The sequence below is a fragment of the Lactuca virosa genome, chromosome 5 (assembly GCF_052849685.1).
Source record: "Lactuca virosa cultivar CGN04683 chromosome 5, Lactuca_virosa_CGN04683_v6, whole genome shotgun sequence".
NCBI classification, from domain to species: Eukaryota; Viridiplantae; Streptophyta; class Magnoliopsida; order Asterales; family Asteraceae; genus Lactuca; species Lactuca virosa.
Window position 1 is genome coordinate 140,835,013 of NC_136430.1, and position 72,089 is coordinate 140,907,101.

At 34.7% G+C, this 72,089-nt stretch overlaps 1 long non-coding RNA gene across 8 annotated transcripts; it reads left to right on the forward strand.

Moving 5' to 3' along the window:
• Window positions 1–13,874: 13,874 nt before the first annotated feature.
• On the forward strand, window positions 13,875–49,118 carry LOC145116414 (uncharacterized). 8 transcript variants are annotated; one of them, XR_013712066.1, is made up of 9 exons: window positions 13,875–14,215; window positions 14,557–14,991; window positions 15,074–15,101; window positions 15,189–15,251; window positions 15,377–15,435; window positions 15,902–15,970; window positions 16,229–16,322; window positions 16,683–16,755; window positions 17,104–17,337. It is a non-coding gene; the product is annotated as an uncharacterized LOC145116414 (long non-coding RNA). The 8 variants fall into 8 exon arrangements; XR_013712062.1 differs by adding an exon at window positions 48,948–49,118 and having other exon boundaries at window positions 14,557–15,251; window positions 17,104–17,201; XR_013712065.1 differs by having other exon boundaries at window positions 14,557–15,101.
• Window positions 49,119–72,089: the final 22,971 nt, after the last annotated feature.

Here is a 72,089-nt window from a genome sequence, read left to right on the forward strand (position 1 = left end):
TTATTGACATGTATTGCAGGGAGATTCCTGTGAATAATACTGTCGATAAATAAGAGCTATGGACTTAGCACATGTTGTATAAACCCTGGCAGCTATGGACTTAGTGCCTGTTGTATAAACCCTGGCGACGATGTGACTTCGTGCCTATTCCTTAGAATGAATCCTTAGGAATGAGTGATAGTTGATTCTTAGGGTAAAATCCCTAAGAAATAAATAAGATAATGGGGTTGGGTAATTTGGTTGATTGTTTGATGTTTAAGCATAATAATTTTATTTATTGTGGGTTGAAAACCCTATATGCTCAGCAGGCTCCCAAGCCTGACCCACTCAGTTTTTTTGTATCACAGGTATCGATACGAAGTTACTTTACACTGAGAGATTAAAAGAGATGTAGATCATTAGTGTAAGTGAATGTAAGTTCTGTTTATGCTTATGTTTTTGTATTGACGATGACATCCCAATAGTTTAAGTGAATAAAATACATTTCTTCGGAAATGGTTTGATAATATAATTATCATGTTTTTATGGGAACAAATTCCGCAACATCTTTTCAAAACGATTACTCTGATTTTATTTTAAAAGCATAAATTAAATCGGTCTTTTCTGGCCGAGAAATTTGGAGATGTCACATCACCAAACTAGTCAAATTTCCATAAACAATCACTTAATGACTTAACCCCTTAGTCATTAACCAATTGATAAATCTCGGTTAATTAGGGTATATAATCCTTATAGAACAGATTAACATTTAACAAATCACCGGGTTCATATTAGCTCCATACTATGCAATCTCGTAACACTCATGGTTTAACAACCCAATACAAATTACTTACGTGTATAATAATTATGTAATAATGAGATAAAAATACCTCAACTCGTCTCATAACTAAACCCATGTACCCTCGTACGCTAGTACAACTCTACGATAATAAGCCTCCAGAAACACCTCCAGAGCCTCTCTCTCGATCATGTGTGCGGAAAATATCCAAATTACACGAACATGGCATATATATACTTCCTCAAAACCGCGCCGCAACACCTTTCTGGCTGCGCTGCAGTTGGTTGTTTTATCGAGAACCTTCCACGTGTACTTCCCTTTTGACACGTAACTCTACTAACTTGCCACTTGCCGCAATACGTCACCTTCACGGCCGCACCGTGTCCATGATTTGACTTTTGTTGACTCTCTCAAAATAGTAACGTACTTTTATTTCAAATTGAAACAGCCATAACTTTCCCATTTTGACGATCTTTATAGCCACAAAATCATCTAAGAGTAATCTATGACTTTATGTCACTAATCCCTACCTATTCCTACATAATAATACATGTCATGAAAAAAAAGTGTTACAATCCCTGCATATAACAACAATTTTTAGTATCTTATCCCGAAGAATTTTGAAAACTAAAAAAAATATATCATACAATTATACTTGGCTTCCTGGTTTCACCAGTCTTGCCTTATGTCACCTCCGTAAGGTAGTTTACACATTTCTTCTTCTAATTCCATTCCATATCATATTAGAAGCAATCAACATCTTTTGCATATTGTCCCTTATTTTTTTATTGAGTAAAGTCCCTTTGGGAATCTTTTTGCCTTTGCCTCCCTTCTTGTCATTTGACTTCCAAGATGGATTTCTCTTATACATTTGTATTACAGTTTAGAATGAATTGGTCATTTTATCTGAGCAAACTATTCAAAATTAGCATGATTGTCAATCAGCTTACAATAGACCCTAGCTTATCAAGTTGGTCAATGTGTAGCTCCTCTTTACGAAAACATAAGTGTATGCAGTTGACCTTCCTTTGTCTTCCATGTTTCGAACGATTTGGTTGTCATACAATTTTAACTTTTCTTGTTATTGAAACATGTTATTTAGCTTGGTAAGTATGTCAAAAATATATTGTTCTCTAGATCCTTCTAAAGGTATGGAGCTAAGTCGTAAAGTATGAGGTATAAAACCTTGTTATGGTTTTTGAACTTCCTTGTCCATACCTTTAAAAAACTAGCAAGGCCTTTTAAGGAGGTGCATCAGGAAATGTACTTTCAATGATTTTGTAACATCTTTTATTTTCGAGGACAATCCTCAAGTTACAATCTGAATAAGTAAAGTTAGACCCCTTGAACGTATTCTTCAAAAGGAGTGATTGGTAAGACAATTTGTTTACAAATTTAATGGCCAAAGGGATTAAAGTTCAATTTTAGTATTTTTGGTACTAAAATCCTTTTGAAAATGATCACTTATCTGTTTGGTATCAAAAAAATTCAAGAAGGCTAAGACCTATACTAGAACAAGTGGATTTTTGGGGTAGTAATGAATAGGATCCAGAAATACGAGTGACATATACTTAGGTTTGAACATACCCAAAATGTACCTACAAGTTGTTTCAACTCTAGGATGACAATATTTAAATTTAAGTGCTTTGTTAATATCTGTAAAATCTTGATTTTACAAAGCCTATACTTAGGTTTGAACATACCCCAAATGTACCTAGAAGGTGTTTCAACTCTAATGATAATATTTAAATTTATGTCCTTTGTTAATATATGTAAAATCTTGATTTTACAAAAATAATTTATTGAGCAAATATATTGTATAGATAAAAATATATGTCAACGGATTTTACTATAATTCTAAAATTTTCACTAAAACTATTTACGATGAAAAATTCTAAAACCAGTTTTAAAGGTTTTTTAAGTTTTTATAAACTAAATCTTTTGATTTTAAACTTAAAATTGATGATAGTAAATGCTCCATAAACAATCATAGAGCCTTAAAAATCGCATAAATATTTTCACCGACATCATGAAATACTTTGCGCTAACCTAAGCGACAAAAATTAGAATTTTCAAAAACAGTAATTACATTTTACACAAAAAGGAAAAATTGTTTATACTTTTTCGTTTTTTTTTTGGCTAGAAAAACTTCTAGCCACTACCCATGTGTCGCTGCCATCACGCCATAACAAGCCGGCAATTCCATCACTAAAGCTGGAGGGTGTGATAACACTCATAGCACTTTACCATATTATTTTTTTGACTGTCATGTCGTTTTTTGCCTGCCATCTCGCTAGCACATTTTTCTTAGCATTTCATTGGAATTGGTAACACCCCTAACACTTCTTTATTTTTTTTCTTTTCTCTTTTTCAAATTTACATAAATTATTATTTTTTTTAATATAAGAACATTTTATATTACATCAATTATGTTTTTTTTAAACACACACACTTAAATACAATACCGATAAATTTAAAAAATATTTCAAATGTATTCGAAACATTAATACTTCCCATTATTTTTCATTTAATTCAAAATAAATAAAAATGCATCCATATATACCCAGGTAACATTTTTTCTTTAACAGTGAAATGAAGAAATCCATTTGAGAAGAGAAATCAACATAATCTGGGGGTGGGACTTCGGGAGTGAAGACTCAAAAGCAACCTACAGGTAAATCATCTTTTTTATTATTTTGATTTAAGATTCTTCGATTTTTGAACAAAAGCCTAACCACCTACAATCAATCACAGCCTTCTCTTGCTTTCTCTCTCGTCTCGCTAGCTAAGGGTGTAGCGACCCATCTTTGGCGACTCCTCTACTGAAGGTGAGAGGGTGGTGTAGCGAGTCCATGACGAGCTGGAGACGAGCATTTATAGCGAGCTAATCCCTCCACCCTAAGTGTGAGAGACGCTGGCAAGAATTATGCCTAGGAGAGAAAGGCGATTTCGCTTTGGATTGAGCCAGCTAGGCAGTCCTTTTGATTGGCAAGAATTGTGCCTAAGAGAGAAAGGCTATTTCGCCTTGGGTTGAGCGTGAGCCTCCTTTTATGGTGGGTTGACCAAATTTGTCATCCTAATTAGGATAGAATTATACCTGAATGATGCGTCGGGATGGATTGATGATGGATTGTATGAATGATTATATGGATATGTTTGGATAGGGCTCTGCTATTCAGAAATAGACAAACTATTTCAACAGAAGAAGATTGAGATCAACTCAAGTCTTAAAACACTCAAAACTTAGCTTGTTTATTCCATATGGGCAAAGGCCCTATTTATAGGCTCAAAGGAGCCGAGTACATAATTGAATTGCAATGGTTTGATTGCAATATGACAAACATATTTACATTATAGCCCCCTAGACTATTGAGGGACTTACATACTTTATGTTACATCAAATAATACACCTAATAATTATTCTATTATTCTACCGACACTTTTATTTAATTATATAAACATAGATAATAATAACAATCCCTTCCACATTGAAAAGGACACATGTCTTCAAAAATAATGGTTTTTTATGTCATTGCTTGCGTCATTCCTCCCGCCACCGAAAGGACAGAAAAATCTTGAATGATGTGTGCTTTGATTATTGCTGACGTTAGTTTTTCATGAACGGTGTTTCTTCCATAATTGAGTAGGAATGTTTTTAGTTGTTTCTCTATGATGGCTTCCATTCTCTTGTTAATGTGTCTGCTATATGATTGTTGGCACTTTTGATATACTTGAGGTATGGGTGAAATTGATGTAATTGTAATTGCCAACGAATCAATCGTCCTCGACAATAATCTTCTTGTAACTTATACCTCCAAAAGCCAAGTAGATACTTGGAATCTGTGCGTAATTCGAATATGGTTTGAAGTAGTTCGACTTTTCATTTTTTCAATGTTCTGAGACATGCTAGTGTTTCTCGTTCATGTGTGCTGTAATTTTGCTCCGTTTGGGAAAATGTTCCTGATATATACTTGCATAGTTTTTGCTCATATTTATCTGTTTTAATACTTCAGATGATACATCTGTATCAGTGTATGCTTTTGGTGATATTTTCATATCACTGTATACTTTACCATTGTTTACTTCGGATGGTATTTTCATACCAGTGTATGCTTTATCATTGTATACTTTTGATGAGTTAGATATGAGGTTTCCCTCACTATCTAATCCCAATAATACCTTTCCATGTATAATTGCTTTTAGGCATCCTCCCCAAGTGTCTTGTGATGCATCTGTCTCTACAATTAGAAAATCGTCGATTTTGCATTATATAAAGTAGGAAGAACTTGAATTTTTTGTTTTATATTTTGTACCAAAATAGTATCTGTATTGGTCCAAGACCAAGGTATTTTTTCTGATATTTTCTTTTGTAAAACTTTTCTTTCTTTTGCTAAATTTTTCAAAAATCCTTGTTCTGCAATATAATTTAAACAACCAAGAAATTGTTGTATTTGTTTTCTATTTTCAAGTTTATCAGGAAACATATTTAATTTTTCTCGTATATTGTCTGTTAATGATAATTGACAATTTTCTCCAATTTTTAAACCGAGATATTCAACTGTAGATTGAAAAAGTTTTGATTTCTTTTTTGATAAAACTAAACCCTTTTCTTTAATTCTTTGTAAAACCTTGATGATTGCATCAATGTGTGTTTGTTCATTTCCTTTTGTAAAAACAATTATATCATCAATATATGCAAGACAAATATGATCTAAACCATTTAGAGTTTCATCCATGAATCGCTGATATATTGCTGGTGCCTGTTTTAAGCCGAATGGAAGGACATTCCATTCATAATGCTTCTGAGGAGGACATGAAAAAGCGGTTAGTGGTTGTGTATTTTCATGTAAGCGTAATTGCCAATATCCGAATTTTGCATCAAATGTACTAAAATGTGTATTTCCTTTTATTTTTTCTAAAATATATTCTTTTCGTGGTAATTTATATGAATCTCCTATAGTAGCATCATTCATCTTTTTATAATTAATTACCATTCTTCGTTTGCCTCGTTTTATTTCATTATTATTTTCTACATAGAATGCAGGTGCAGAATGAGGACTCGTGCTAGGTCGAATGATTCCTTTTTCTAATAGTTCAGTGCATTTCTGTTTGAATTCAGAAACATCTTTTATACTATATGGAATTTTATTTGGAACATTAACTTCATCATTAGGGTTTTTTAATAATATTATTATTTCTTGATTATTTCTATTTTTTAAATGATCTAGCGGGTTTTCGCTACATACTTCTTCGAGTTGTTTTTCAGCAATTTCTTTAGCAAATGTTAGTAATATGCGTAGTTGAAAACCAACTTCTTGTTTGATTATTTTAATAAGATCAGAATGTTTGGTAATTTCAGTTTTTATAATACCTTTTGTCGGATGATTGAGACTTATATGATCATTTGTTTGTATAAATGGTTGATATAATTTAAGGAAATTATTTCCTATTACTAAATCTATTCCTGAATCATGTTGATATATAGTTGGAGTTTTAAATGGTGCCTTTTCAATTACTATATCTATATCTCTTCCTACGAACCAAATTTTGTGAATCGATTTATCAGCAATTGTAATTTTTAATGGTTTTTCTAATTTTTCCCAATTTTTAATATCTTTCTTCTTCCAAAACATAAAGTAGCTCCTGTATCTATATACGAAACTAGTTCTTTATCTTGTATTTTGGTTGTAATAAAGGTACTGTTTGGGTTAATATTTGTTTTTCTTTTACTCATTAGGGTTAGTTTATAAATTTCTATTAATTAATGTTTTTTCTTGCAAAGTTTTCATATTAACAAGTTGTGTTTGTTAGTATAGTTGAAACATTGTGTATTGTTTCTAAATTACGATTTTGTGATTTTTTATATTTCTTAATTCCTTCTTTTAATCGAGATATCTTTTTTAGTTGTTTATTATATTCTTCCTTCTCTGGTTGTAATTTTAACAAATAGTTTTCTTCATATAATAAAACATTTTCTAAATGTTGAATGGTATTAGAGATATTAGAATTTATTTTCCAATGGTTTTTTAATATATTAGTCCAAAGTGTGTTATCTTTTGAAGAATTAATTTGTACCTTTGAATTCATTTTAACAAATTATTAAAGCGTCTGAAAGAAAATTAATTGAATTGTTAATATTTTTTATTACTATTTTCAAATGATTAATTTCAATTTTTAATCTTCCAATTTTAACTAATTGATATGCAGTATAATTTTTGCTTTTAGAAATTAGTCCGTGTACTTCAGATTCTTTTTCTTTTAAATGTTTTGTGGAATTTTCTAAATCTTTCCATAATTTTTTAAGTAGATCAACTTTATATTTATTATCGTAAATACAATATACTTGGGTTTTATTACTCATAATTTTTATTTTACCATGTGAAGGGTCGTTTGATAGTAAGTGGTTTTTCTTTAAGTAGTGGTTTTTCATTAAGTGGTTCTTCTTTAATAGTTTTTATTTTTAAATATTTTTCAAGTAATATCTTCTGTTGAGTTAAACTTTGTAATAGTTCCGGAATTTGTTTTAATACAAGTAAACTTTCTACTTTTATAATATTATTTAATTTTTGACTAATTATATTTAATTTATCTCCTATTGATTTATCTTCTTCAGAATTAAGACCAATATTATATACTGTTCCTTGTGGTAAATTTTGCGGTATTTCTATAATCATTTCTTTATCTGCTATACATGGTTTTGTATTTTGATATGATCCTTCTAGTGTTTTAAAATATTTTAGGGAATTACTAGATGATTCTGTCATATTCTTAAACTTAATGATCTAATCATTTCTTTAATATCTTCTAATTTTTCATCGTTGTTTTCATTAGATGTTGTAGGTTGACATTCCGAGATAGAAGATCTACCCATTATAGTTGAAAATGGAGGTTCTATAATTGGACTTCTTTTTATTAACGGAGTAGTTATTATTGGTTGAAAATTAGTTTCATTGAATATTCTATTATTAGTCATATTTGGTGATTCAAGTGATAATAAAGGAGTAAATAATTTATCTATATAAATTCTATCTTCTGTTTTAAACGTAATACTATGATGAGAATTTGTTAATGCATAATTTATTTGATATGTAATAGTAAACGGATGATTACCTTTTGTCATAAAATTTTGTCTTAATAATTTATATCGTACAGTAATACTATTACTTAGATTTTTATTTTTAAGACTTAATCCTAGTTTGAATATTAATATCAAATTTTATTTTTCCTTCGATTAAATTACCTTTTCCTTTTGCAATAATACTTTCTTGGTTATTAATTATACGATCATCTCTGATTTCTAATTCTATTGGTGTATCTAAATCGCTAAAAGTACTTTTTTTAAAATTACTTGAATAGTTGATATATGAATATAAACAATTTTTATTCTATCTGCTTCTTTAATATTAGATAATCTATTTCTAATTTGTTGTTTATTTATTATGGGTATAATAATATTTCCTTGAGTTGATTCTATAGGTATTGCTTCTTCTCCTATAATTTTTCCATAATATATAATATTTTTTCTAGAAAAGAAATTTTTTTAATGAGTTATTTTTAAAATTATGTTTTTCTGATAGTGTAAAATTTGATTTTTTTATAGCATCTTTATTAATGTTATTTTTGTTAATTAAAGCATCAAAAATATATCCAGATTCATTTTCTTCGTTATTAATAATGATTGGCGAATTTTCTATTTCTTGAGACATATTTATAATGATATTAAAACCTTCTTACGATAATTATTTCAATTGTTGGTGAGTTGATTTTTAATAGCGATGATTTTTGAATATGAGTAATTATGTAAAATGATGAATATTCATTATCATGTTTATGATACTGCATATACATATATTCTTATTAACGAAAGATTGAATATTTAAAATAATAATAAGAAGAACGTTACTTAGCTCTGATACCAAAATTAACGACATGGCGGAATTAGTTAAAAGATTAGGATAGAATTATACCTGAATGATGCGTCGGGATGAATTGATGATGGATTGTATGAATGATTATATGGATATGTTTGGATAGGGCTCTGCTATTCAGAAATAGACAAACTATTTCAACGGAAGAAGATTGAGATCAACTCAAGTCTTAAAACACTCAAAACTTAGCTTGTTTATTCCATATGGGCAATCAAACGATTGCAATTCAATTATGTACTCGGCTCCTTTGAGCCTATAAATATGGCCTTTGCCCATATGGAATAAACAAGCTAAGTTTTGAGTGTTTTAAGACTTGAGTTGATCTCAATCTTCTTGTGTTGAAATAGTTTGTCTATTTCTGAATAGCAAAGCCCTATCCAAACATATCCATATAATCATGCATACAATCCATCATCAATCCATCCCGACGCATCATTCAGGTATAATTCTATCATAATCTTTTTACTAATTCCGTCATGTCGTTAATTTTGGTATCAGAGCTAAGTAACGTTCTTATTATTTTGAATATTGAATCTTTCGTTAATAAGAATATATGTATATGCAGTATCATAAACATGATAATGAATATTCATCATTTTACATAATTACTCATATTCAAAAATCATCGCTATTAAAAATCAACTCACCAACAATTGAAATAATTGTCGTAAGAAGGTTTTAATATCATTATAAATATGTCTCAAGAAATATAAAATTCGCCAATCATTATTAATAACGAAGAAAATGAATCTGGATATATTTTTGATGCTTTAATTAACAAAAATAACATTAATAAAGATGCTATAAAAAATCAAATTTTACACTATCAGAAAAACATAATTTTAAAAATAACTCATTAAAAAATTTCTTTTCTAGAAAAAATATTATATATTATGGAAAAATTATAGGAGAATAAGCAATACCTATAGAATCAACTCAAGGTAATATTATTATACCCATAATAAATAAACAACAAATTAGAAATAGATTATCTAATATTAAAGAAGCAGATAGAATAAAAATTGCTTATATTCATATATCAACTATTCAAGTAATTTTAAAAAAAGTACTTTTAGCGATTTAGATACACCAATAGAATTAGAAATCAGAGATGATCGTATAATTAATAACCAAGAAAGTATTATTGCAAAAGGAAAATGTAATTTAATCGAAGGAAAAATAAAATTTGATATTAATATTCAACTAGGATTAAGTCTTAAAGATAAAAATATAAGTAATAGTATTACTGTACGATATAAATTATTAAGACAAAATTTTATGATAAAAGGTAATCATCCGTTTACTATTACATATCAAATAAATTATGCATTAACAAATTCTCATCATAGTATTACGTTTAAAACAGAAGATAGAATTTATATAGATAAATTATCTACTCCTTTATTATCACTTGAATCACCAAATATGACTAATAATAGAATATTCAATGAAACTAATTTTCAACCAATAATAACTACTCCGTTAATAAAAAGAAGTCCAATTATAAAACCTCCATTTTCAACTATAATGGGTAGATCTTCTATCTCGGAATGTCAACCTACAACATCTAATGAAAACAACGATGAAAACTAGAAGATATTAAAGAAATGATTAGATCATTAAGTTTAAGAATATGACAGAATCATCTAGTAATTCCCTAAAATATTTTAAAACACTTGAAGGATCATATCAAAATACAAAACCATGTATACCAGATAAAGAAATGATTATAGAAATACCGCAAAATTTACCACAAGGAACAGTATATAATATTGGTCTTAATTCTGAAGAAGATAAATCAATAGGAGATAAATTAAATATAATTAGTCAAAAATTAAATAATATTATAGAAGTAGAAAGTTTACTTGTATTAAAACAAATTCCTGAACTATTACAAAGTTTAACTCAACAGAAGATATTACTTGAAAAATATTTAAAAATAAAAACTATTAAAGAAGAACCACTTAATGAAAAACCACTACTTAAAGAAAAACCACTTACTATCAAACGACCCTTCACATGGTAAAATAAAAATTATGAGTAATAAAACCCAAGTATATTGTATTTACGATAATAAATATAAAGTTGATCTACTTAAAAAATTATGGAAAGATTTAGAAAATTCCACAAAACATTTAAAAGAAAAAGAATCTGAAGTACACGGACTAATTTCTAAAAGCAAAAATTATACTGCATATCAATTAGTTAAAATTGGAAGATTAAAAATTGAAATTAATCATTTGAAAATAGTAATAAAAAATATTAACAATTCAATTAATTTTCTTTCGGACGCTTTAATAATTTGTTAAAATGAGTTCAAAGGTACAAATTAATTCTTCAAAAGATAACACATTTTGGACTAATATATTAAAAAACCATTGGAAAATAAATTCTAATATCTCTAATACCATTCAACATTTAGAAAATGTTTTATTATATGAAGAAAACTATTTGTTAAAATTACAACCAGAGAAGGAAGAATATAATAAACAACTAAAAAAGATATCTCGATTAAAAGAAGGAATTAAGAAATATAAAAAATCACAAAATCGTAATTTAGAAACAATACACAATGTTTCAACTATACTAACAAACACAACTTGTTAATATGAAAACTTTGCAAGAAAAAACATTAATTAATAGAAATTTATAAACTAACCATAATGAGTGAAAGAAAAACAAATATTAACCCAAACAGTACCTTTATTACAACCAAAATACAAGATAAAGAACTAGTTTCGTATATAGATACAGGAGCTACTTTATGTTTTGGAAGAAGAAAGATATTAAAAATTGGGAAAAATTAGAAAAACCATTAAAAATTACAATTGCTGATAAATCAATTCACAAAATTTGGTTCGTAGGAAGAGATATAGATATAGTAATTGAAAAGACACCATTTAAAACTCCAACTATATATCAACATGATTCAGGAATAGATTTAGTAATAGGAAATAATTTCCTTAAATTATATCAACCATTTATACAAACAAATGATCATATAAGTCTCAATCATCCGACAAAAGGTATTATAAAAACCGAAATTATCAAACATTATGATCTTATTAAAATAATCAAACAAGAAGTTGGTTTTCAACTACGCATATTACTAACATTTGCTAAAGAAATTGCTGAAAAACAACTCGAAGAAGTATGTAGCGAAAACCCGCTAGATCATTTAAAAAATAGAAATAATCAAGAAATAATAATATTATTAAAAAACCCTAAGGATGAAGTTAATGTTCCAAATAAAATTCCATATAGTATAAAAGATGTTTCTGAATTCAAACAGAAATGCACTGAACTATTAGAAAAAGGAATCATTTGACCTAGCACGAGTCCTCATTCGGCACCTGCATTCTATGTAGAAAATAATAATGAAATAAAACGAGGCCAACGAAGAATGGTAATTAATTATAAAAAGATGAATGATGCTACTATAGGAGATTCATATAAATTACCACGAAAAGAATATATTTTAGAAAAAATAAAAGGAAATACACATTTTAGTACATTTGATGCAAAATCCGGATATTGGCAATTACGCTTACATGAAAATACAAAACCACTAACCGCTTTTTCATGTCCTCCTCAGAAGCATTAAGAATGGAATGTCCTTCCATTCGGCTTAAAACAGGCACCAGCAATATATGAGCGATTCATGGATGAAACTCTAAATGGTTTAGATCATATTTGTCTAGCATATATTGATGATATAATTGTTTTTATAAAAGGAAATGAACAAACACACATTGATGCAGTCATCAAGGTTTTACTAAGAATTAAAGAAAAGGGTTTAGTTTTATCAAAAAAAAATCAAAACTTTTTCAATCTACAGTTGAATATCTCGGTTTAAAAATTGGAGAAAATGATCAATTATGATTAACAGACAATATACGAGAAAAATTAAATATGTTTCCTGATAAACTTGAAAATAGAAAACAAATACAACGATTTCTTGGTTGTTTAAATTATATTGCAGAACAAGGATTTTTGAAAAATTTAGCAAAAGAAAGAAAAGTTTTACAAAAGAAAATATCAGAAAAAATACCTTGGTCTTGGACCAATACAGATACTATTTTGGTACAAAATATAAAACAAAAAATTCAAGTTCTTCCTACTTTATATAATGCAAAATCGACGATTTTCTAATTGTGGAGACAGATGCATCACAAGACACTTGGGCAGGATGTCTAAAAGCAATTATACATGGAAAGGTATTATTGGGATTAGATAGTGAGGGAAACCTCATATCTAACTCATCAAAAGTATACAATGATAAAGCGTACACTGGTATGAAAATACCATCCGAAGTAAACAATGATAAAGTATACAATGATATGAAAATATCACCAAAAGCATACACTGATACAGATGTATCATCTGAAGTATTAAAAACAGATAAATATGAGCAAAAACTATGTAAGTATATATCGGGAACATTTTCCCAAACGGAGCAAAATTACAGCACACATGAACGAGAAACACTAGCATGTCTCAGAACATTGAAAAAATGAAAAGTCGAACTACTTCAAACCAGATTCGAATTAAGCACAGATTCCAAGTATCTACTTGGCTTTTGGAGGTATAAGTTACAAGAAGATTATTGTCGAGGACGATTGATTCGTTGGCAATTACAATTACATCAATTTCACCCATACCTCAAGTATATCAAAAGTGCCAACAATCATATACCAGACACATTAACAAGAGAATGGAAGCCATCATAGAGAAACAACTTAAAACATTCCTACTCAATTATGGAAGAAACACCGTTCATGAAAAACTAACGTCAGCAATAATCAAAGCACACATCATTCAAGATTTTTCCGTCCTTTCGGTGGCGGGAGGAATGACGCAAGCAATGACATAAAAAGCCATTATTTTTGAAGACATGTGTCCTTTTCAATGTGGAAGGGATTGTTATTATTATCTATGTTTATATAATTAAATAAAAGTGTCGGTAGAATAATAGAATAATTATTAGGTGTATTATTTGATGTAACATAAAGTATGTAAGTCCCTCAATAGTCTAGGGGGCTATAATGTAAATATGTTTTTCATATTGCAATCAAACCATTGCAATTCAATTATGTACTCGGCTCTTTTGAGCATATAAATAGGGCCTTTGCCCATACCTCGCTTCTACACCACTGATTTGGACGAGATGGAGCAAATCCATATTCGTTCCACATAATTCGCTTATGAACAAAGGATTGGAGGATTCCATAGGGAAGATCAACTGCGACACGGGTGAAAGACTATTTTGTTGGTCAAATATGTCTCTATGTTCCAAGCTAAAAATGATTGGTGCTTTTCAATTTTTGTTATATTCTGATTTTCATAAGGACGATACCACAAACTCATGGATTGGAGTTGTTTGCGAGGACAGACGAAGGAGTTGTGGTGGCCTAGAGGTTGCTTTTGGTGATTAAGTTTTCATTCCACCCTCGAATTCCAATTTAAGAAAGATCATGTGTAGGGAGAAGATAACAATACTTTGAATCATGTAAGAACATCTTCAAATTATGTAATTTTTTCGATTTCAGGGCTTAATTTCGTATGGAATTCGATTTTTATTCATGGCTTAATTTTTTGATTTCAGGGCTCAATTTTTGATTTCCATTTTAATGATCTATGCTTAATTATATATTAAACAGTAATTTTTTTTCCAATTTAGGGCCCAATTTTGTATGAAATTGGATTTAGATTTGAGTTATCTAACATGTAATGGTGATTATGATATTATTTTCGTGTCATGGTTACAATCATAACTGGATTTTTGAGTGTGTTAGCTTTAAATTATATTAGTAATGTTGATTTTTGCTTCATTTATTGGTGTTGATGTAGGTATGGGTTCATGTTTTTATCATGTTACTCAGTTGGTTCCCACTCCAAAAAGAGGGGATTGGATGATTACTTCACAAATTTGTAGTCATAGGCTACCGGAGAAAAGTGTAAGTGAAACTAATTTTTTTATTTCTGATTTCCAACTTTAGATGGGTCAGGTTCAAGGTGGTTTTTGGGTGCTGACATGACTTTAGAAAAGAGGCTAGGGCTGATGTCGTTACATGATCGGCTCCTGGTGACTTCTGATACCACTTTCGCTACATGAAAAGTGAAAAATGATTCTCCATTTGTTCCAAGTTCTTTTCTGCGTTTGGTCACTGTTCCGTATATAGATACATAAAAATTTGTTGGTATTCATATCTACATACATCACGGCATGTCTAGATGCTGATACTGTTAAGGTGTCTGCCATTAGGGCTTCATAACGTTATTTCGGTAAAGACTCAATTTATACTACAGAAATGAGGGTTTCTTGAAAAGTTAGGAGGGTTTGAACCTTTTGATTTTTTTTAAACAGGGGAAGATTGGAGGGATTGAAGAAGCAGGTATATTTCATTCTTTTCTTTGACTGAAATATTTTTTTTCAGATTTGTAGTATTTTAGGGTAAATTTTGCATATTACTTCTCAAAAGTGTTGGTATAGCTCAAAGGGTTCTTATAAATCCTAGCCAAAGTACCCAAAAGATATATTGGAGGTGGGTATCATCATCCAAAACTATATAAACAAATTTCAGATTAATATTTATAATTGTATCTTTTTTATATCTCATGTGTTTTCTAATATATTTTACCTTTGTTAATTTATATTTGTTACTGCTAGATGTTGCTCTTATTGCAAATAGAAGAGCTCCATTCACAAAAGCGCTTGGTCTTGGGAGTGTAAGTGAACTTATGAATACATCTTCAAGGATGATTATTACGGTTTAAAGGAAATTTTTTTTTTGGACTTTTATAGGTGAATGTAAACGGGATAACCGATATTAACTTAAAATTAACATCAAAATTTGAATTAGATTTTTTAAGTTTCTTTACTTAACATAAAATGATAAAAAAAAAATTCAGTTTTAAGGTCCCTCAGTTGTGTTGCATTAGTGATGCTAATGGAAAGATGTTGCTTGCTCATGCAACAAGTGTTGACGGTATTTTACGTATCCTTTACTTCCAACTCATAAAATACAAGGACATTGTTATTTTCCTTTAATACAATAACTATTTTTGGTTAATACAATTGTTGACCATGTTTCTGGAACATATCATGTTCTAAATCATCTGAGCATCCCGACTGCATGTTTTACATATGTTGAAATCAATATGGTTAGACTAATAGAGGTGTGATTATATGCAGTTCTAGGCTTCTAGCTTCAAAGACAACACGAAAGCCCTTGCAGAAAATGAGGATGAAGGAATTGCCAAGGTTTTTTTTTCTCGCATCACTTTCTACTGTGTTTTCCATGCATTGGTCATGAATTAAACCGAGACTAAGATTGAACCTGATGTCAATTGGAAAAAAATAGCATTGTATGTTCCACCCAAAAAGACGCAAATGCCATTTTTTATGTTCCACATGGTTAAATAATTTTTCTTTTTTATAGCATTGTATGTTCCACCCAAAAAGACGCAAATGCCCTTTTTTATGTTCCACATGGTTAAATAATTTTTCTTTTTTGTACAGATGAAAGACCCTTGGGGTCTGGACATTTGAAATGCATGCTGCTGACCTCATCCATGAACCTTCAAATAAAATCGCTTTGGGAACACGTTTACAGGTAAATTTCTATTTTTTGTCACATTTTCAGGTGTTTCCTTTTATTAAAAAAGTAAAAGTAAATTCTCTTCAATCTTCGATCATGTAGGACATAAACTATGTTGTTCATGCATATCCAACTTTATCTAAACTAATTGATGAACTATTCAAATCAGCCAAAGCAAAACAATCTTTTCATCCTTTTGTTATATACAAAAACTAATATAAAATGTAACTAATTAAGCCCCTTAATCTCATTTAATTAGTAATATATCTTTGTTTATTTTAGGGCTGATAAGTATGATCTCATCAGCCGTTTGCTGATTTGTTGATAGTTTACCAATAATAATTTATACTTTATTCATTTCATGTTCTTTTTCAGGTATCATCAAGATTGAAGTTACTGAAATAATTAGGATTTTTTTTACATTTTGTGGGTAAACCAAAACTTTATTGTAAGTTTATCCTTTAACTATTGTTTTTTTTTTGTTCTCTTTCTATTACCGATCTTTTAATATTTTTTTTCTGGAGTAACTAAACACTTTCAAATGTCTCCCGATATGATTATAAGACGTACATATGTTTCTCTGATGTATTTGTATTATTCTATTTGATTAGAGTGAATTTGATTAATCTCTGACGTGCATAGTATCTATTTATCATTCCTTATAGAATCTTTTTTTAGTAAAAGAGATGAAATTTAGTGACTAAATACACTTACAGGCACAAGATTGGTTTTTCTTATTATGTTTATATATACATATTACATGTAAGTAATTTTTTATATTTAATCATTATTCCAGGTAAGGAAAAGCTGAAAGCAGAGCCGATTACAAAACCGTATAACATCTACCGGGAGACTTTGGAAAAGAAATATACACAGGTGTCATCAGGTCAATAGGTGTGATTACTTTATCAAACCATTTTAATGTTTAAGGTCAATAAGTGTGATTTCTATGTCAAGCCATTTTACTGTTTAACATAAAATCTTTGGGTAAATGCTTTATATATTTTTTTGTTTACTTTGGTTAAAAAATGAGAAATTTCGATAGCTTTTGACCAAAATTCCCCTGCATATACTTTTTAATTATGTCGACAATGAACAAATAGTTCTTACAAGAAGTTATATAATATCCGTGACCATAATGCAGTTTTTTTGGTTAAAATATAAAAAAATTAACATTATTTGACATAAATGCAGTGTTTGACCATAATGCCACTACATTAGCGGTATGGTGTGACTATCTCATATGAGAGGTCAGGGGTTCAAGTCTCGGTGGAGACATAGGTGGTTATTTAGGAGTAGATTAGTTAGTTTGCCGTTTTAAAAAAAAAATTAGTTTTTAATTATGCCCCTACATACACTTTGACCATAATGCAGTTTATTATGTTAAAATTTAGAAAAATTATAAGTTTTTGACAAAATTGCCACAATCCACAGTGTTCGACGATAATGTTGTTTATTGTGTTAAAATTTATAAAAATTTGAAGTTTTTGACAAAATCGACACAACTAGCATTTTTTTGGTTATATATATATATATATATATATATATATATATATATATATATATATATATATATATATATATAATAATTTTAACAAGTATGACCCAAATGTCCCTACAAACGTAAATAATTGGTAAAAATTTAGTGATTCTAATAGTATTTTACCACAATGCCCATAAATTCTGATTTTTTTTGTTAAAAAATTGTTGTTTAGACAGTTAACAATTTGCCCCTACATAAAATTTTATAATATCCGTGATCAAATTGACACTACAAAACATTATTTTAAAATATGCCTCTACATATATTTTGACCGTAATGTAGTTTACTTTGTTAAATTTTTAGAGAAAATAATTTTTTTTTTGACAAAATGCACATACCGATAAACAAAACACTAAAACTATGGTCATAACCAAACCCCGCGGAGCGGGGTTTCACACTTAGTTACAATTATAATAATTATAATAAAACATGTAAAAATTCCAATAATAATAAAACATGCAATGGAAAATACTAACTATTAAATCATAGACACAAAATAGAATAACTAAAATATACATCACAAATCATAATAGTAATGATAATCATAAGGAACCAAAATATATCCACAGAACAATACATGAATAAATATGAGCATCTTATGTACAAACAAATAACTTTCATGATAACATTATTAAATCATGCATGTGAAATAATAAATATGTTAATAGTTTATAAAAATAAAAAGACAAAATTGCAAAAATGATCCATATGGTTTGTGAATTTCTTTGCATAAGGTCCAAAGAAAAGTTTATTAGCAAAAAAAGGTCCCTATTTGGTAGACCTGACAAAATCTGGCACGACACGACAACCCGGCACGAACCTGACACAAATTTAGCGGGTTAGGGTCAGAGATTTCGACCCGTTTATTTACACGGGTTGACACGACACGACACGATAATTAAACAAGTGGGGTTAGGGTCAAGACTTTCAACTCGAAGATGACCCGTTTAATTATATATATATATATATATATATATATATATATATATATATATATATATATAAATTTCATATTTTTTTTAAATATTTTCAATATTATACATTTGTAGTGGCCCAAATTCAAGAACTAAAAGTAAAATTCAAAATTTCAAAGTGACTTAATTTGACTCATTCTCACTACCTATCTCATTTGCTCCTAACTCTAACTTTTTCCATTTTGCATTCTAAGTTTACTACTACCTCCGTCACATATTTATTGTACAATTTTGACTTTTGAAGTCTTTATTCTTCAAATTTGACCTTAAATATTTTTGTTTTTGATATATAACACTTAATGCAAAATATATGAATGGATTGTGCTTTAAATGTCTTTTCATTGTTATAAGTTTATCAAGTAATTTATAACACAAACAAAAATATTTAAAGTCAAAGTAGAAAAATAAAAACTTTAAAAGCCACAAATGGACAATAAATATGGGACGGAGGGAGTATAATTTTTTTTTTCCGTTCCACCTCCTAACTCCAGCATTTCACATTTTCATTTTTTTCCCCTATGACTCTTACTTTTTAACTTTTAAAATGTTTCAAACCGACATGACACATCATATTTATAAGGTTTAAACCTTAACCCGAAACCCGACATGAAATCGACACAAAAATAAACGGGTTGACACGACACGACACGATAATTAAATGGGTCGGGTTAGGGTCAAGCACTCTCAACCCGTTTAATGTCTTGACACGGCACGAACCTGACATGATACGATACGTTTGCCAGGTCTACTATTTGGTGGTTTTGGTCCCTATGTCGTTAAATTTAACAGCATGCCTATTAACTTTTGGCAAATGACGGATTTAGCCCTAATGACCATTTCTACAGTTTTATTTTTTTACCAAACTATAAGCACCAATTATACAAAAAAAATCATTTTATTGAACTACTGTATATTAATTCTTTTAATTACTTTTTTAACTTCTTTCTTATTTTATTATTTTTATTGGATTATTATATATTAATAAATATTATTTTTATATATTATATTTATATATTAATAAATATTACTTTATTTTATTATTAATTTTCTTAATTAATTTTTTTGAATTTCTTCTTTGTTGGATTAATTCTTTTTTATTGTATTATTATATATTAATAAATATTATTTTCAACATATAATATGTATCTATTAGTGAGTCTTACTTTATTGGATTATTAATTTCATTTAGTAATATTTTTAATTTTTTTTATTGCGTTAATTTTTTATTGGATTATTACTTTAAATTTATTATTTTTATTTACAATAAATATTATTTTTTTAAATTGTTTTTATTTTCTTTTAATTGCGTTCTTTATTTTTTTTAAATAAAAATACCAAAAAATCACACCCACCCCACATCTCCTAATTTATTTTTAATATTTGGACGATAACATATTTTGGACAGCACCACCACGATCACTCAGTCACCACCACCACTAACTAGCCGTCTCCAACCCCTGTTACTATATATATATATATATATATATATATATATATATATATATATATATATATATATATATATATATATATATATATATAATTTTAGTAATTATTCACGAAGTGAGATCATCGTGTGTATTTTAGTTTTTTTATTCACATGTATATAAATGTGTTATATATTGCAATAAACTTATAATTTTAACTTATGATTTTGACATATATAATTTCCCTAAAAATATTCTTACATGAATTACCAAATCCGAGTATTCGCTACTCGGCGGTCGGCCGAACGAGTACTGAATAACGAGTTATAACATCCATACAAATTCTTTAAATTTAAACTTTTCAAAACAACCCGTTTTCTAAAGAAGTGTTTACAAAAACCATTGTTCCAAAAACATTATTTAAAAAAATCAGAATCTCTTTCAACATAGTTTTCAAAACATTCACATTATCAGAGTTTCCCAGATATCATAAGTCCAAAACGTAAGGATGTGTACGGTGACGCCTTTACATTGACACGATCCACTGAAGTACCTAAAACCATAAACCAAAACTATCAACATGAAGATTAGTAAGTTCCCCCAAAGTACCAACACCCAAACATATAACATATACAAATAACAACATGTATTGGGTCCACAGCTAAAAGACTGGATTACTCCTTGTGCACACATTATAAGTCTGGCTTGCCTATCAGTCCCACAACTCATATTTGGCTTGCTCTCGAGGCCACAACATAAGTCTGGCTTGCCCTTGGGCCCACAACTTATTTCTGCTTGCTCCCTCAGTCCTTGGACTGGAATACCAATAAGTAGCCCTCAATACGAGTCTGGCATACCACTTGGTCCCCAGCTCGTATCTGGAATGCCCCTGAGCCCTCGGTATGAGTCTGGTTTGCCCTACCCGACCCTCAGCTCATATCCGGAATGCTAACGAGTCCTCAGTATGTGTCTGGCATGCCCTTCCTGGCCCTCTATCTGGCATACTGCATGGTTTGTTGGCTACAACACAAAGCAGTACAACCTCAACCCAACCCCCACAATATGTCGACATATAACAGATAATATCATATACAGATAAACAGACAGTATCACAGGTAGTCTTATAGATCTACCAGGCTAGAACATCAAGACCAGCATAACAAAACTAGCATGCATATCTATTCCATACTCGAAATATCAACAATATCATGTTATCAAACCAAAGGGCCAGCCTTGGTGCCTTCGACCCGAAAGTACAGTGAGGAAAACTCACCTCGAATATTGAAGTTCACTACAAGAATCCTAAGTTGATGCCCCAACGACACCTCCGATCTATCAGATCAAAGTAACACCCAATTAGCAATTGGGTTTCATTCTAAGGTCCACCATCCATACTTGGGGTAAAACTACCATTTTACCCCTCACCCAACATGAACCAAAACTGAGGCCCAATTCCATTAAGCAAAAGGTCCAAAACCAAAAGATCCATAAAGGCCCACTAGTTGCCCAATTTTCCAAATTGGGTCCGACCTCATATGAGTCTTATCCTAAGCCCATAATTTCCTTTATTACAATTCAGGTTACCTAAAGTACCTCCCTTAGGACAACTTGGTCAAAGACAAAAGTCAAAAAGTCAAGGTCAATGGCCCGAGTTGACCCAACTCGCCGAGTTTTTCCTTCAACTCGTCGTGTTTTTCCATTTAACTACAAAGTCGGGAAAAACTGATCCAACTCGCCGAGCTTATCAATAAACTCGCGGAGTCTGCTCAAAACCCAACAACTTAATACAATAAGCACTTAATCCATAAGGAGAAAACTCCAAAACCTTGATCTGACTTCCTTGAGCTGGAAAAGCACGTAAAGTTGCCAACTTTACGTTCATGCATGTCTAAATGAAGCTCTTAAGCTTAAAATGGACTTGAGAATTGACTAAATGCATGCATAACACCAAAATCCTCATAAAGTTTGAAACTTTAAGCCAAATGAGGCCACAAAATGGCCAAATCTAAAATGACAACCCATGAAACACTCAAATGCTTGGACAATCCATCAAAGAATCCAATAATCAAGATAAAACCCCAAAAGAAGAGATTTAATCAATGAAGAAGCAAGTTACAAACTTCATACCTCAAAGAGACTGCAATAAGTGGGGAAGTTCTGGATCTAAAGCCTTACCACCAAGCTAGACACCTTCACTTCAAGGATCCTTCAAAAGAGTACCAAAAATCAACACTCAAAGCTCTCCACAAGCTCACATACTCAACTATAGAATATGATACTCAAATTTAGGGTTTCTGGACCGAGGAGGCTTGTAAGGAGGCTAGCCCAGGGACTTATGGCCTTTAGATAGGGTGAAACACTCTAAAAATTAGGGTTTCCTTCCTAGCTGTCAACTCGTCGAGTTGAGGCTCCTCAACTCGCAGAGTTGCTTCATTAAATCCCACGGCCAAAACATTCTTCAACACACTGAGTTAAGGCTAACCAACTCGCCGAGTTCGACTGGAAAATCATACAAAAGATAACTCTTATATCTGGAAGTCGGGATGTTACAACTCACCCCCACTTAAATTAGATTTCGTCCTCGAAATCGTTCCTTTCTAACACTCAGATCATATCAACATCCCGATGAACTCAACCGCAAATTTTGCATATACAACGACCTTCCCAAAACAATCAAACCCAAACAGAAACTGCCAACCTCAAGAAGAACAACCCATAATCCCATTCAAAGACGCAACCTTATCTATCCGAACTTGGGTATCGAATTGTTCTGACTCCCTGACAGACCTCCCAAACTGAACCAATTGCTAAAACCATGACACTTATCCATCAAACAATCTATTCTACCTTTGATGATAACAATTCAATAAACACAATGAGATACAAAACATGGATTTCCTTAATTGTCAAAACGATACGCGGCTGCTATAATTTGAAAACCCCACGACCTGCCCGACCTTCATATCGATAGAACCATCCTAGAGCACAAACACATGAACTAAGTCCTGACCCTCCAGTTGATGCCTTTGACATACCGATTCCTTAACCCCTTCCGTTCTGGATACTGACTTTGCACGGACCCACTCGCGATTCCCGACACGAGTTTCCACCAAAAGCCTGCTCGAAAAATGGCTACCCATGATACCTCCTCACGGAACCTTCCCTAAAACTGATGAATATCCATTTGAATCTACCCCCAGTCCCTGACTGGGGAACTACCAGAACCATGCATAATGATCCTCGAAACACACCGACATCGAACTTAAACCAAAAACCAAACCATATGGTAAACCAAATTCTTAACAACCATTGACTCTTTGTTATGCCATTACCAACCACTGCTTCGATGATCAACGACGATCAAACCATGAACTTGTGCGATACATCCAACCCTTACCGGCTCCGGTGCACCCCCACCTGGGCATCCACTCGAGACAATCACCAAGAACTTTATGACTTACGACTGCATAATCAATTTCCAACTTGAGAATCACAAATCTAACAACAGCTTGCGAACAACTGGAATTATAATGTATACATCTCGCATAGACTTTATGATACCTGACTGATACTCCACACAAGCCTTACTGCTCCCTGTATCTAACCAACAAAATTATGGGTCTTCCGATCCCCCATCAACGCGCCAATACTGAGAGTATCACCAATAGAAGAAATAAATAATCTTGTCCATTAGGCCCACAGCCTATGACTGGAATACCCCTACCAGGTCCTCATTATAGGTCTGGATTGCCTCTGAGCCCACAACATGAGTATGGAATGCCCTCCCCGGCGCTCAGCCCATGACTGGAATGCTCCCGATCTCATACTGACCTTGTCGGCATTACACTGTTTGCCCAACACTCCGGGCCTAAAGATACTCACCTCCTTCCATTGCCTTGAAGGGACCTAATCAACGTCCCATACAACACTGAACGAGCACAACAATATTGTAACCCTACCACACACGATTCACTTTATAGAACAAGCTGCTACCCAATCAAAACCTTACGAAACCAAGGTCACACACGACTCGAGGATAGGATAATGGTCGAACTCTTGATCCATTTGGCAGACTATAACCCAACCGAACCATGCACATAAGTCGAACCAAACCCCAATGCTACCTTGTACAGCCCGCATATACACACAAAGAATTTCCGCCATGCACATTCTTAGGGAACCCCTAACCTCGTGATGATCGCAACAAGATCCCATACTTGATTGAGGCTGAACAGATTCTACCAACACAAAACTAGCTCAGGAAGACTTCCAAGGCGATCACGAAGGATACGAAAACCTGAGTCTGCTATGAATCAGAATTCCACTCCACCATTGAGGGTAAACATACCCAAGGACCAAGGGAACATAAACACACTGCACAGGATGGTAGGTGATGCATTCCTTGCTCTTAAACTGTCCCCACTTGAATCCTTCGTAGAGTTCCTGCTGAACGACGAAATCAACGACCAATGGTCTAAGACACCTTGACACTAAAACCAGAGAACGACAAACCCACTTGGAACTGAATATAACCACTTCTGGAAAGGGTTCACCGATCAACATCTGCCCAACAAATCTGAAAGCAACAATCCGAACAAGGAACTGACAAAACCGTCAATGACTAACGCTCAACCTGAGAATCCCAGTTCTCTCCCACTTAGAACTCGAACCACCACCCACTGGTGGTGAAACCAAAACATAACCCAACCGGCCCAACCAGGTACAACCATACTTGACCATGGAATGAATAACATACGCAGAATAGTCCTCCAGATACGGACTGAACGAACCCCAAGAGAAACCTGAATTCAAGTTGAAAACCTCTGAATTTCCAATAATAACCACTTACAGAGCAAATGCAATTACCGATTTACAATCCAAACATACACCCCTTGCTTGCTACCCAAACGACAATCCGACACCTGCTTTCCCGTCTCCCAAGGATATGGCCCTTGCTCGCATCGCTAAGGTACTAGATTCACATTAAACCACTTGCGCACACCGGCGCTGATACACTGTCACCAACCACTGTGACCAACAGACCTCAAGCTGAGAATCCAACCTAACTCGGGAGGTCACAAGCTTGTCCACTCCTTCGAACTCGGAAATCTGAAGGGCAGGATCCTTGCCACAGATAACGACAATCTAATTCGACAATCGACCACTTAAATCCCAGATGTAATTTCCAAGGTGATCATATCAACCACTTCATCCCCGTGTATCGAGGCCCGAGGCACGACCTTTAACAAAACCCTCGAGACTTCCAACCAACATACTCATCTGGGTGTGAACCACTCAACCCATATCAATATCTCCACAGGGGCCTGAACAAACACAAAACCCATCCTTTCCTGAGCAGCCCAAGCCAAAAGATCGAAAGATACAGAACCACTTCCTCGAACCATGGTATCCAACCATGCTATATTCTCTGACCAGTCCTTAGAATCCTCGAAATCTTCCTTGAATCGAGTATGAATCCTATGCTTCCATTAGTACGGGCCCAATACTACCTTCCACACCTATCCATACTTTCCTCAAGAATCATCTCGGTCGTCTAAGAGATAGTCACAAAATACTCCTGAAACCAGTTCAACAGGGAAACAACCGCACTAAAATACTCCCTAGACTATCCTACGGTTCCACACTTCTCTTCCATCGGCTACAGAAGAACTCCTCACAATGTCAATTAGTTATTCCATGAATGCAATCACATGCAACAAAGCTTAGATAATCCTTCGAGTAACAGACTCATCCCTACAACGGTTGGACTCAGACAAAAGCTGTGCAGCAAGTTCAGATCCATCACTTTGAGATTATCCAACCTTTTTCACATGTGACTTGACATATTCACTTAATCGCTAACTCACATTACTCATGAGTTCCACAAAGCAAAAAGCAAGCAGCATTCGTGCAGAGGAGCCGACTGGCACTAAAATGCAATAAAATCTGACAGATCCTCTTACGAAATCCTCGATCTCAAACTCCCAACACCACGGGTGCACCTTTTCCCTGCTCTCACTCTCCCCAGAGTGGCTAATCATTCCTCGCGCTGACCCACTAAACACCGCACCCACTCCTGAAACTTCCACCAACCCTGCAGCACTCGTGTATACTAGCCATACATTGTTGGATTTAGTGTCTAAGCCCATAATTATAATTGGTATGTACTTGACCCGAGAGTAGTATGGTCCATTTTGGTTGCATGACACCGGAACAATTTGTAAGGATGAACTTTTGAGAAGAGGATATTTATGATTTATTAATATATTATAAGTCCTAATATATTAATATGAAATCATATTATTTAATTAGTGTTGATCAAGAATTAGTTTGGAATTAATTTTGTGATCAAAAGAGACTAATTAAATAAATGGGGATTGATTGTGTAAATCATTCATTCTTATATAGTGGGCTTTGTTGGGTTTTGGTACAATACAACATCCTATGGTGCACATACAACCCTAAATACCTTGGATCTATGTTTTCACTAATTATACATGCAAATGGTTTCCAAGGTATTGAACCTATAGCTAGCATGCAATTGTCATACAAACTACATAAAATATTAGATATTGTAACATACCTTTTTGTGTGGCTGGAGGTCTTGATGTATTTGGCCTTAAGAACTTAGCCCCAATAGTGTGGAAGCCTCAAATGAAGTCACAACACATCAAGGACAAAGGTAGGACTTGAGAGAGAATCTCCATGCACTCTAAAACCTTCATGAACTCCAAGAACATGCACACACACTAAAGGGGTGACTAGGGGTTGCGGTTTTAGGTCATAACATATGTATTTATATGTGTTGAATTCTAAGAGTCATGGGTATAACCCAAACCCATATCCATGGATTTTATGATCCATGGTTCATGTGGCCCAACTCTTTATGTATCCATACATAAACTTGGTCCAACATGGATCATAAGCCCAACACATATAAATATAACTAATTACCATAATTAGTCCCCATAGTTTTAATTAGTCTCTTTTGATCACTAAATTAATTCCAAATTAATTCTTGATCAATACTAATTAAAACATATGACTTCATATTAATATATTAGAACTTATAATATATTAATAAATCATATATAACCTCTTCTCTCAAAAGTCCATCCTAACAAATTATCCTGATGATATGCAACCCAAATGGACCATGCTACTCTCGGGTCGAATACATACCAATAATAGTTATGGGCTTAGACACCTAATCCAACAGTCTCCCACTTGGATAAGTCTAAAACTATTATTGCGTATGACTCCAAAACCCGACGAACAATCGTAGCTCTTAAAGCCGCTGTCGAACTCTGAACAAATCAATGACGCGTCCATTAGATAAGGGATCATATATTCCTCCATTCTAGATATCATATGGACTGAGACATGGATTATAATCATTCTCTCTGTGCATTTGTTGTTTCCCGATTTCCGATTTATGACGACTGACTAATTGAACAAATCAAATCAGTCCAGGCCCGGCCGAGCACTTACGTTTGTCATCACCAAATCATCGAGGGGCCCACAGATATCGCTTTTATCCCTTTAAGGGTAAAAGGAATGGATAAACTTCGACTCATATGCTTGTTCTACTACTTGTTGAATCATACACAAAGGCACGTTTTATAACATCGAGTTACCAAATGCGTTTACGTGCAATCAATGTATAACCAACTCATAGGCAACAAGTCATATCTCTAGGTTTGAAGAATATAAGATATTATCATCTCATTATCACTCGTGATAAAATCCATGAAGTGAGTCAAATGAGCGTGGGTTTAATCCAATACTCGAATCCTTATTCCAGGAGTACTCATGAATGTTGTACTAACTCTTACTATGTCCATTACCTTGGACATCTACAAACCCGATTCATGACAGTCTTGCCTTAATACCTACTTCCAATGTATTATCGACTGTAGATGGTTTGAATAACTTAGTCATTCGGAAAGAATAACCTAGCAATTCTGGAAGTCAAAACATGCAAAGTGAAACACAAGAATAATACTAATCACTCTATGGTCCCAAGCACCTTTGAGAGTAAATAAAACACCTTTTATTTAAACACCATATTGATTACTCATTATTCATTGTATAATGTTTCAAATAATCAACTTTATAGTTGAATTAAAACAATAGTTGTCCCATGCTCCAAGCATGTAAACTATGTTTTCTAAACACTAGTCATGCCATACACCAAGTATGCACACTATGTTTAACTATGATCTTTACTTTGTGAAATAGATCAACTGAACATGATTCCAATGATGCTCATTTCACAATCCCAAATCTTTATCGCAAATGTAAGAATTCCAAATACCTACCATTTAACGAAATCTGTTAGATTCTAAACTTATATGCATTGATACTCTCGTAATGACTATGCACAAAGTCACAAAGACTTGTCAACAATCATTACAGGGTATTCCAACGGAGATCAATTCCATGGAAACGAAGTCTCACATTCAAAGTACATTCCTTTGAACATCCTTCTTGCATTAAGTTTTCTAATCTTACAAAGATTTGAAGAACAACTTCCACCTATGGAAACCTTTCCAGATTCCCATTTTGACTATCACTTCTGAACAAGAGTTACCTCTTTTCAGAATATGTTAATATGGTCCTACCAGAATTAACAATATACTTCCAATTGTCCGTGACCAACCAATCTTTGGTAAACCTTAGATTGTCCTCGACAATTGCTTAATCATTTTAGTCATATCCAATTCTAGACTTTTCCCTTCTTAATGCCCTGAGCATTTGGAAAATTTAGAAAGGATGAATATTATAGCATATGAAATCGATCCTATATCCGAAGCATATGGGACACGATTCATGATGTCTCACATAAAGACGTGATCATATACAGTCTTTTGCTACAATATTTTTTTATTTGTCATGTTTTCAAAATTTGACTATGAAAAGGGATGCCGTAATCGTAATCGAATTTTGAAAACGCAATATATATAGAATTTCCTTATGTTTGGCCATTCCAACATAAAATTCGTATATATATCCTTGACTAAAGATGATTAAAATCTCAATCTAAGCTTTTAGAATTGAAGTGAAGTATAATTTCCTCTCCCTTAATTATAGCAAAACAACTTTCCAACCCCTGAAACTTCACGAATTGAAACTTTTGTTTTCTATAATTAACATTGCTAGCTTGCAATACTGAACATAATAATCATGCTCCCACTAACATGATAATTATCAGCACAACACTTATGCTCCCACTAGCTTTGACATGTACTAAAAAATCAGCTGGACTTCTAGAAATCAATACTTTATTGACTTCCTTAACAAAGTTCAGTTTTCTGATACAAGATGCTTTGATAAGAATTTATCAAATTCATACACCTTTCCTTAGATAGCTCATATGTGTGTCTAAACAATTTTAGAACTATGAAAAGGGATGCCGTAATCATAGTCTCAATTGTTTAGACCTTTGCCACTTCTCACAAGTCCATGTTAGTGTGTCGGTTAACCACACACGCTCCACTAACGACTTTGAGAATGCAAATATCACAATTTCTATCTACTTAAAATCTAGTTAGTGAAAGCGTTTCCTTACCATAATTTTCATGAATCGAAGAGAAACCTTATGACACTTAGATTTTATGGTGAATGAGTCCTTATCCATGTGAATTTGTCAAACCCATAATCACAAGACAAGGTTAGTGACAAATCCAAACTCATATGGATTGAACTTGTGCAATCTTAACTTTTTTCCAACTGGCAGCACAAGGGCCTGCCATTGCTTCCAAGTTGTTATACAACCAATTGAGAACTCTCAGACCTCCTATGCAAAGCCAACTTTAACTGGAATAGGCACAGAAATGTCAACACGATAGGTTATAAACCTCAAGTCGTGTGCTAGTGAAGAACTTCAGGTTTTTATTCTTGATTAGTTCTTGGAACTTTCAAGAGCTTTAAGACTCCCACTGTCCTCTTGACATATAAGACTCTCTTGTCAAGAACCATTTCTTATCAAGGGTCAGTGCGGATTCTTATCAAGACTAACACCTCACATAATTGGCCTTAGTTGGTCTCTGTTTAACCCAAAACATCACAACTTACCAATTTCAAATGTACAAGAGTAGAGACACATTTTACTCTTACACTTGACAAGTGTTACAAACCTTCCTTAAGATATGTCACTCGAGTTACAATCTTGGAGTATGACTCTAAGACTTGTTAAGGAACGAAGTATGATTCATCTTTTTGATTTTAACCATTTCAAGAATCCACGATTTCTCTTCTTAGCCAAACAAATGCACTAAGATGTCCTTAGAGAAACAATTGTGATATGGTTTCATAATCACTAAGATAATTATAAAACAAGATACTCAAGTACTCTCCCACCTTTTCAGATTGGAGAAACTTTTATCTTCCTGCCTTATTTGATTCTTCTTATTCGTTTTGCCTAACATTGATACTTTTCCAATGTTTCAGAATTATACTTAAACTTTTAAGTATAACCATATTTACTAAGCTTTAGTAAATCATGACGAATAGTCTTATCGATCTTTGTGGTGGGCTTGACCAGTGCACAAGAATGTGTACTCGATCCCTTAGTCCTTCACTTGACTCACATATACATGTAAACAAGGAATTAGTCTTAATTTTCCAAAGATGAAAATTCTCATTCTTCATACAACTTGCATGATTCCAAGTTTCTACCCAACTGAAAACTTGGGTGATGAGAATCTTTCCTTATTTGGTAAATTATGACACTACCACAGTCGAAAGAATCAAATCCATTTTCCAATATTGCTATCAATGGAAACATATAAACAACAATTTCTCACAAATGCCACTGTAAGGATATTTTAAAATAAAATAAAACCTTTTCTTTTATTTTAGAACTTTGCGGAAAACCTTATCCTTACAATGCAAATGCATGTGAAAAACTATGTTTTTATGTATTCCTAAGAAATCTATCACAACTCTTTAAGTAACAGCTCAAAATTTTTCCTTTAAGATTCCTATTCACTTTGATTCTTAAAACATCAAAATGTGATCTAGTCACATCATGTAATAAGAATCTCCAAATAGGAACTTAATAGAGTTAGATAGTGGACTTTACCTGAAGTAGAGTCAAAACTTTTGACTTTACCATCCTTACAGACTATCAGGTAAATTTGGCCAGCTTTGCAACCAATGCCCCTTCCTTTGGAAATAGAAGGTTTGGGAAGTCGATCTTCTAATCAAATTTGCTTTTACCAGTGCTCAAAATCATTGCTGACTCAGCAGCACCAAACAAATAGGTAAGATCATTAAGGGTCAAGTCATGGTCTGTCACATAGTAGTCCCAAAGGAACTCACTATGTGACTTAGAAAGTGATTGAACATCCAACTTTCTCAAGACTTTGACACCCAACTCTCCCGGCTTGTCAATACGTGACTTCATCTCCAAGATATGATCACACATAGACCTTGCTTGCCAATAGGGCTTGAGTTACCTTGAACTTGTGGGTTAGGGAGAATAATTGGAGGGGGTGGAGGAAGTGAAATTCCAAGAGATTTGGGAAGATCATAGATGTCTAAACTAGACATCTACAATGGGAGATATTCAAGTTAGTTGATTTAAGTCCTTAATATAACACCCAATATGAAATATTAAGGCTAGGACCCAACACAATATTTTACAACTTGGAAGAGGGATGCCGTAATCCAAGCTATAAAATATTGAAGGTAGGCGAATGACGATTCACCAATTTCCACCATGAAAAACGAAATAATTTATTAGGTTTTAATTGGCTTTGAAACTCCTAGATCTTTTGAGATTCATTGAACTTTTCAATGGCATGTTTTAATCTCGATTGTGCCCTCTCAAATTTTGTGACTGGGATGTCGAGGATCACAAAACAAGGTGTGAATAACCATGCAAATTCACTTGGTACCCTTAATATTATCACCTAATCGATGTGCCGGTTAACCACACACGCTCCACCGATCTATAATAAACATTAAGTTACCCTTCGCCACTCTTACTAGTCCATGTTAGTGTGCCGGTTAACCACACACGCTCCACTAACGACTTGGTAAGGTACAAAGTGTAAATTTCAAGGGTTAGCACCAAATTCACATTTTTCCTAAGTAACTAAGATTGGGAATTTATAAGTGTTTAGTTACTTAGTATTTATCATTAATACTTTTAATGAAGGGAGAATTATAGTCCTGTCAAACCCGTTCGGCTAACGACCCTCCACCAGTCAAGGAAGCGGTGAGTGAGAGTGGACACCCATTAAACTGCCATTTTATAGGCAGTAACCTTATACCCCCCTTATAGACCGGCTTCGTGAATGAGACCTACTAACGGTAAGACTGACTTTTACTCTTATACATATATATATAAATATTAAACCTATAATATTATAATAGTATAAGGGTTGAATTTTAAACTATTAAAATTCTAAGGGTTTAACTTGGAACTAAAGTATTCATGGGGGGAAACTTTACAAATTCCAAAACTTGAGGGCAAGTTTTGAACAATTCAAAAACCTTTTCAATTCCATAACTTATGAATTTAAAGTAGTTTTAATGAAAACTTTTCAAGTTCCATAACTTGAGGACAAGTTATGGAAGACTTTAAAAAACATTTAAGGAAAAATAAACTATTCATTTTCATAACCTATGAGTTTAAAGTAGTTTAATGAATAAACTCTTCAAGTTCCATAACTTGAGAACAAGTTATCGAAGACTTTAAAATCATTCAAGAAAATAAGACTCTTCATTTTTCCTAACTTATGGAAATATTATGAGTTTTAAAGAATCATAAATGTGACTTTTCATATAACTTGAGGACAAGTTACAAAAACACATTTTATGAGCAACTTTAAGATTAATATGGATTGAAAACAAATTATCACATAACTTTTCTATTAATCTAAACTAACTCATAAGAACAAGATAATTCAAGTCAAACAATTTTCATGAAATTAGACTAACCATTAAACTAATACAAAACATGAATCTATTGACAATTATCTTTGAAATTGGTTTAGCATGAACATTACCACATCAAAAATAGGTCTACAAGACAAAAAACAGCTAAGGGAAATGTTTCTAGTCCAATTCTAGCCTTAAAAGTCGAAAATATGCTGTCAGGGGGTCCTACTCGTCGAGTGCATGAACCAACTCGACGAGTTGGATGAATTTCTTCATGGACTCGGCGAGTTCATTAGTGGACTCGGCGAGTCCAGTGCTCAGACAGCCAGAATTTTCGATTTTTCAGCCATTTCAGCAAGTATAACATGAAAACAAGCCTTGGCTCTGATACCACTGTTGGGTTTTTGGTATAATACAACATCCTATGGTGCACATACAACCCTAAATACATTGGATCTATGTTTTCACTAATTATACATGCAAATGGTTTCCAAGGTATTGAACCTATAGCTAGCATGCAATTGTCATACAAACTACATAAAATACTAGATATTGTAACATACCTTTTTGTGTGGCTGGAGGTCTTGATGTATTTGGCCTTAAGAACTTAGCCCCAATAGTGTGGAAGCCTCAAATGAAGTCACAACACATCAAGGACAAAGGTAGGACTTGAGAGAGAATCTCCATGCACTCTAAAACCTTCATGAACTCCAAGAACATGCACACACACTAAAGGGGTGACTAGGGGTTGTGGTTTTAGGTCATAACATATGTATTTATATGTGTTGAATTCTAAGAGTCATGGGTATAACCCAAACCCATATCCATGGATTTTATGATCCATGGTTCATGTGGCCCAACTCTTTATGTATCCATACATAAACTTGGTCCAACATGGATCATAAGCCCAACACATATAAATATAACTAATTACCATAATTAGTCCCCATAGTTTTAATTAGTCTCTTTTGATCACTAAATTAATTCCAAATTAATTCTTGATCAATACTAATTAAAACATATGACTTCATATTAATATATTAGAACTTATAATATATTAATAAATCATATATAACCTCTTCTCTCAAAAGTCCATCCTAACAAATTGTCCTGATGATATGCAACCCAAATGGACCATGCTACTCTCGGGTCGAATACATACCAATAATAGTTATGGGCTTAGACACCTAATCCAACAGGCTTATGATCCATAATCCTTTATGTTGGGCTAAACCCATGTGGTGACCCATGGATACTCCATGGAAGTTTTAACCCATGGAGCATGAGGGATATGGAAGGTCATTAGGGTTTACATGGTGTAACCCTAGTTTGTCACACTATATAAAGAACCCCATAGCTACCAAAATCATCACTTAAATGAAAAGGAAAGAGGGCTAGCCGATTTTGTGAGTGCAAGTATACTTCTCTCAAGTTCTTCAAATTGTTGGTGGTGTTGTGTGAAGCATTTGAGGCATCACACTTGGGGTGCTAGGCTCTTAAAGGCTTAAGGAGTCAAGCTACAAGAAAAGGTATGTCATTCTACTAGATTTTTGTATTACATATACTTCATGGTATGCTAGTTAGGATGAAACCTTGGAAAATGAAAGTTTGCATGTATAATAGAGAAAACATAGATCAAAGGTTTCTAGGGTTGCATTTACACCTTAGGAGTGTTACAATGCTCAAAACCCATCAATGGTATCAGAGCCTAAGCTTGTTTTCAACTATACTTGATGCTACTTGCTTTCAAATGCTTGAAAAATCAAATTTCTGCTCACTGTTCAGTGTACTCGCCGAGTCCACTGGGGAACTCGCCGAGTCCCCTCACAAATCTGACCAACTCGTCAAGTCAGTTCATGCACTCGACGAGTTGGTGCTCCTGAGTGCAGATTTTTGATTTTTAAGGATAGAATTGGACTAGGATCATTACCCTAAACTGTTTTTGAACTTATAAACCTGTTTTTGATGTGGTAATGATCATGCTAATCCAATTTCAAAGATAATTATCAAAGTTTCAAGTTTTATATTAGTTTATATGATTCTTGAAAATTATTGATGTGAATTATCCATGCTTATGAGTTTTGCTAGATCATATATATTATTTGACATTTCTTGTTAGTTTAATTATTGATCTAATTGTCTTTTAATGGACTCCATAAGTTGTCCTCAAGTTATGGAATTCCAAAAGTCTTTTCCTTAAAAATCATTAAAACTCATAAGTTATAGAAATGAAAGGTTTTGAATAGTTTCAAAACTTGCCCTCAAGTTTTGGAATTTGTAAAGTCACTTTAGAATACTTTAATTCCAAACCCTAGAATTTTAAAAGTTTAAAATTCAACCCTTATACTTTATAGTATTATATGTTAATATGTGTATATATATATATATATATATATATATATATATATATATATATATATATATATATATATATATATATATATATATATATATATATAAGATAAAGTCAGTTTTACCGTTAGTAGGCCTCATTCACAAAGCCGGTCTATAAGGGGGGGGGGGGGGTATAAGGTTACTGCCTATAAAATGGCAGTTTAATGGGTGTCCACTCTTACCCACCACTTCCTTGACTGGTGGAGGGTCGTTAACCGAACGGATAGGACAAAGACTATAATTCTAATTAAAATATAATGATAACTATAAAGTAACTAAACTTTTTATAAATTCCCAATCTTAGTTACTTTAGGAAAATGTGAAATTGATGCTAATCCATTAAATTACACTTTCCACCTTACTAAGTCGTTGATGGAGCGTGTGTGGTTAACCGACACATTAACTTGGACTAGTAAGGGTGCCAAAGGGTAGCTTAATGTTTATCATAAGGTCAATGGAGCATGTGTGGTTAACCGACACATTGATTAAGGTGATAATTGACATTTAGAGTACCAAGTACATTTGCATGGTTATTCACACCTTGTTTGTGATCCTCGGTATCCTTGTCACAAACTTGAATAACATAATCGAGATTTAAACATGCCATTGTGTAGTTCAATGAATCTCAAAGGATCTAGAAGTTTCAAATCCAATTAAAACTTAATTAAAAAAATTTCGTTTTCATGGTGGAAATTGGTAAATCGTCATTTACTTACCTTCAAATATTTTGCAAGTTGGATTACAGCATCCCTCTTTCAATTTGTAAAATATTGTGTTGGGTCCTAGCCTTAATATTTCATTTGGGTGTTATATTAAGGACTCTTTATCTAATCTAAACTTGTCTTTCTTTCTTTTCAGATGTCTTCCTGTTGGATAAGGTGTCTAAGTCCATAACTTATTTGGTATATACTTGACCCGACCCGGCATGGTCCATTTGGGTTGCACTTCACCCAAACTGTTTATGGATAATTTTATGAGAATTGTATACTTACGATTTATTAATATATTATAAGTTATAATATATTAATATAAAGCCATGTTATTTAATTAGTTTTAATCTTGAACTAATTATGAATTAATTTAGTGATTAAAAGGAAGACTAATTAAATCATGGGCTATTATATTTATATGGTGTGGGCTAATACTCATTTGTTAATGGGCTAAGCTTATATGGAAGTCCATGGATGATCCATGGAGCTTTTAACCCATGGATCCTTGGAAGAGGAAAAGACATGGGTTATTAGGGTTTCACCCTAACCATGCACACTATATAAACAAGCTTATGTTGCATGAAAAACACCCTAGTGTGTGTGTAATAGTGGTGGCCGAAATCTAAGAGTTAGTATACTCTCTCATACATTTTCCAAGTTTGTGGTGATTTGTGATTTCCATTTGAGGCATTCACATTATTGGTGCTTGGCTCTCAAACTCCAAGGAATCAACAATCAACAAAAGGTATGTAATTCATCTAGTTCTTTTATGTTTAAAAGTACCTCATGCCATGCTAGATAGGTTATAAACCTTGGAAAATAATATTTTGCATGTACCTTAGACAAACATAGATCCAAGGTTTATTAGGGTTGCATGTACACTTAGGAAGTGTTAGAATGCTCAAAACCCAACAGTGGTGTCAGAGCCAGGTTTGTTTGTTTGATACTTGATGCAAAATAGTGATAAAAAGTCGATTTTTTTTGCTGTCTGACTGATGAACTTGCCGAGTCCATGGGGTGACTCGCCGAGTTCATGTGTAAACTCATCCTACTCGCCGAGTAGGTTCGTGCACTCGGCGAGTAGGAGCCTCAGAATGCAGATTTTCGACTTTTGCTGCTGGAAATGGACTAGAAACATTACCCTAAACTGTTTTGGTGTTTTAAAACTTGTTTTAGTTGGTGTAATGGTAGTTCTAATCCATTTACAATAGCTTATATCAAAATTTCATGCTTTGTATGTGTTCATATAATTCTTGAAACTTTGATGATCATGTTCATGTTCTTATGAATTTAGAAGATGATAGGAATTATTTGCTGAATTGTTTAGGATTAATTCTTGATCATTTATGTGTTTTAATGGAGTCCATAATTTGTCCTCAAGTTATGGATATCCAAACGTCACTTCTTTTAAACACACACTTAAAACACATAAGTTACATAAAATGAAGAGTCTTCATTTTTATGAACCTTTAATTCATAAGTTATGAAATGAAAAGTTTTGGATAGTTACAAAACTTGCCCTCAAGTTTTGGAATTTGTAAAGTTTCACACACTTTAATAAACTTTAATTCCAAACCCTTAGAGTTTTAAAAGTTAAAATTCAATCCTTATACTATTTATAACATTAATGGTTAATTATTATATATATGTATAAGATCAAGTCGTTTTACCGTTAGTAGGCCTCATTCACGAAGCCAATCTATAAGGGGGGTATAAGGTTGTTGCCTATAAAATGGCAACTTAATGGGTGTCCATTCTCACCCACCGCTTCCTTGATCGGTGGAGGGTCGTTAGCCGAACGGGTAGGACAATGACTTTAAATCCTCATTAAAAGTATAATGATTATTATAAAGTAACTAAATATTTTAATTCCCAATCTTAGTTACTTTAGGAAAAATGTGAACTTGGTGCTAGTCCATGGAATTCACACTTTGTACCTTACCAAGTCGTTGGTGGAGCGTGTGTGGTTAACCGGCACACTAACTTGGACTAGTAAGGATCACGAAGGGTGACTTAATGTTTATCATAGATCGGTGGAGCGTGTGTGGTTAACCGGCACATCAATTAGGTGATAATATTAAGGGTACCAAGTGAGTTTGCATGGTTATTCACACCTTGTTTTGTGATCCTCGACATCCCAGTCACAAAACTTGAAGGGCACAATCGAGATTGAAACATGCCATTGAAAAGTTCAATGAATCTCAAAAGATCTAGGAATTTCAAATCCAATTAAAACCTAATAAATTATTTCGTTTTTCATGGTGGAAATTGGTGAATCGTCATTCACCTACCTTCAAATATTTTATAGCTTGGATTACGGCATCCCTCTTCCAAGTTATAAAATATTGTGTTGGGTCCTAGCCTTAATATTTCATATTGGGTGTTATATTAAGGACTTGAATCAACTAACTTGATTTTCTCCCATTGTAGATGTCTGGTTCAGACAACTATGATCTTCCCAAATCGCTTGGAACAAGCTTTCCTCTTGAAGATGATGTCCCTCAACATCATGCTTCACTCCCTCCACCTCCTCCATTTATTCTCCCTGACCCACAAGCCCGAAGACTTGAAAGGTTCAAGGTCACTCAAGCTCTACTAGAAACGAAACATAAAGATGGAAGACCTGTGTGCACTCATGTCTTAGGAATGAAGTCACACATTGACAGGTTGAGAATGTTGGGTGCTGTTATTTCAAGGAAGTTCGCTGTTGACTGGGTTCTTCAGTCACTTCCTGAGTCGTATGGTGAGTTTATTAAAGACTACCATATGACAGATCCTGACATAACCCTAATAGATCTTTCTTATTTGCTTGTTGCTGCTGAATCAGCAATGATTTGGCGCAATGGTCAAGCAAATATTGATGGAAGGTCTAATTCTCAAACTTCCATGGACATGGACAATGGTAACATTGGAAGTCCAGAAAAGCTTTCTCTTCCCAATGAAAAGGGATCGGCCTTGGTCAACCCGGTTGACCAAAAGGTAAAGGGAAAGGCTAAGTCTATGATTGTCTCATGTACCATTCCCAAAGAGTCTATATGTTTTTATTGTCATGAGAAGGGACATTGGAAGCGAAGCTGCCCTGAATACCTGAAATGTTTGAAAGCAAGTAGAGACAAAATGTTTGACTTGGCTTTAGGTAAGTCCACTATCTGACTTTGTTAAAATTCCTAATTGTTGATTCTTATTACATGATGTGACTAGGTTGCATCTTGATGTTTAGCAGGATCGAGCAAAAGGAAGGTTAAAATAAGAGTGTGCTGAATCTGATCACGAAGATGGATTTCTATCGCATGGTTCGAGGATCGGATTTTTGAGCTACTACTTAAAAGTTATGATAGATTGCTAGGAAATATGTAATATCATAGTTTTCATTTGAAGATGCATTGTAAGGAATATTTTTCCGCATTTTATAAAGAAATAAAAGTTTTGTTTAGTTTATTTTATATTATATCCCCTTACAATGGCATTTATGGAAAATTGATGTTTGTATGTTTCTAGCAATAATGGAAATATGAGTTTGATTCTCTCATTTGTGGTAGTGTCTGAATTTACCAAATGAGGAAAGGTTCTCATCACCCAAGCTTCAGTTAGACATAAACTTGGAATCATACAAGTTGTATTGTATGATGAATGAGAATTTTCATCTTTGTAAAATTGAGACTAATTCATTGATCACATGCATATGTGAGTCAATTGAAGGACTAAGGAATTAGGTACACTGGGAGTGTGCTGGTCAAGGTCCACCACAAAGATCAATTCGTCATGATTTACTAAAGATTAGTAAATATGGTTATACTTATAAGGTTAAGTATAATTCTGTAACATTGGAAAAGTTTCAATGTATGGCAGAACGGATGAGAAGAATCAAATTTGGCAGAGAGATAAAAGTTTCTCAAATCTGAAAAGATGGGAGAGTACTTTAGTATCATGTTTTTATGATCATCTTAATGATTATGAAACCATATCACAAATTCATACTCTAAGGACATCTTAGTGCATTGTTATGACTAAGATGAGGGGTCATGAATTGTTGGAATGGTTAAAATCAAGAAGATGGATCATACATGTTTTTTATGATCATCTTAATGATTATGAAACCATATCACAAATTCATACTCTAAGGACATCTTAGTGCATTGTTATGACTAAGATGAGGGGTCATGAATTGTTGGAATGGTTAAAATCAAGAAGATGGATCATACTTCGTTCCAAAACAACTCTTAGAGTCATACTCCAAGATTGTAACATTGAGTGACATAAAGTAAGGTTTAAAACACTTATCAAATGTAGTATAAAATGTTTTCTACTCTTGTACATTTGAAATTGGTAAGTTGTGATGTCTTGGATAAGACAAAGACCAACTAAGACCAATTGTGTGAAGTGTTTATCTTAATAAGAATCTGCACTATCCCTTAAATATTTGTTTGTCAAGGAATGGTTCTTGACTAGGGAAACTTATATGTCAAGAGGACAGTGGGAGTCTTAAAGATCCTGAAAGGATTTCAAGATTTAATCAAGAGTAAAACCTGAGTTTTATCACTAGCACACGACTTAAGGTTTGAAACCTATTAAGTTGACATAATTCTTGTTTCTGTGTCTGTTCCTATTAAGTTGACTATGCATATGAGTTCTGTTAGTTCTAAACTGTGTGCATAACAGCTTGGAAGCATTGGTGGTCCTTGTGCTACCAGATGACAAGAAATTAAGATTGAACAAGTTCAATCCATGTAAGGCTGAATTTGTTACTAACCTTGTCTTGTGATTATGGTTTTGACAAATTCACATGGATAGGAACTCATACACCATAAAATCTAAGTGTCATAAGGTTTCTCTCCGATTCATGAAAATGATGGTGAGGAAATGCTTTCACTAAGAAGATTTTAAGTAGATAGCAATTGTGATGTTTGCATTCTCAAAGTCGTTAGTGGAGCGTGTGTGGTTAACCGGCACACTAACATGGACTTGTGAGAAATGGCAAAGGTCTAAACAATTAAGACTATGATTACGGCATCCCTTTTCATAGTTCTTGAAATTGTTTAGACACACATGTGAGCTATCTAAGAAAGGGTGTACGAATCTAAATTTCAGAAGTCCAGCTGATTTCTGGAAATATGTCAGAGCTAGTGGGAGCATAAGTGTTATGCTGATAATCATCATGTTAGTGGGAGCATGATTATTATGTTTAGTGTTGCAAGTTAGCAATGTTAATTATAGAAAAACAAAAGTTTCAATTCGTAAAGTTGTAGGGGTTGAAAAAGTTGTTTTGCTATAATTAAGGGAGAGGAAATTATACTTCATTTCAATTCTAAAAGCTTATATTGAGGTTTTAATCATCTTTAGTCAAGGATATATATATGAATTTTATGTTGGAATGGTTCAACATAAGGAAATTCTATATATATTGCGTTCTCAAATTCGATTATGATCACGACATCCCTCTTCATAGTCGATTTTTGAAAACATGGAAAATAAAAAAAAATATTATAGCAAAAGACTGATCCAGTATCAGGTCTTTATGTGAGACATCGTGAATCGTGTCCCATATGCTTCGCGTATAGGATCGGTCACATGTGCTATAATATTCATCCTTTCTAAATTTTCCAAATGCTCAGAGCATTAAGAAGGGAAAAGTCTAGAATTGGATAAGACTAAAATGATTAAGCAATTGTCGAGGACTATCTAAGGCTCACCAAAGATTGGTTGCTCAGGGACAGTTGGAAGTATAGTTTTAAATTTTGGAAGGACCATATGGATATATTCTGAAAAGAGGTAGCTCTTGTTCAGATATGATAATCAAAATAGGAATATGGAAAATTTTCCATATTGGGAGTTGGATATTAAGAATCTATGAGAAAGTTAGAAACTTTTATGCAAGAAGGATGTTCAAAGCAATGTACCTTGAATATGAGAGTTCGTTTCCATAGAGTTGATCTCCTTTGGAATCCTCTGTAATGACTGATGACAAGGTTTTGGTGACCTTGTGCATAATCATTACGAGAGGATCAGTGCATATAAGTTTAAAATCTAACAGTTTTTTTGGTAAATGGTAGGAATTAGGAATTTTTACATTTACAATAAGGATTTGGGATTGTGAAATGAGCATCATTGGAATCATGTTCAATTGATCTATTTCACAAAGTAAAGATCATAGACAAACATAGTGTGCATACTTGGAGTATGGCATAACTATTGTTTAGAAAAACAAAGTGTACATGCTAGGAGCATGGGACGAGTGTTGTTTTTGTTCAAGTATTAAGTTGATTATTTGAAACATTATACAATGAATAATGTGTAATCAATATGGTGATAAATAAAAGGTGGTTTTATTTATATTCAAAAGGGTTCTGAGACCATATTGGATTCGATTATTATTGTGTTTCACTTTGCATGTTTTGACTTCTAGAATAGCTAGGTTATTCTTTCCGAATGACTAAGTTATTTAAACACTCCACAGTCGTTCATATGTTGGAAGTAGGTATGAATTAAGACTGTCATGAATCGAGTTTGTAGATGGCTAAATGTGTTTAGTCATAGCAATGGTTGCTACAACATTCATGAGTGCTCATAAGTTATGAGTATTGGAATTAACCCACGCTCACTTGCATTACTTCATGGAATTTATCTCGAGTGATCGTGAGACGGTAATATCATATAAGTCTTCAAACCTAGATATATGAGTTGTTACCTATGAGTTGGTTGTGCATTGATTGCACGTAAACGCATCAGTAACTTGATGTTATAAAACGTGCCTTTGTGTATAATTCAACAAGTAGTAGAAACAAGTATATGAGTCGAAGTTTATCTGTTCCTTCTAGTCCTTGGAGGATTAGAAGCGATATCTGGGCCCCTCGATGATTTTGTTTTGACCTATGTACCGGGCCCGGTCAGAACCTAATTGATGTGTTCAATTTAGTTCTTTGTCAAACAAATCGGAAATCGAGAAACAAACTGCTGGACAATAAGTGCGACGTTGTTCCATGTATTTGTCCGGCTGATATCATGAGAACAGAGGATTATATGATCACTTATCTAAAATGGCGCTTCATAGTTCAACAGAGTTTTCGAGAGCTACGATTGCTGGTTGGTTCCTGAAGTAACATACGCAAATACAGTTATTAGACTTATCCAAGTGGGAGACTGTTGGATAAGGTGTCTAAGTCCATAACTTATTTGGTATATACTTGACCCGACCCGGCATGGTCCATTTGGGTTGCACTTTTATGGATAATTTTATGAGAATTGTATACTTACGATTTATTAATATATTATAAGTTATAATATATTAATATAAAGCCATGTTATTTAATTAGTTTTAATCTTGAATTAATTATGAATTAATTTAGTGATTAAAAGGAAGACTAATTAAATCATGGGCTATTATATTTATATGGTGTGGGCTAATACTCATTTGTTAATGGGCTAAGCTTATATGGAAGTCCATGGATGATCCATGGAGCTTTTAACCCATGGATCCTTGGAAGAGGAAAAGACATGGGTTATTAGGGTTTCACCCTAACCATGCACACTATATAAACAAGCTTATGTTGCATGAAAAACACCCTAGTGTGTGTGTAATAGTGGTGGCCGAAATCTAAGAGTTAGTATACTCTCTCATACATTTTCCAAGTTTGTGGTGATTTGTGATTTCCATTTGAGGCATTCATATTATTGGTGCTTGGCTCTCAAACTCCAAGGAATCAACAATCAACAAAAGGTATGTAATTCATCTAGTTCTTTTATGTTTAAAAGTACCCCATGCCATGCTAGATAGGTTATAAACCTTGGAAAATAATATTTTGCATGTACCTTAGACAAACATAGATCCAAGGTTTATTAGGGTTGCATGTACACTTAGGAAGTGTTAGAATGCTCAAAACCCAACACTTCCAACACTGCTTCGGGCTCAAACCCTACCAGCTCCTTCTCTCTCATGAACCTTTGTGGGAGAGTCATCTTTGATGGGACTAACTTCAATTATTGGATTAGGAACATCAGGATGGTCACTCGCTACGAGGACAAGGAATATGTCCTCGACAAGGAGCTCAAGGATATCGATGAGTCTGCTGTTACTCCTCAGGAGATTGCTGATTTTAGGGCACATGAGAAAGATGCCACCAAGGTAGCTTATATCATGCTTGCCACCATGTCTCCTGAAATCCAAAAGTCCTACGAGGACTTCTAATCTTTTGAGAAGCACCAGGACCTGATGGAAAGATACCATCAGAGTGCTCGTCAAGAGCAGTATGAAATCATCTGCTCCATGATTACAACAAAGATGAAGGATGGTGAACCCATCACGGGCCACTTGCAGAAAATGCAAAGATTTGTGGACCGTCTGCTCAAATTGAATGTGAACTTTGATGAGGAGCTGGCTATAGATATTATCCTACACTCCTTACCTCCATGTTATGATCAATTCCGAATGATACATCATATAAACAAGGAGGAAGTCACTTTGAGCAAATTTCAGGGCCTTTTGAGGACTGCCGAAAGTGGTTTTAAAGGTAAAAATGTTGTAACTACTCCTACTACTAATGCCCCTATTCTGGCAATTGGGCAAGGTAAGGGGAAGAAGAGAAAGGCTCCTTCCAAGAACCGCAAGGGAAAGTCTCTTGATGGTCCTCTTCAAGTGGAACCAAAGGAGGTTCTGCTACTCACTCGGCCATCCCAAAAGAAGAATAGTGTTTCTATTGCCATTAAAAGGGGCACTAGAAGCGAAGCTGCCCGAAATACTTACAGGATGTGACAACCGTCAAATTAAAAGTCAAAGTCAACAAGTCAAAGTCAAAGTCAACAAGGTCAAATCGGTCAAACTTAACTAGTACTTGTATGTTAAAACTTATTCTATGTATAAAAATGTGCATTTGTATGTCAAGAATTCAAGTGTCACGGAGAATCTATGTGTTTATTTAGTGTAAAACCCTAAAAAGGGAGTTAAACGCATCAAAACACGACTATGGACCCTTTTGGGAACTTAAAACAATCATAAACGAAGCATAACGGGATTCACGAACCTTACATTGCAAGATTATACGATAATAATGGCTAAAATCAAATCTCTCCCAAATCTCTCCAAGTATGTGAAATCTCTCCCAAATCTCTCCAAGTATGTGAAATCTTTCCCAAATCTCTCCAAGTATGTAAAATCTCTCCAAGTATGTGAAATCTCTCCCAAATCTGTCCAAGTATGTGAAATCTCTCCCAAATCTCTCCAAGTATGTGAAATCTCTCCCAAATCTCTCCAAGTATGTGAAATCTCTCCAAGTATGTGAAATCTCTCCCAAATCTCTCCAAGTATGTGAAATCTCTCCCAAATCTGTCCAAGTATGTGAAATCTCTCCCAAATCTCTCAAAGTATGTGAAATCTCTCCAAGTATGTGAAATCTCTCCCAAATCTCTCTCAAAATCTCTCTCAACTTTTTATAGTCATCCGGGTCATCCCGACCCTTAACTTGACCAAAAACCGCTTGAATCGGGAAGTTATATCGAAAAACAGCTAAATAGAGCCGAAACCCTTTTAGGAACCGAACCTCTTAGAGCCGAACCCTTCTATTAGGACCGAAACCTCTCAGGACCGAACCTTCTGAGGACCGAACCATGCATGAACCGAAATCAGCCGAACCCTCGGTCCATTTCGGTCCCTCCTTCCCTTCGGTTCTTCTTCTTCTTCTGACCTTCGGTCCTTCCTGCTTCGGCTCCAACAGCCTTCGGTTCGGATCACCAGCATGCTCTCGGTTCTTTCTACTTTCGGTTCCTAAGCACCTAAGACCGAACCTCACCTTCGGTCCTTAGCCTTAAAGTCCGAAACCTCGCCCCTTTCGCTCCTAATTCCCGGTTTTCGACTACTTTCGCTTCTTAAGCCCTTTTTTGACGTTTTTGACGGGGATTTTTCACCAAATTCATATTTTTATCATTTTAAACCCCCAAAACTCATATTTTATTCATTTCCCAAGGATTTATTAATTATATATCATTATTTACATTAAAGAAAATATCTAAGGATATTTTACATTACAAATGGGTCAAGTGTGCCCACTTGCACCTATGTGTCACTTTGTCATTGGTCCAACCTTATCCCCATCACACACACCAATGTAAACATCCCTTCACCTTAGCCACTTGCTCCATCAATCCTTCATATAAACAAGTACCTGGGGATTTCCTTGAGCATTTTTCGTCACCATCAAACACATATACACTTCTTAACCATCACCAGAGCTTCTTTTCTCTCAACTTCCAGCCACACTTTTGAAGTGTTCTTGAGTTATTTATTGACTTATTGGTAAGTATTTCCTTCTACCTCAAGTTCTATTACATGTTTTCATAACACTCTTGGATCATCTACACACATATTAACACGAAATCGTACTTAGGATCATCCAAAAACTTCGTGTGTTCATCAAGTGCTCTTGACTTGAAACTCATCATCTTCAACCTTCCATCCTTCAAGAAATCACTCAAGGTGAGTTCATACCCCTACATTTTCCAGTTTTCTTTAGTTTTCAGGGCGGGGGGGGGGGGGGGAGGGGGGAATACAAGTTAAAACACCAAAACATATTTAAAACTTAACTTGACAGCTTACAACAGAAAAGTTATGACCTGTTCACGAACTGGTTTACCCAACTTAAACTTAATATATTTCAAAACTCTTTAATATGAAAATATCTCAGGTTCATACCTTTAAAATGACTACTTGCACATCTCCATACGATTTTTCTACGATTTATGGTGATTTTTACAAAACTGCCTATCATTTCAGAAACGAATTCGGAACAGTCTCTGAATATGAACACTTTCACATAAGTTAGAGACTCCTAAAAATCATAATAAAAATTATGAATAAACTAGACACATTTTCTAAACTCTCAGAGTTTACGGAGTTAGTTTTCGACTTCGTATGATGTTTCTATGATGTTTTCAAAACAGTGCAGAAAGGGTAAAAAACTAGTTACATAGCTTACCATATTAACAACACTTTGTAGTATGTTGAGCAAAGTGCATAACAATAAGTTTCTAAATTTTTGGATGCATTCTTGTTAGTTTACCATCATAAAGAGAAATTAGTCATTCATGATAAGATTTTTCCATCCATTTCGAACACATATAATAAACTATAATAAGTATAGTTTATGAATATTTTTTCGATAAAAGCATACTACATGAAAATGGTTTTACTCTCAAAACAAATGGGTTTTTCATATACTACATGATAAACTATAATAGTAATAGTTTATGGATTTCATATCACTAATTTATTTCATAAAAGGTGATTTCACTTCCACCACAGAAGAGGTTTTATACTCAAACCATATGTAAACTAGTTAACGTAAGTTGTGAGACAATTGTCTATCGTACTCTTAGAGTACGGGTTCAAATCCTGTAAGTTGTAATCAGAGTCTCTTGTAGGGAGAGCGTGATAATTGTGTATAGATCTATATTGGGATTGACACCCCACACCTTGCTGCTAGCTACAGCCGGACCGGCAGGTCTGCGGGTGACAAGAGTCATAAAATCCTGACGTCTGAAAAACGTTGTTGCAGGTTATTTCTCGTCATAGTATGGTTATAACGACTCACATATGGAGTTAACAATCTTTCAAGTTTACAGGGAAAATTCTATTTTGAATAGGGGTTTTATCTATTTAAAGACTATTATAAACATTATAAGTACAAAACCCACACACATTCTCAGTCTTGGGATTTAAGGCTACATAACTTTTTGTAAAGAAAATATTGGATTTTCTTTGGAAACGCATTATGAATATAAACATCATAAGTACAAAACACACACATATTCTCGGTCTTGGGATTTAAGGCTACATAACTTTTTATAAGGAAAATAAGGGATTCTTCTTGAAGTATACATGACAAAGTACCAGGTTTATCACTAAACGGCTTTCATGATATTAAAACTACGTTTCATTTAGAATTGTTAGACTTCAGCTATAATTTGCTAAGTGTGCATGTTAGACTTATATATGAATTTAGTCGCAATCGACTTAGAATTGGTGGGCCCGCCTTACTTCATGTTCCTTGTTTGGTTGTGGACCTAGGGCAAACCCATTATATTCGACAGTTTATTTAACTTAAATTTTATATAACTTATATACACTGGGTGATTATAGAAGGAATCTACAGGTCTTTCTAGGGTACATTATTGCATAACATAGGAGAGTTCATTTCGCGTTTAATAAAGAAAATATTGAATTTTCTGGAATCATACTCTATTGCTTTTTACAAGGAAAACGACTTCTTTCTCAAATAAAACTCTTATGAACTCACCAACTTAATTGTTGACACTTTTTCAAAACTACTTGTATTCTCAGGAATTCAGTGAAACAGGAAATCAACCGCTTTTGAGGATGGGACGTTAAATCGTCAAACATTTCATTTTGTCATCATAGTGTAATTGATTTGAAACATGTAAACACATACTGTGGTGTAACTTTTTCAATTATATCCATGATGGTTGTATTTTCTTTGAGCACTATTATACTCGTTGTTGTGATACTATACATGAAGTCCTCCACCCCCGGACGTTTCCGCCATCCTTGGTTTGGGGGTGTGACATAGGATGTTAAAGATGGAAAAGTTAAGGCCACCCATGCAGGTATTTATACTATTCTATCTAAAAACTCATCACATTCTAACTCTTGGGTTCTTGAAACAGGTTGTGGATTTCACATTTGTTCTGATGTGCAGGGCCTAAAAAGAAGTAAGGATGTGGAGCACGGGAAGATAAACTTGATCATGAGGAATAGGAAGGTTTCACCTGTCACCAAGATTGGAGTTTACTATTTATTGCTTAGTAGTGAGTTAGAAATAAATTTGAATAATTGTTGCTACTCGTATGATATGGCGAGAAATATTATTTCTTTTCATGGTTTGTACAAACAAGGTTTCACATTCTCGTTTGATAATGAAATTTGTGCAATAAATGCTTATTATAATGGTGTTTTTTATTTTAGAGCATTACATTGTAATGGTGTATATGAAACTGTGATGGTTGTAGACAACTTAGGAAATAATGTGTTGCATATCGATTCTTCTAATGATTTGGATAAGGCATCCTTGTGGCATTGTCGTCTTGGACATGTCAACAAGAAGCGCATAGGCCAACTCAAGAAGGCTGTTATTTTGAAGTCATTCGACTTAAGGTCGGATGACACTTGCGAGTGTTGTTTACTTGGAAAAATGACTAAGTCACCCTTCAAGGGATGCTAACCGCTTCTATGTGACTTTTACTGATGATTATAGTCAATATGGCTATATCTACTTAATCAAGCATAACTCAGAAACCTTTGAGAAATTCAAAGAGTTTAAGCAAGAAGTGTAGAATCAGCTGGGCAGGAAGATAAAGATGTTCCGATCCGATCGGGGTGGTGAGTATCTTAGTATCGAGTTCATAGATTATCTTAAGGAATGTGGAATTCTTTCACAGTTGACACCACCTAGGACACCACAACTTAAAGGTGTGGCTGAGAGGCGCAATCGAACCTTGTTGGACATGGTTCGTTCCATGATGAGTCGAGCTTCGTTACCAATCTCATTCTGGGGGTATGCCTTAGAGACTGCCGCCCATCTCCTTAATCTAGTCCCTACCAAGAAGGTTGCCAAAACACCTCACGAGATGTGGATGTTGGATAAGGTGTCTAAGTCCATAACTATATTTGGTATGTACTTGACCCGACCCGGCATGGTCCATTTGGGTTTCACTTCACCGGAACAATTTGTATGGATAGACTTTTGAGTACAGTATATATTCATGATTTATTAATATATTATAAGTTATAATATATTAATATGAAATCACATTATTTAATTAGTATTGATCAAGAATTAATTTGGTGATCAAAAGAGACTAGTCAAAATATGGATTCTAATAGTATGGGCCAATGGATTATTTAGGATGGGCTAAGCTTGCATGAAAGTCCATGGAGTTTTTAATCCATGAATCCTTAGTAAATGAAAGGTCATGGGTATTAGGGTTTACATGGATGTAACCCTAATCCTCCATACTATATAAAGGTGTCACTAGCTCTAGAATTTGACACTAGTGTGTGAGACTTGAAGCATAGCCAATTTTGTGAGCTTAGTATACTCTCTCAAGAACTTCCAAGTTGTTGTGGTGATTTGTGATTCCACTTGAGGCATTCACATTATTGGTGCTAGGCTCTTAAAGCTCCAAGAAATCAACTACAAGAAAATGTATGTATTTATATCTAGTTTTTTTTATTGTACAAGAACCTACAACTGCATGCTAGATAGGAGAATGCTTTGGAAATCAATTTTACATGTATAATAGAGAAAACATAGTTCCAAATTATTTAGGGTTGTATGTGCACCTTAAGGTTGTTAGGATGCTCAAAACCCTTCAGTGGTATCAAAGCCTAGGCTTGTTTTCTATTATTTTGTTGCTTATTTGTGATTTTGCAAAGCTGGAATTGTTGTTTGACTGCTCAAGTCGCGGAGTCCATGAACAGAATCGATGAGTTGATGGTTTTAGTCATGGACTCGACGAGTCAAGGCTTGCACTCGACGAGTCTGTTGATCAGACAGCATGCTGTTCGAGTTTTTTTTGGCCAGAATTGGGTTAGGATCATTGCCTATAACTGTTTTGAATCATTTAAACTGTTTTTTATGATATGGTAATGATTATCCTAATCTAATTACAAGGTGATTTTCATAATTTCAAGAATTGTATTAATATGATTATGCTAATATCTTGAATATTGATTATATGAATTATCTTGTTCTATGAGTTTGAATATGATCATGCATGCTTATTTGATTAATTGAATCCATGATATATGTGTTTTAATGGAGTCCATAAATTGTCCTCAAGTTATGGATTACCAAAAGTCCTTTTTCTTTAAAAGAGTAATTAAGAACTCATAGGTTATAGAAATGAAGAGTCTTCGTTTTAATAGACCATTAAACTCATAAGTTATGGAGTTGAAAAGTTTTGAAGAGTTTCAAAACTTGCCCTCAAGTTTTGGAATTCGTAAAACTAATACTTTAATTCTAATCCCTAGAATTTTAAAAGTTTAAAATTCAACCCTTATACTATTATAACATTATAAGTTTAATTATTATATATATGTATAAGATAAGTCAGTCTTACCGTTAGTAGGCCTCATTCACGAAGACAATCTATAAGGGGGGTATAAGGTTACTGCCTATAAAATGGCAGTTTAATGGGTGTCCATTCTCACACACCGCTTCCTTGATTGGTGGATGATCGTTAGCCGAACGGGTAGGATAGGACATTAATTCTCATTAAGTATAATGATTATTATTATAAAGTAACTAAATGTTTTATAAATTACCAATCTTAGTTACTTTAGGAAAATGTGAATTTGGTGCTAACCCATTAAATTACACTTTGTACCTTAGCAAGTCGTTAGTGGAGCGTTTGTGGTTAACCGGCACACTAACATGGACTAGTAAGAGTGGCAAAGGGTAGCTTAATGTTTATCATAGATTGGTGGAGCGTGTGTGGTTAACCGGCACATGGATTAGGTGATAAAATTAAGTGTACCAAGTTAATTTGCATGGTTATTCACACCTTGTTTTGTGATCCTCGGCATCACAGTCACAAACTTGAAGGGCACAATCGAGATTTAAACATGCCATTGAAAAGTTCAATGAATCTCAAAAGAATCTAGAAATTTCAATTCATTTAAAACCTAATTTACATTTCGTTTTTCATGGTGGAAATTGGTGAATCGTCATTCACCTACCTTCAAATATTTTATAGCTTGGATTACGACATCCCTCTTCTAAGTTATACAATATTGTGTTGGGTCCTAGCCTTAATATTACATTTTGGTGTCTTATTAAGGACTCTTTATCTAATCTAAACTTGTCTTTCTTCCTTTTTAGATGTCTTCCAACAATGCTTCAAGATCAAATCCTACATGAGGTTGTGGGAGGGTAATTTTTGATGGAACTAATTTCAATGACTAGGAATATCATAATGGTCGCACGCTATGAGGACAAGGAATATTTCCTTAATAAGGAGCTTAATGAAGTTGATGAGTCGTCTGCTACTCCACAGGAGGTTGCTGATTTTAGGGCACGTGAGAAAGATGCCACCAAGGTAGCTTGTATCATGCTTGCCACTATGGCACCTGAACTCCAAAAGTCCTATGAGGACTTCTACCCTTTTGAGATGCACCAGCATCTGATCGAAAGGTACCATCAGAGTGCCCGTCAAGAGAGGTATGAAATAATCGCCTCCATGATAACAACTAAGATGAAGGATGGAGAGTCCATCACGGGCCACCTACAAAAAATGCAAAGATTTGTGGACCGTCTGCTCAAACTGAATGTGAACTTTGATGAGGAGCTGGCTATAGATATGATTCTAAACTCCTTACCTCCATGTTATGATCAGTTCCGCATGACCTATCATATGAATAAGGAGGAGGTCACCTTGAGCAAGCTTTAGGGACTTTTGAGGACTGCTGAAAGCAACCTCAAAGGGAAAAATGTTGTTTCTACTCCTACCACTGCCCCAGTTCTGGCAATTAGGCAAGGTAAGGGGAAGAAGAGGAAGACCTCTACGAAGGGTACCAAGGGAAAGTCTATTGAAGGCTCCTCTTCTAGTGGAACCAAAGGTGGTTCTGCTACTCCCTCTTCTAACCCAAAAGATGCACACAACTTCTATTGTTAGGAAAAGGGGCACTGGAAGTGAAGCTGCCCCAAGTACTTGCAGGATATAAAGGATGGGAAGATCAAACCCTCCTTTGCAGGTATTTACACTATATTGTCTAATAACTCACCACATACTAATTCTTGGGTCCTTGATACAGGGTGTGGAATTCACATTTGTTCTGATTTGCAGGGGCTAAAAAGAAGTGAGGATGTGGAGCACGGGAAGATAAACATAATCATGGGGAATAGGGAAGCTTCACCTGTCACCAAGATTGGAGTTTATTCTTTATTGCTAAATAGTGGGTTAATGTTAGATTTGAATAAATGTTGTTACTCGTCTAAAATGGCGAGAAATATTATTTCTTTTCATTGTTTGTACAAGCAAGTATTTACTTTTTCATTTGATAATGAATGTGGTGGTATTAATGCTTTTTATAATAACGTTTTTCATTTTAAAGAATTACCTTGTGATGGTGTATATGAAACTGTGTCTGTTGTAGATAACTTAGTAAATAATGTATTGCATATTAATTCTTCCACTAGTTTGGATAAAGCATCCTTATGGCATTGTCGTCTTGGACATGTCAACAAGAAGCGCATAAGCCAACTCCAGAAGTCTGGAGTCTTGGAATCATTTGACTTAAAGTCGGATGATATTTGTGAGTCTTGTTTACTTGGAAAAATGACAAAGTCACGCTTCACTGGTACTTGTGCAAGGGGTGAGGGTTTGTTGGATCTCATACACACAGATGTGTGTGGACATTTCAAAACCGCCACAAGGGATGCTAACCGCTTCTATGTGAATTTTACTGATGATTATAGTAGATATGGCTATATCTACTTAATCAAGCATAAGTCAGAAACCTTTGAAAAGTTCAAAGAGTTTTAACAGGAAGTGGAGAATCAGCTGGGCAGGAACATTAAGATCCTTCAATCCGATCGAGGTGGTGAGTATCTTAGTACAGAGTTCCTTGACTATCTCAAGGAATGTGGAATTTTTTCACAATTGACACCTCCCAGGACACCACAACTTAATGGTGTGGCTGAGAGGCGCAATCGAACCTTGTTGGGCATGGTTCGTTCCATGATGAGTCGAGCTTCGTTACCAATCTCATTTTGGGGGTATGCCTTAGAGACTGCCGCCCATATCCTTAATCTAGTCCCAACTAAAAAGGTTGCCAAAACACCTCATGAGATGTGGACTGGGAAAGTTCCTACATTGGACCACATCAAGATTTGGGGTTGCGAGGCTTTCGTGAGGCGCGAGACTCATGATAAGCTCGAACCTCGTAGTGAGTGACGTATTTTCGTCGGCTACCCACATAAATCCTTTGGTTACCTCTTCTATAGAACTAGTGAAAATGTGGTCTTTGTGGCAAGGAGAGGAGTCTTTCGTGAGAGAGAATTCATAAGACAAGGAAACAATGGGAGGCAAATTGACCATGAAGAGCTTCAAGAGTCAAGCAGTGAAGGAACCTCAAACCCTAGCAATCAACCTGAGGAGGAAACTCCTGTTGAATTAACTGACGAAACCATACCTCTAAGGCGTTCCACTAGAGTTAGGAATGCACCTGAGCATTATTATGATTTCCATATTACTACGGAAGGTGACACATTTATCAGTGATAGTACACTGGTAAATTTGGTTGAACCTAACAACTATAAGGAAGCCATGGCAGGCCCTGAGTCTGCTAAATGGAAAGAGGCTATGGATAGCGAGATCCAATCTATGTATGGAAATCAAGTTTGGAACTTGGTTGAAAATGTACCGGGTCGTAAGACAGTTGGATGCAAATGGATCTTCAAGAAGAAGACCGACATGGATGGGAAGGTACAGACTTACAAGGCACGACTGGTCGCGAAGGGCTTCACTCAAACTCTGGGAGTTGACTATGATGAAACCTTCTTGCCAATAGCGAAGATTAAGTTTATTACGGTTATGCTAGCAATTGCTGCATTTCATGATTATGAAATATGGAAAATGGATGTCAAAACCGCTTTCCTTAACGGAAAGTTGGCTGAGGATGTTTACATGAGTCAGCCAGAGGGTTTTGTCAATGCAAAGTACCCTGATAGAGTGTGTAAGCTTGAGAAATCCATTTACGGATTGAAACAAGCATCTCGCAGCTGGAATCTTTGTTTTGATGAGAAAGTCAAAGAGTTTGGCTTTTTGAGAAGCGAGGATGAGTCCTGTGTATATGTCAGAGCTAGTGGGAGTATAGTCAGATTTTTGGTACTGTATGTGGATGCCATACTACTCATAGGAAATGACATCCCAACCTTGCAGGAGGTTAAGTCATGGCTTGGGAAGTGTTTCGCTATGAAGGACCTTGGAGAAGCTGCCTATATCCTATGGATAAGGATATTGAGAGATAGGAGTAAAAGACTAATTGGACTTAATCACAGTACTTACTTGGATAAGGTGTTGAAGAGGTTCAACATGCAGAATTTCAAGAAAGGAGACTTACCGATCCAGAGCAATACCAAACTAAGTAAGACTCAGAGTCCGAGTACAGAGGCTGAGATAGCTGAGATGAGTCAATTACCATATGCTTCCGTTGTTGGCTCGATCATGTATGCTATGACCTGTACTCGCCTTGATGTGGCCTTTTATTTGAGCATGGTATCAGGGGAACACCGAAAAGGCTCACTGGACTGTGGTAAAGAACATTTTCAAGTACCTGCGGAGGACTAATGATTGGATCCTTACCCTTGGTGGGAGTGATGACTTGAGAGTGGTGGGGTATAGCGATGCTAGCTTTCAAACCGACAGAGATAATTTCCGCTCTCAGTCGGGCTGGGCCTTTACTCTGAATGGAGGGGAGGTTACTTGGAAAAGTTCCAAGCAGGAGACAGTAGCTGATTCGACATGTGAATCAGAGTACATAGCAGCAAGTGAAGCGGCGAAGGAGGCGATATGGCTGAAGAACTTCATCGGAGACCTTGGAGTTGTACCAGCTATAAAGGAGCTTGTGGAGATTTTTTGTGATAGCAATAGTGCGGTTTCCATAGCCAAGGAACCAAGAGATCATGGAAGATCCAGACACATTGACATAAAATATCACTTCATAAGACCCAAGATAGAAGAAGGACTCCTCGTGGTAAAGAGGGTATCGTCAGAAAAGAACCCTGCAGATTCCCTCACGAAGGGACTGACTAGGGTTAAGCATTTGTAGCATGCGAGGAGCATCAGACTGTAGGATGATATTAGTTTTAATAATTAGATTGCTATTTCTGAAACTTGTAAAATGTAATTGACATTTGATGATTAAATAAAAGTTGTTATTTATTTATGAGTAATGTTACTATCTTGTGTCAATCGTTTACTATTGTTTCAACTTTGCATGTTTTGACTTCCAGAATAATTATATTATTCAAACTTTCCACAGTCGATCATACTTTGGGAGTAGGTTTTGAATCAAGACTGTCATGAATTGGGTTTGTAGATTTGTCTGAATTGTATTAGACATAGCAATGTTGCTGCAACATTCATGAGTGCTCATAAGTTCTGAGTATTGGATTAAACCCACACTCACTTGTATCACTTCATGGAATTTTTCTCGAGTGATCGTGAGACGGTAATATCATATAAGTCTTCAAACCTAGAGATATGAGTTGTTGACTATGAGTTGGTTGTACATTGATTGTACGAAAACGCATTAGTAACTTGATGTTATAAAACGTGCTCTTGTGTATGTTTTAACAAGTAGTTAGTACAAGCATATGAGACGAAGTTTATCTGTTCCTTTTAGTCCTTGGAGGATTAAAAGCGATATCTTGGGCCCGTCGATGATTTTTTTGACCTATGTACTGGTCCCGGTCAGAACCAAATTGATGTGTTCAATTAAGTTCTATGTCAAACAAATCGGAAATCGGGAAACAAACTGCTGGACAATAAGTACAACGTTCTTCCATGTATTTTTTCGACTGATATCTTGAGAACAGGGAATTACATGATCACTTACCTAAAATGGCACTTCATAGTTCGACAAGGTTTTATAAGCTACGATTGCTGGTTTATTGCTGAAGTCATACTTGCAACTATAGTTATCAGACTTATCCAAGTGGGAGACTGTTAAATAAGGTGTCTAAGTCCATAACTATATTTGGTAAGTACTTGACCCGACCCGACATGGTCCATTTGGGTTGCACTTCACCGAAACAATTTGTATGGATAGACTTTTACGTAGAGTATATATTCATGATTTATTAATATATTATAAGTTACAATATATTAATATGAAATCACATTATTTAATTAGTATTGATCAAGAATTAATTTGGTGATCAAAAGAGACTAGTTAAATATGGATTCTAATAGTATGGGCCAATGGATTATTTAGGATGGGCTAAGTTTGCATGGAAGTCCATGGATAGTCCATGGAGTTTTTACCCATGGATCCTAAGTAAATGAAAGGTCATGGGTATTAGGGTTTACATGGATGTAACCCTAATCCTCCATACTATATAAAGGTGTCACTAGGTCTAGAATTCGGCACTAGTATGTGAGACTTGAAGCATAGCCGATTTTGTGAGCTTAGTATACTCTCTCAAGAACTTCCAAGTTGTTGTGGTGATTTGTGATTCCACTTGAGGCATTCACATTATTGGTGCTAGGCTCTTAAAGCTCCAAGCAATCAACTACAAGAAAAGGTATGTATTTCTATCTAGTTTTTTTTATTGTACAAGAACCTACAATTGCATGCTAGATGGGACAATGCTTTAGAAATAAATTTTTCATGTATAATAGAGAAAAGATAGTTCCAAAGCATTTAGGGTTGTATGTGCACCTTAAGGTTGTTAGGATGCTCAAAACCCTTCAGTGGACTGGGAAGGATGCCACATTAGACCACATAAAGGTTTGGGGTTGCGAGGCCTTCGTGAGATGTGAGACTCACGACAAGCTCGAACCTCGAAGTGAGTGGTGTATTTTCATCAGCTACCCACAGTAATCCTTTGGTTATCTCTTCTACAGACCAAGTGACAATGTTGTCTTCGTTGCAAGAAAAGGAGGCCTTCGCGAGAGATAGCTTATAGGCCAAGGAGACAGTGGGAGGCAAATTGACCTTGAAGAACTTCAAGAGTCAAGCGGGGAAGGAACCTCAAACACTATCGATCAACACGAGGAGGAAAGTCCTATCGATCCAATCGACGAGTCCGTACCTCTGAGGCGTTCTAGTAGAGTTAGTGTTCCAGCTGTGTTATATGGTTTTCATATAACATCTGAGGGTGATACATTTATCAGTGATAGCACACTGGTAGGCCCCGAGTCTGCTAAATGGAAAGAGACTATGGACAGCGAGATTCAGTCCATGTATGACAATCAAGTTTGGAACTTGGTTGACAATGTACGGGGTCGTAAGATAGTCGGGTGCAAATGGATCTTCAAGAAGAAGACTGACATGGATGGTAAGGTGCACACTTATAAGGCGCGTTTGGTTGCGAAGGGCTTTACTCAAACTCTGGGAGTTGACTATGATGAGACCTTCTCAATAGTAGCGAAGATTAAGTCTATTAGGATTATGCTAGCCATAGCCGCATTTCATGATTATGAAATATGGCAAATGGATTTTAAAACCGCTTTCCTTAATGGAAAGTTGGCCGAGGATGTTTACATGAGTCAGCCAGAGGGTTTTGTCGATGCAAAGCACCCTAATAGAGTGTGTAAGGTTGAGAAATCCATTTATGGATTGAAACAAGCATCTCGTTGACGGAATCTTAGTTTTGATGAGAAAGTCAAAGACTTTGGCTTTTCGAGAAGCGAGGATGAGTCCTGTGTATATGTCAAAGCTAGTGGGAGCATAGTTAGCTTTTTGGTATTGTATGTGGATGACACACTACTCATAGGAAATGGCATCCAAACCTTACAGTAGGTGAAATCCTGGCTTGGGAAGTGTTTCTCTATGAAGGACCTTGGAGAAGCTGCCTATATTCATTGGATAAGGATATTAAGAGACAAGAGTAAGACACTAATTGGACTTAGTCAAAGAACCTACTTGGATTAGGTGCTGAAAAGATTCAACATGCAGGATTACAAGAAAGGTGATTTACCGATCCAGAGCAACGCCAAACTGAGTAAAACTCAGAGTCCGAGTACAGAGGTTGAGATAGCTGAGATGAATTGAATACATATGCTTCCGCTGTTGGCTCGATCATGTATGCTATGACTTGTATTCGCCCTGATGTGGCCTTTGCTTTGTGCATGGTCAGTAGATGTCAAGGGAATCCTGGTAAGGCTCACTGGACTGCGGTTAAGAACATTCTAAAGTACCTACGGAGGACTAAGGACTGGGTCCTTACCCTCGGTGGGAGTGATGACTTGAGAGTGGTGGGGTATAGTGACGCCAGCTTTCAGACCGACAGAGATAATTTCCGATCTCAGTCGGGCTGGATCTTTACCATGAATGGAGGAGCAATTACTTAGAAAAGTTCCAACCAGAGACAGTAGCTGATTCAACTTGCGAATCAGAGTAGATAGCACCAAGCGAGGCGACAAAGGAGGCAATATGGATGAAGAACTTCATTGGAGACCTTGGAGTTGTACCAGCTATAAAGGAGCCTATGGAGATTTTCTGTGACAGCGAGAGTGCGGTTGCCTTAGCCAAGGAACCAAGGGAACACGACAGATCCAGGCACATCGACAGAAAATACCACTTCATTAGACATCGTATAGAAGGACTCCTCGTGGCAAAGAGGGTATCATCGGATGAGAACCCGTCAGATCCCCTCACGAAGGGACTGAGTAGGGTTAAGCATTTACAGCATGTGAGTCGCATTGGGCTGATGGATGATATTAGTTTTAATGATTTCATAGCTTTTGAAACTTGTAATAGTTGAAATGTAATTGACATTTGATGCTTAAATAAAAGGTGTTTTTTTATTTACTAGTATGGTACTGTCTTGTGTCAATCATTTACTATTGTTTCATTTTGCATGTTTTGACTTCCTGAATGATTAAATATTATTCAAACTATCCACAGTCGAACATATGTTGAAAGTAGGTATTGAATCAAGGTTGTCATGAATTTGGCTTGTAGATTTGTCTTAATTGTATTAGACATAGCAAAGTGTGCTGCAACATTCATGAGTGCTCATAAGGTCTGAGTATTGGATTAAACCCGCGCTCACTTGTATCACTTCATGGAATTCATCTCGAGTGATCGTGAGACGGTAATATCATATAAGTCTTCAAACCTAGATATATGAGTTGTTGACTATGAGTTGGTTGTACATTGATAGTACGAAAACACATCGGTAACTCGATGTTATAAAACGTGCTGTTGTGTATGATTCAATGAATAGTTAGTGCAAGCATATACCGTCAAATTTTATCTGTTCCTTTTAGTCCTTGGAGGATTAAAAGCGATATCTTAGGCCCCTCGATGATTTCGTTTTGACTTATGTGCCGGGCCCGGTCAGAACTAAATTGATGTGTTCGATTAAGTTCTATGTCAAACAAGTCGGAAATCGGGAAACAAACTGCTGTACAATAAGTACGACGTTGTTCCGTGTATTTTTCCGGCTGATATCTTAAGAATAGAGGATTACATGATCACTTATCTAAAATGGCGCGTCACGGTTCGAAAGAGGCTTTTAAGAGCTACGATTTCTAGTCGGTGTTTGAGGTCATACTTGCAACTATAGTTATTCGACTTATCCAAGTGGGAGACTATTGATTTTGTGTCTAAGCCCATAACTATAATTGGTATGTACTTGACCCGAGAGTAGTATGGTCCATTTGGGTTGCGTGGCACCGGAACAATTTGTAAGGATGGACTTTTGAGAAGATGATATTTATGATTTATTAATATATTATAAGTTCTAATATATTAATATGAAATCATATTATTTAATTAGTGTTGATCAAGAATTAGTTTGGTATTAATCTTGTGATAAAAAAAGACTAATTAAATAAATGGGGATTGATTTTGTAAATCATTCATTCTTATATAGTGGGCTTATGATCCATAATCCTTTATGTTGGGCTAAACCCATGTGGTGACCCATGTATACTCCATGGAAGTTTTAACCCATGGAGCATGAGGGATATGGAAGGTCATTAGGGTTTACATGGTGTAACCCTAGTTTGTCACACTATATAAAGAACCCCATAGCTACCAAAATCGGCACTTAAGTGAAAAGGAAAGAGGGCTAACCGATTTTGTGAGTGCAAGTATACTTCTCTCAAGTTCTTCAAATTGTTGGTGGTGTTGTGTGAAGCATTTGAGGCATCACACTTGGGGTGCTAGGCTCTTAAAGGCTTAAGGAATCAAGCTACAAGAAAATGTGTGTCATTCTACTAGATTTTTGTATTACATATAATTCATGGTATGCTAGTTAGGATGAAACCTTGGAAAATGAAAGTTTGCATGTATAATAGAGAAAACATAGATCCAAGGTTTCTAGGGTTGCATGTACACCTTAGGAGTGTTAGAATGCTCAAAACCCATCATACATAACACTGGATTCTATAGACAGTCGAGTAACTGATCCTACCCTACTCCCTTCATCAAACAATAATAGGAAATAAGGCGAAACCAAACATTCTCAGGCAATAGAATCTTAGTTATATACAGATATGATGCATACACTAAGAAACTACAGTAATGATGTCAATTTGATAATAAGAAGAATCCTAGGCTATCAGACATCATATAATCAGGCAATTCTATCATGCAATTCCTGAAGATCCCTAGCCTATTACTTAAATTCTGTTCTAACATAACATAACATAATCTCAAATAATTGTGTGGTATTTTGGGGTCAACTTATTGGCTCCGGCTGATCGTACACATCACATCTCCCTTGATTATTTTGAAAACCATTTGAAAATTATTTTGAAAACCTTTTTCCTTAGTTTGAGACTGGATTCAAACGAGTGTTCCTCCAATTCACTCAAACCTGGCTCGGATACCAACTTGTAACATTCATAAAAATTCGTAAAATCTAAACTTTTCAAAACAACCCTTTTTCTAAAGAAGTGTTTACAAAAACCATTGTTCCCAAAACATTATTTAAAAAAATCTGAATCGATTTCAACATAGTTTTCAAAACATTCACATTATCAGAATTTCCCAGAAATCATAAGTCCAAAATGCGAGGATGTGTACGGTCACGCCTTCACCTTGAAACGATCCACTGAAGTACCTGAAAGGATAAACCAAAATTATAAGCACGAAGCTTAGTGAGTTCCCCCAAAGTACCAACACCCAAACATATAACATATACAAATAACAACATGTATTGGGCCCATAGCTAAAAGACTGCATTACCCATTGAGCCCACAGTATAAGTCTGGCTTGCCTATCAGGCCCATAGCTCATATTTGGCTTGCTCTCAAGCCCACAACATAAGTATGGCTTGCCCTTGGGCCCACATCTTATGGCTGGCTTGCTCCCTCAGTCCTTGGACTGGAATACCAATGAGTAGCCCTCAGTACGAGTCTCGCATACCACCCGGTCCTCAGCTCGTATCTAGAATGCCACTGAGCCCTCAGTATGAGTCTATTTTGCCCTACCCGACCCTCAACTCATATCGGGAATGCTAACGAGTCCTCAGTATGAGTTTGGCATGCCCTCCATGGCCCTCAGCTCATATCTGGGATACTCCAGTGTCACACCCCCGAACCAGACGGCGGAAACGTCCGGTGTCACACCCCCAAACCAGAACGGTGGAAACGTTCGAGGGCAGAGGACGTCATGTACAGTATCATAACAATGCATAATAGTAAAAAAAGAAACAACATCATCCATTGCATTAATAATATAATTTTATACAACTGTTTTCTGTATAGTTTGAAAGACACCAAAATATGTATCAAAATAAAAGACGAGTCCTGAACATGCGCCGTCTTCTTAAAACCTGCTCATCGGTACCTGTCTACTGGTGACCTGAAAATACAAGTTATTTTGAAAGCGTAGATCAGCATTAAAGCTGGTGAGTTCATAAGTATTTTAGTGTCATTGTTTGTATAAGTTTGATGAAAATGTTTGTATGTGTTTGATGTACATGTTGGTAAGTGTTTCATGTAAATGTTTGTATGTGTTTGATGTACATGTTTGTATACTTCCTAGAAAATCCTATATTTTATACTAAAGTAGTCTTCTACCAAGACCCGACTGTTTGTATGTTTATCCTTTTGTAAAAGTGAGTGTTTTTCCCAAGTAAGACTATCGTTACCAAAATATAGTTTACATTACCGTTTATATGAGAAGATCACAATGTGAATGTAATGGGAAAATAAAGATGTACGATGGTATTATATATAAGTAACTACCAATTTACTAACTACCTTAAACCAGTTTGTTTAATTAAGTTAAAATGTGATGAGATTATAACCATACTTGATTGACTAGAAAACACGACGTTGAAAGACGTCGAAATGGTATGACATTCGTCACCCGTAGACCTGCAAGTCCCACTGTAGCTAGCAGCAAGGTGTAGGATGGTCAATCGCGTATAGATCTATACACAAATTCATGCTCTCCCTCCAGGAGACTCTGGTTATAAAACGTGACACAGCAGTATATTTCCATGCCATGAAGTAGTGGATCACATTAAAGTTATAGTGTTCTTGTATTTGTATAGTATATTCTCTCTGTTCTAGTCTATTGTATGTTCTCTCTGTTCTAGTGTATTGTATGTTCCTCCCTGTTTCTCATTATAGTATGTTCTTTCTATTTCTTGTTATAGTATGTTTGAACTGACTCATGTATGAACTGACTCTTGTATGTTTCATTGTACTAGAAATAGTGAGGAGTAATCCTCTAAACTATACCTATTATAGTTTACTAGTAATGTTGTTTGAATGATTGATCATGTTTGTACACCTTTTCTACCCAAAGGTATTGAACTGATGTAAGAACTTTTATATATATACACATATACATAATATATAACTAAGATCCAAACGACACTCAGACAAACAACCGGTACCCTAAGTCAACAACCAAGCAAGGAACAAGAAATAAAGCGAGTTATCAGTCCTAAGTCCTATCAACCTTATTTATATAACTATATCTATATAGACATGATTTTGACAATATATAAGTTTAAAATAGTTTGATAAAGAGTTTAGCATATAAAAGAGTTTTAACCATTTGAATGGTTATAGATGACTTGATGTCAGTTTATAAAATGTTTTGAAATAGTTTGTTTGACAATACAGTTTTGAAGTATAAGAAATCCACTTGTTTGATAGTTATTAATAACATGTGATTGATATAATAAGTATAATGTTTCTACTTGTATCCCCCCATAAAAGCATTTAAAATCATTTAAAAGATAAGTTAAGGGGTATGAACTCACATGTAGTGAGCGATTCGAATGTAAGATCGATATAGGATGCTAAGTGTCAAGTGAAGTCTCGAGCACAAACGGATCCTATTAAGCATATAATAACACATATATGGATATAATTAGTGTATATAACAACTAATCATGCTAGGGAACAACCTTAGGGACTAGGAAACACTTGGAATGAAGTGTTACAATCACATATGATTGCACTAAAGGTTTTTACGGCCACACACAAAGGTGTGTTTACGACCAATGGTGTTCACGGCCAATGTGTTTACGGCCATGGGTGTTCACGGCCCAATATGTTTACGACCAACACATGAAATGGCTTGAGTTTACAGCCAAGACTTGAAGAAGTTCACGGCCATGCAAGGGTTTACGGCCAATGGATAAACTATGGCCGTAAACTCTTACGATTTGGAAAGGATACTTACGATTTGGAAGCTAAAAGAGGTGATTACGGCCCAAAGAACTAGTATGTGTTCTTGGTGTTCTTGAAGATCTAACCCCAAAAAGAGATGAATTCACAGATGAAATCAAGGGGTTGTACTAGATTAAGAAGGATATAAACTAATACGAAAGAATCACTTACAAATTTGACGAGAAATGGAAGTGTTCTTGATGATGCTCGAGAGAGAATTGAGTGTTCTTGAGTTGAGAGTGTGAAAAGTGATGAAAAATGAAGGAATATCATTCATATGAAGAGAGTTCACGGCCAGCCAAGAGATTACGACCGTAATATCTAGTTTACGGCCGTAACCTCCAAGTAATGGAGTTTTCCGGCTTGAATGCTGCACAACGAACTCTAGTAGATACTTCCTAACCCTTAAACCTTGAATGTACTAGGCTTAGAACACTCAAACAGACCCTTAACAATGCTAGAAGTGTTGGGTTATGAGCATTCTAACACTCCTAAGTGTACATGCAACCCTAAATACCTTGGATCTATGTTTTCTCTATTATACATACAATTATGAACATCCAAGGTATTATCCTAATCTAGCATACAAAATAATAAATATAACAAGATAGAATACATACCTCTTTGATGTAGAATGTCTTCATGAAGCTTGAGTGCCTAGTGCCCCAACTGTGACACCTCAAATGGTTCACACAACACCAAATACACTTGGAATAACTTGAGAGAAACTTGAACACTCCTTGAAATCGTCTAGCCCTCACACTCACACATTAGTGTATGATTTCTTGAGCCATGGGATTCTTTTATATGGTGGCTATTAGGGTTACACCATGTAACTCATAACTTTACCCATTCCTTATGCTCCATGGATTTTAACCTCCATGGAGTATCCATGGGTCACCCCATGGACTTAGTCCAACATAAGGAATCTTGGATCACAAGCCCACATATATAAGAATGAATGATTTACACAATCAACCCATATATTTAATTAGTCTCCTTTTGATCACTTAATTAATTCCAAATTAATTCTTGATCAATACTAATTAAATAACCTTATTAATATATTAGAACTTATAATATATTAACCAACCTTAAGTGTTATTTCTCTCATTATAGTCTATCCAAATGCATGATGCCATGCAACCCAAATGGACCATGTCGGGTCGGGTCAAGTCTTACCAATTATAGTTATGGACTTAGACATTAATCCAACCGTCTCCCACTTGGATAAGTCTAAAACTATTATTGCGTATGACTTCAGGAACCGATCAGCAATCGTAGCTCTCAAAAGCTTCTGTCGAACTCTGACCTTGTCGATGAACTCTGACCTTTATCAATGACTTGTCCATTAGATAAGAGATCATATATTCCTCCATTCTAGATATCATATGGACTGAGACATGGATTATCAATCATTCTCTCTGTCCATTAGTTGTTTCCCGATTTCCGATTCATGATGACTGACTGATTGAACAAATCAAATCAGTCCTGGCTTGGCCAAGCACTCACATGTATCATCTTTAAATCATCGAGGGGCCCACAGATATCGCTTTTATCCCGAAGGTAAAAGGAATGGATAAACTTTGACTCATATGGCTTGTTCTACTACTTGTTGAATCATACACAAAGGCACGTTTTATAACATCGAGTTACCAATGCGTTTTCGTGCAATCAATGTATAACCAACTCATAGTAACAACTCATATCTCTAGGTTTGAAGAATATAAGATATTATCGTCTCATGATCACTCGTGATAAAATCCATGAAGTGATTCAAATGAGCGCGGGTTGAATCCAATACTCAGAACTTATGAGCACTCATGAGTGTTGTAGCACCACTTTGTCCACCAACTTGCACCTCAACAAACGAACCCATGACAGTCTTGATTCATATCTACTTACAACATATGACCGACTGTGGATGGTTTGAATAACTTAATCATTCAGGAAGAGCGACTTAGTTATTCTGGAAGTCAAAACATGCAAAGTGAAACACAAGAATAAATGAATCAAATATGGTATCAAACCCTATGAATATAAATAAACACTTTTATTTATCACCATACTGATTACTCATTATTCATTGTTTCGGTTTTATCAACTTTATACTTGAATTTAAAACAATAGTTGTCCCATGCTCCAAGCATGTACACTATGTTTTCTAAACACTAGTCATGCCATACACCAAGTATGCATACTATGTTTGTCTATGATCTTTACTTTGTAAAATAGATCAATTGAACATCACTCCAATGATCCTCTTTTCACAGTCCCAAATCCTTACTGCAAATGCAAGAATTCCAAATTCATGCCATTTACTGAAATCTGTTAGATTCTAAACTTATATGCATTGATCCTCTTAATGATTATGCACGAAGTCAGAAAGACTTGACAACAATCATTACAGAGCATTCCAAAGGAGATCAGCTCCTTGGAAACATCCTTCTTTCATTAAGTTTCCTAATCTTACACAGATTGAATAATTTCGAACTTTGAAACATTTCCATATTCCATTTTGACTATCACTTCTGAACAAGAGTTGCCTCCTTACAGATTATGTCAATATGGTCCTTCCAGAATTAACATTATACTTCCAACTGTCCTTGAGCAACCAATCTTTGGTAAACCTTAGATTGTCCTCGACAATTGCTTAATCATTTTAGTCATATCCAATTCTAGACCTTTTCCCTTCATATTGCCCCAGACATTTGGAAAATTTTAGAAAGGATGAATATAGCACATGTAATCGATCCTATATCCGAAGCATATGGGGCACGATTCATGATGTCTCACATAAAGACTAAACCAGTCTTTTGCTATAATATTTCCATTTCAATTTGCCAAGTTTTCAAAATTCAGATTATGAAAAAGGATGTCGTAATCATAATCGAATTTTAGAACGCAAATAATGGACCCATATATAGAATTTCCTTATGTTGAGCCATTCCAACATGAAATTCATATATATATCCTTGATTAAATACGATTAAAATCTCAATCTAAGCTTTTAGAATTGAAATGAAGTATAATTTCCTCTCCCTTAATTATAGCAAAACAACTTTTTCAACCCCTGCACCCTCACGAGTTGAAACTTTTGTTTTCTATAATTAACATTGCTAACTTGCAACCTTTGTCATAATTATCATGCTCCCACTAACATGATGTTTATTAGCATAACACTTATGCTCCCACTAGCTTTGACATGTACTCAGAAATCAGCTGACTTTCTTACCAAAGCTCAGATTTCTGATACTAGATTGTTTTGATAAAACTTTATCAAAATCATACACCTCTCTTAGATAGCTCACATGTGTGTCTAAACAATTTTAGAACTACGAAAAGGGATGCCGTAATCATAGTCTCAATTGTTTAGACCTTTGCCACTTCTCACAAGTCCATGTTAGTGTGCCGGTAAACCACACACGCTCCACTAACGACTTTGAGAATGCAAATATCACAATTGCTATCTAGCTAAAATCTACTTAGTGAAAGTGTTTCCTCACCATCATTTTCATGAATCGGAGAGAAACCTTATGACACTTAGATTTAATAGTGTATGTGTTCTTATCCATGTGAATTTGTCAAAACCATAATCACAAGACAAGGTTAGTGACAAATCCAAACTCATATTGATTAAACTTGTGCAATCTTAAATTCTTGCCATTTGGCAGCTCAGGTGCCTGCCATTGCTTCCAAGTAGTTGTGCAACCAATTGAGAACTCTCAGAACTCCTATGCAAAGCCAACTTGAATAGGCACAAAAATTTCAACACGATAGGTTATAAACCTCAAGTCGTGTGCTAGTGAAGGACTTTAGGTTTTATTCTTGATTAAGTCTTGAAACTTTCAAGAGCTTTAAGACTCCCACTGTCCTCTTGACATATAAGACTCCCTTGTCAAATATTCAAGAGATAGTGCGGATTCTTTATCAAGACTAACACTTTACACAATTGGCCTAAGTTGGTCTCTGTTTTATCCAAAACATCACAACTTACCAATTTCAAATGTACAAGAGTAGATAACCTTTTACTCTTACATTTGACTAGTGTTAACAAACCCTCTTTAAGATATGTCACTCAAGTTACAATCTTGGAGTATGACTCTAAGAATTGTTTTGGAACGAAGTATGACTCATCTTTTTGATTTAACCATTTCAACAATTCATGACTCCTCTTCTTAGTCATAAGAATGCACTAAGATGACTTTAGAGGACCAATTGTGATATGGTTTCTTAATCATTAAGATGATCATAAACATGATACTAAAGTACTCTCCCATCTTTTCAGATTTGAGAAACTTTTATCTTTCTGCCATACTTTGATTCTTCTTATTCGTTCTGTCTCACATTGAAACTTCTCTAATGCTACAGACTTATACTTAAACTTATAAGTATAACCATATTTACTGAACTTAAGTAAATCATGACGAATAGTCTTCTTGATCTTTTGTGGTGGACTTGACCAGTGCACAAGAATGTGTACTCGATCCCTTAGTCCTTTCCTTATTCACATAAGGAATTAGTCTTAATTTTCCAAGCTGAAAGTTCTCATTCATCATACTATACAACTTGCATGATTCCAAATTTCGGTCCAATTGAACCTTGGGTGATGAGAATCTTTCCTTATTTGGTAATATTAGACACTACCACAACCGAAAGAATCAAATCCATTTTTCCAATATTGCTATCAATGGAATCTTATAAGCAACAACTTTTCACAAATGCCATTGTAAGGATACTTAAAATAAATAAAATCAAAACCTTTTTCTTTTATTTTAAAACTTTGCGGAAAAACTTATCCTTACAATCCATATGAAAACCTTGTTGTTATCTATTCCTAAGCAATATAAATATCATAACTCTTAAGTAATAGCCCAAAATTCTGATCACCGAACCATGCGATTGAAATCCATCTTCGCGATCAGAATCAACATGTACTTAATAGAGTTAGACAATGGACTTTACCCGAAGTAGAGCCAAACTTATTGACTTTAACATCCTTAGGTAAATTTGGCAGCTTCGTAACCAATGCCCCATCCTTTGGCAATAGTTACCTATGGACCCTTGATAATGGGACTATCTCAGACTTCGCCTCTCTCTTTACCATTGGGTCAACCGAGTTGACTATGGCCGATCCCTTTCCATTGGGAAGAGAGAGCTTTACTGGATATCCAATGTCATCATTGTCAATGTCCATAGCGTTTTAGGAAGTTGATCTTAGCAAATAGATAAGATCATTAAGGGTCTTGTCTTAGTCTGTTTCATAGGATTCCAAAAAGAACTCACTATGTGACTTAGAAAGTAGTTGAGCCACCAACTTTCTCAAGACTTTGACACCCAACTCTCCCGGCTTGTCAATATGTGACTACATCTCCAAGATGTGATCACACCTAGACCTTGCCTTGCCAATAGGGCTTGAGTGACCTTAAACTTTTTAGGAACTTGTGGGTTAGGGAGAATAATTGGAGGAGGTGAAAGAAGTATGATATCCATGGGACATCATCTTCATTTAGGAAAGCTTGTTTCAAGAGATTTGGGAAGATCATAAATGTCTAGACCAGACATCTTTTTGGGAGATATTCAAGATAGTTGATTTAAAGTCCTTAATATGACACCCAATATGAAATATTAAGGCTAGGACCCAACAAACTATTTTATAACTTAGAAGAGGGATGCCGTAATCCAAGCTATAAAATATTTGAAGGTAGGTGAATGACGATTCACCAATTTCCACCATGAAAAATGAAATAATTTATTAGGTTTTAATTGGATTTGAAAGTCCTAGATCTTTGAGATTCATTGAACTGTTCAAAGGCATGTTTCAATCTCGAGTGTGCCCTTCAGGTTTTGTGACTGGGATGCCGAGGATCACAAAACAAGGTGTGAATAACCATGCAAATATACTTGGTACCCTTAATATTTACCCCTTAATCAGTGTGCCGGTTAACCACACACGCTCCACCGATACTATGATAAATATTAAGTTACCCTTTGCCTACCTTGTTAAGTCCAGGTTAGTGTGCCGGTTAACCACACACGCTCCACTAACGACTTAAGCAAAGTGCAAAGTGTAATTTCATGGGTTAGCACCAAATTCACATTTTCCTAAGTAACTAAGATTGGGTATTAATAAGAGTTTAGTTACTTAGTATTTATCATTAATACTTTTAATGAAAGGAGAATTATAGTCCTTGTCCTACCCGTTCGGCTAACGACCCTCCACCAGTCAAGGAAGCGGTGGGTGAGAGTGGACACCCATTAAACTGCCATTTTATAGGCAGTAACCTTATACCCCCTTATAGACCGGCTTCGTGAATGAGGCCTACTAACGGTAAGACTGACTTTACTCTTATACATATATATAAATATTATTAACTTATAATATTATAAAGTATAAGGGTTGAGTTTTAACTTTTAAAATTCTAAGGGCTAACTTGGAATTAAAGTATTCATAAGTGAAAATTTTTCAAATTTCAAAACTTGAGGGCAAGTTTTGAAACTATTCAAAACTAATTAATTCCATAACTTATGAGTTTAAAGTAGTTTTAATTAAAAAAAAAAAAAACTCTTCAAGTTCCATAACTTGAGGACAAGTTATGGAAGACTTTAAACTAATTAATAAAAAAATAACTTTTTTTTATTGTAACCTATGGAACTAATTAAGGTTACACTTTTTTTTTTAATTTAATGAAGAGACTCTTGAACCTCCATAACTTGAGGACAAGTTATGGAGTCATAAAACCATTTAATTAGAACTAGACTCTTCATTTTGTAACATTTGCCAACTTTTATGAGTTTTATGATTCTTAAATGTGACTTTTCATATAACTTGAGGACAAGTTACAAAAACACACTTTGGAATCAACTCTTAGATTAAAATGGATTGAAAACAACTATTTCACACAACTTTTCTATTAATCTAAGAACCTCATAAGAACAAGATAATTCAAATAATTAATCTTCAAGAAATTAGCATGAACATACAAACTAATACAAATCTTGAAATTATGACAATTATCTTAGAAATTGGATTCGCATGAACATTACCACATCAAAAACAAGTTTACAAGTCCAAAAACATCTTAGGGTAATGTTCCTAGTCCAATTCCAGCCAAAACAATCGAATATATGCATCCAACTCGATTTTTCAGCTACTTTTGCAAGTATAACATGAAAACAAGCCTAGGCTCTGATACCACTGTTGGGTTATGAGCATTCTAACACTCCTAAGTGTACATGCAACCCTAAATACCTTGGATCTATGTTTTCTCTATTATACATACAATTATGAACATCCAAGGTATTATCCTAATCTAGCATACAAAATAATAAATATAACAAGATAGAATACATACCTCTTTGATGTAGAATGTCTTCATGAAGCTTGAGTGCCTAGTGCCCCAAGTGTGACACCTCAAATGGTTCACACAACACCAAATACACTTGGAATAACTTGAGAGAAACTT